This window comes from Fundulus heteroclitus, chromosome 2 (assembly GCF_011125445.2).
Source record: "Fundulus heteroclitus isolate FHET01 chromosome 2, MU-UCD_Fhet_4.1, whole genome shotgun sequence".
Classification (NCBI taxonomy): Eukaryota; Metazoa; Chordata; class Actinopteri; order Cyprinodontiformes; family Fundulidae; genus Fundulus; species Fundulus heteroclitus.
This window is the reverse complement of record NC_046362.1, coordinates 8,465,378-8,521,369: the sequence shown is the minus strand read 5'-3', so window position 1 is coordinate 8,521,369 and position 55,992 is coordinate 8,465,378. Positions and strand designations below refer to the sequence as shown.

The window sequence follows — 55,992 nt, the reverse complement described above, 5'->3', positions numbered from 1 at the left end:
AGGCAAACGCTGATTCTTATTAATGGACGCTACTGCGCCAAAACGCTGGTGCATCACACGCTGCAGACCAGAGCTGACTTATTCACGCCACAAGCTGTCTGATGAAGAAGGTGCTGAGAAAGCCAAGGGCTCCCCTCTGCCTCAGACTGCAGCGGATGGCGGCAGACGGGCGCCTCACTTTTAGCGGGCGATATTCAAAACAAAGTGACGTCACCGGCGCTACGCGCCAATGCCGGCGGAGGGGGGCGTCTCCAACTATTCTGTTACAAACACAATTCCGGAGTAAAGGAGCCTTTTTTCCCAGGGTATGTAACAGCTGTTTAAACTTCATACTGTTAAAGCTAGCCGTACGCGCGCAGGCGAGCGACGATCGCGCAGAGCCAGAGCGCCTTTGGCGGCTGGACGCGGTCTTTTGTGCTCGCAGATGAATTGCGTCGCGGGGGCTTTATGCGCTCCGGAGGGCTCGGGGAACGTAACGTGGGAGATCCACGGGGCAAATCTGCAGCGTTATGTCGGCTGGTAAACAATCTCCGGGAGGTGTAGGGTGACCGCGCCGAGGCGTCCCTCTGTCTGCCGCACGTCTGCGGCGTTTGTGAGCGGACGGAGCGCTGCCGACTGGGTCGGTGCTGGGAGGGAGGGAGGGAGGGAGGGAGGGAGGAGGTTGTTGTGGTGAGACAGCTTAGACGTTTTAAACCCGGACGATCGCGGTAAACAAAGAATCAAACGCGTCGGTCCTCCCTGCGGGACAGAGAGGCGCGGAGCTGCTCCGTCCCCGCTGCGGGGGGAACGGCGGGGCTCCGCCGCGCCGACGTGTCCGTGCGGCGGCGGCGGTTCCCGTTCCGTTTGACTTTGGCATTGTTCAGTAAGGGCACATTGATCGGCTCATGTCGCCCGGGAAAAACACGCCGTGCCCGCCGCCGATGCCCCTGTTCTCTGCGTCCACTAGGGGGGCGGGGGAGGGACAAAAAAAAAAAGAGTGGGGGCTTCGGCGAACAGAAAAGGCGGCTTAGCGCCGATCGGGGAGCCTTTTGTTCGGAGTGTGCAGAAAGTGGACCGACGCACGCTCGCAAGGAGCTGCTCGGTGTGTTTGGCCGCGCCGCTCGGCGCTGGGGGTGTTTCCGCAGCCCGCAGTGCGTTTTTGTTACACGCTTCTGCACAAACTTGCCAAGAACGGTCGACGTTGCCGTCGCTTATTGCGCGCTTAGAGAGTTCCCCCCACCACCGAGGTGTGCTGGGGTCTTAACTCCGAATTCAAAGCAAGGAGGGGGGGTGGCTGCACAGAGGTGAGAGTAGTGGACGTGCGGTGCAGCTGATGACTCCTCTGCCTGGACTAGGAGGAGGAATCCCGGGCTACTACTGGAGCTCCGCCTGTCGTGGGCGATGGTTTATTTTGGAAGTTCCACCTTTCGGAGGCGGTTACATGTCCGTGACGTTCGCCCCGCGGTGATTGGCTGCGGCGCGCCAAGTAGGCGGAGCCTGACGGTGCGAAAGAAGGGCCCCCCTCGCTCCTCCTCCTCTACTAAGTCACGTGTCCTCTCAGGTCCAGGAAGTAGTCCATTATGTGGATGGGTTTTTCACTGCGCCCATTGGTAGGGTGGATGCAGAGATCACCTGATGGGTCTGAATGGGAAATTGCAGGTTAGCCACTGGGCTGCCAAAATAAAAGGCTGCAGTGGCTGGAAAATCATCAGCCGGCTAGAAAAAAAAAAAAAAAAAAAAAAGACCCAACCAGGTGATTGTTGGGTGCAAGTAAAATGTGTCTGAAAAAAAATGTCATTTTTTTTGCTCTGTTTGCAAACATGTATGATTTCCACCTACAAAGACGAACACTGCACAGGCCTACTTTTGGAAACGGGCATCTCCCTGCACCGCATCTCTCTGGGCTAAAACTAATCCAGCAGTTACGGTCTGAAGCCACCACCTGACCCCAGGTGATCGTCTGTAGGCGCTCTATTTGCCAAATCCAAAGCAAGCCGCGTGAAGAACGTGCATCTTGTGCATGTGCATCTCAATAAATTAGAACGTCGTGGCTAAGTTTGTTTGTTTTGAGTATTTAACATGATCCAAAAGCCACTCCACACCTTTCACGGGGATGTGGCTGACCGTTCAGTGCCGTAGCCACGCATATCGATAGTTTAGTGGAAGGAAAACGAAAAATATCCTGATGCGTCTAAATAATCCAGGAAAGAAAAAGGCAGAAAAGGGCACACAAGCAACAAGGGTAACTTCAGCCTTGACGGGATTGTGAAGCAAAGTCCATTCAAGAGTTTGGGGGAGATTCACCATGTGTGGAATCATTGCTTTAGGACACACACACACACACACACACACACACACACGGCGATGTATCCAGTACATGAGCTGCGATTGTGCCGTTCCCCATGTTAAGCCACACCTGAACCGCAGGCATCACAGGTGCCTTGCCTGGTGGTCTTTTCAAATGAAAAAAATTTTTTTTTTTTTGCATTTGCAATGGGAAGTTCCCAGAGTCTTAAGGGGAAAGTGAAGTGGCTCAGCATTAAACCGGCTTTAGAAAATTGTGTTATTTCCCAGAAAACCTGACCTCTGCCACAGCATCACTTCCTTGATTGGCCAGAAAACACGCCTTACCTAAAGTCTGGCATCTTAAGAGGAAGGCGAGACAGCTGACCCAACGATTCAGACCACCTAAAAGCTGCGACCAGGGCTTTGATAACGTTCTCAACTACGGGCCCCTATCGCCTCAGACTGATGCGGTTATTCACGCAAACGTAGCCCCGGCCAAATATTGAGCGCACATACTGTACGACGCACGTTATGTTGAAAAATCCATTGTCGTTATTGCTCTAACGCAATCTCTAATGCAACGTAAACTTTCTCTGGAGAACAGAATTTAAAGGGGGGGGGATGTATGAATTTATTCGGGGTTAGCTATAATCATGAAAATTAACACAAACACATTCGGAATGTGCCACCTTTGAGGGTTTTTATTAAATTACAGAAAAGGTTGATTTTGACGATAGAGTACACTGAGATGCACATGTATGATCTACATAAAATTGTTTTGCACAGTGCAAACAGGCATACTATTCACACTGAATGTACTTAAAACTACGACAATGACCAAGATCATTTTTCTTTATCAACGTTATGCCTTATGAACAGCCTGCTAATTTTGATAGCATATTTGTAGTTTTTTTTTTTTCTATAAATAAAATGTCAGTTCAAGTTGCACAAAAGTTGTTTCCCAGCTCTGTCAGTGACTGCAGACATTTGTCAGAGACAAACCCGTCTCAGATACTCGTGTGCTTCGTGTCCAGAGGGGTGTGCTTGGTTAACCGTGCCATAAATTCCTGATTGACAGCTCGAATTCAAAACATTAAACGTGGCCCCGCCCCCCCGGCTCGGAGCCCCCTGAATGAACTGACCAATCGCCTGGATTCTGGCGCGGGGTTTTCGTCCGCCGGCCCCGCCCACCTCTCCAGCGAACCGAACGGAGATTGTTTTCCTCTCTATCGGGAAGGTTTTTCCACTTTGCTGCCCGAATTGTTTACTTTAAGCCACACGCCGACGACCAGCTCGCTTTTCACACTCGTGCTTGCCGTAACCAGAGGAGCGGCGGCGGGTCCAAAATACAGCGGATCGTCGCGTAATCGCCTGCAAACTTCTGCTCGCTGTTTGGGAGAGGGGTGAGTTCAGCTGTGTTCATTCAGCAAGCTAACGCGGCGGGCTAGTTAGCTGACCGTTTAAGTACACTCTGCGGGATCGCCCGCGTCTCCGTGCATGCCCCTCTTGTCACAGACAGACCTGAAAGGAGCGGCGCAGAAAGTCGATCGCGGATCACCGACGCGTTTTGAAGCGGTTACCGTGCAGCCCGCACCGATCGCTAACGGTTACCGTGCATGTGTTTCCCTCCGAGCCAGAGACGGTCCTCCGTCCGGGCTGCCCATGTTGTTTACATTAGCTAGCAGCTAACTGGCAGCTCGGTGCCGCTGGCTGGCGACAAGACACATTTCCGGGAAAGTCGCCGAAATAAACTGTATAACACGCTTCAGCGCCAATATTATATGAAACCGTTGCTGGGCTCGGTCCGTTTTGTTTTTTTTGCTTACCTGATAGAAATGGGGGATAATTTCCCGAACTTCGTCGCCACGCTAAATGGCGGGCGTGCGGAAAGCATCGAGCTGTAACTTGAGGTCGACGCTTGTATTCTCTAGGCCACGTAAACGCGACGGTGAATTGGTTTTGGCGAGATTTATAACACGAATCCGCCAGAGCAGCGCTTGTGGGCGACGGTAACGTTATTGCGAGTGGAGTCGGTATCCCTCCCCACCCCCCCTGAATGCATTAGCTTAGCATTCCCCAGCTGCTTTCAGTGCGACTGTTGGTGAACACGGCTCAGTGGAGCTCAGCTGCTGGACGGGAGAAAAAAAAGCGGCTAGCTCCGGAGCTTCGCTTCGGTGTCGCTTCGACTTTATGTGTTGGGAAACGCTTTATTGTAAATTCGCGAAGCTTTGACGTCCTAACACACCGTTCATTGAGAGTGGTCAGAAAGGAGCTGCTGGTCTGGAGGAAGTTGTGAATGGCTCCCCACGTTTCCACAGCACCTGTTTTGTTGCACCGCTGACGTAGGCTTCTCGTGTTTTCATTGGCTACGGTGACCGCGAGCTGCGCATTCAGTACATGCTATTTGAACGAAAGTAGATGCACGCGCTGTTGCCTTTCTCGTGGGGGGTTGAAGTAGACAGAAAATATCGGGGACTCACAGCTATAACATAAAACCCTCGAATGAATATCGGCTACAAAAACACATTTTCTCTACAAAAAAAATAGCCAAATAAACTTTTATCCAGACTGTCATGTAAAGTAAGAGTGTGATAACACATTATCATTGTGGTTTAGCAGAAAATCTTTACGCTTTTTATACTTTTAGCCAGTTTTCTTGCTGTATTGGGCATGCAGCGAGTATTTCTGTCCACTGATACACAAGCAGCAACAGTGGGTCGAAGGTGACCAACACATGGGTGTTCTGGGCTCTGGTGGGAGACAGAGACCCCTAAAATATTAGCAAGCTCAAAACAAGACACATAAAGGTATAATTCAGTATTTTTAGGCGGCACTCTGTTGAAATGTTAAGTAGGCCTAGCAGAGTCATAGGCTCCGCTGAGTTCATAGGACCTTTAAAAAGCTGCTGTTTCAAAACGAAAAATAAAATAAATATATATTATATATAATTTTCCATCATAACATGTTGCTACAGAATTCTGCTCATTTAACTTAAAGAATGCCTCGCTTTCCCTCTAACCCCAACCCACGTTTTAGCAGTAATAAGAAGAATTGTTGCCTGGTGAAAGCAATTAGGTCACGTTGTGCACATTTGTTTTTCTTCTTTGAGCAAATACTGTAAGGAGTTAATATCTTGCTTGTGGTGAATAACTCTTTTATTTTTATTTTATTTAGTATGAATCCAGATTAGTTTGTCCCACAGACTATTTGTTAGCTTCAGCCTCCAGACTACCTAATCTGGATTTATACTGACTGCGCCTGGATTCCAGCTTCATTCTGCCTTGCTTTGACAGACCCTTGGGCAAGGCATTGACATTGACACTCTGCATTAAATGTGTGTTCGACTGTGTGGATGTGGTGATAAAATGAGCAGTCAGTATAACCATAAAAGCGCCCATGTAAGCAATCTATTCACCAAAGCCGAGATACTAACTGCTCCAGTTGAACCTTGCATCAAAAAGCCTGAACTATCCCTTTAAGATGCTTTCACAATGCAGGCCACATTTTTGGTCTGTGTTAGTTTGTGCAATAACAAAGGCAGATATGCCTGATCGCTTGTTAATGAATCAATACTTTCTCAGGTATTGACAGCAGCCATGTTTTTTTGGTCTAAGGCGATTTAATGGTTGTCTGCTTTAGCAAAACCGTCGGATTGGTTAGCTGACACAGCGCGTGTCTTCGTAAATTCACAGTAGAAGTTAAAAAAAAGAAAGAAAGAATGGAATAAGGTAATTAGAAGAGAAGCACATGGGTTTGAAATCTTGACCGAGGCTCGTGCGAGTGAAAGTTGATGCTCAGACCGCCCCTTGTTTTCCCAGGTCGCGCAGCTCTCACAAGCATGAGTTCATAATGAAGCGCCGTCTGGAGGATCAGGACGCGGTTCTTGCAGCGCAGCAGCGGAGGCTCGCCAGCAACCCGGAGCCTTTCCAGCATCGTATCCTGGCCCCTGCCCCTGCTGCTCCGGCTGTGTATGAAGCCGTGACCGACAACATGCAGGCCACCGCTGGCGTCCAGTACTCCGTCCCCCAGGGATACCAGGTAAAGTCAAGTTGGCTCATAAGCTTCAAAACAAAATCACCAAATTATTCTTTCTTCAACTTTTTTTCTTTTTTTCTTCTTTTCACATTAGAGCAACAAATTGGTTTATGTGATGGCCTAAAAACAAACTGATGTATGATTATGGGGTGGAAAGAAAATGTTCCTGAACTGGTTGCTAATTAAAAATCTGAAAAGTGTGGTGTGCTTTTGTAATCAACCTCCTATATTGCGGAACACCACCTTTAGCTTTTGGGGCTGTGCCTCCACCAGCTTTGCGCGGCTAGAGTCTGAAATTTCTGCCATGTCTTCTTTGCAAACTAGCTTAAGCTCAACAAGGTTGGACGGAGAGCATGTGTGAGTATACTTTTATGGACTTTTTTTTTGCCACAGAGTTTCGATTGGACTTTGACCGGGCCATTCTAACACGGGAACACGCGTCGATCCAAACCCTTCCATTGTAGCTCTGGCTGTATGTGTGGTGTCGTTGTGCTGGAAGGTGTACCCTGTGTGCGATCTGAAAGTCGCTGGCAAACCGCTAACAAAGTTTTCCCGCAGGGTCGTGATGCATTCGCTAAAAGAAAATGCATCCCCGCGGCATCATGCTACCGCCCTCATGTTTTCGCAGTGGTGCTGGCATGTTCAGGGTTGTGTGCAATGTTAAGTTGGCGTGTATGCCACCCGAGCTGCTGATCTCTGCAGCTCCTCCATAAGTTACCATGGGGCTCTTGACCGCTTTTCTGAACAACGCTCTTCTAGCTCGGTGCATCAGTCTAGGTGGCCGGCCATGGCTTGGTAGCTTTGCATTTTGAACAGGGCTCTGTGAGATGTTTAAAGTCTGGAATATTGTAACCTAACACTGCTTTACGCCTGACCAGTCTGGTAATGATGCTCTTTGTTCACTAATGTCCTCTAACAAACTTCAAAGGCAACCAGCTAGCCGCTGGATATATACCGAGAATAAGTTAAAATGCTAAAAAAAAAAAGTCTTGGGTAATCCACCCCCCCCTTCACAGTTCTGTACTATTTTGTGTTGGTCTGTCACATACAGTCCCAGTAAAATACACCAAAACCCTTTCCTAGGTCCCCACCGTGGCCCAGAACAGCGGTGGGCACGGGCACGTCCCGAGTCCGGCGGTCCACACCGGACCCCACCATCACAGTCCCGCCGTTCCGCCCCACGGGCCCGCAGTGATGGCGGGGCACGGCCACGCAGCGGCCCCCCCATCCGCTGCACAGGGTCACCAGCAATTCCAGAGGCTTAAGGTGAGTGAGTGAGTGAGCGGCTCCCAGGGTCTTCTTTCTCAGGAGCCCCTCGTCATCAGTTCAGGTTGTTGCATTCCCGTTTTGACGACTCAACAGACGGATACATCTGCAGGGAATGCCGTAGATAAAGTCTGCTTTGTCTTGCGTCTCCATTAGGTGGAAGATGCTTTGTCGTACCTGGATCAGGTGAAACTGCAGTTTGGGAACCAGCCTCAGGTCTACAACGACTTTTTAGATATAATGAAGGAGTTCAAGTCCCAAAGGTGAAGAAATCATAAGTAGAACTCATGGATCAGGTAACCCGATTCCTTCAGCTCTTTAACTCTCCTGTGCTGCGTTGTGTGTGTGTGTGTGTGTGTTTATCAGCATCGACACTCCGGGGGTCATAAGCAGGGTGTCGCAGCTCTTCAAGGGCCACCCGGACCTCATCATGGGCTTCAACACCTTCCTGCCCCCGGGCTACAAGATCGAGGTCCAGACCAACGACCTGGTGAACGTGACGACGCCGGGTCAGATCCACCACATAACCCCGCACGGCATCTCGGTCCAGAACATCCCCATAACGGGAGCGGCCACCCAGCATCCGCCCCAGCTCCCGTCCGCAGCTGCCACCACCGCGCCGCCTCTTCTGACCCAGCCGACCCCCGCTAAGATGAGCAAGGTGAGGAGGAACGGTCTGCACCGCATTGTTTAAAGAAAAAAAAAAGCTTTCTTTGTGAATCTGCGTGGGCTCTAAAGTGGCGTTTCTATGTCGCAGCCTCCTCAGGCGCAGCCGCTGACACCGAGCAGCCAGCCCAATCCGTCCATCCCCGCGCACACCTCCCCCCGCTCTCCGCCCATGCAGCTCCACCCGCCCCTCGGCGGAACCCCCGCTGGCCCGCCCTTGCAGAACAACCAGCCCGTGGAGTTCAATCACGCCATCAACTACGTCAACAAGATCAAGAACCGCTTCCAGGGCCAGCCGGACATCTACAAAGCCTTCCTGGAGATTCTCCACACATATCAGGTCCGTGTGGTTGGAGCGGCAAAGGTCGGAGGGCCATTGTTGCTTAGTGCGTGCTGTAATTTGAGGTTTTTAATGTTTATACAACTACAGAAGGAGCAGCGTAACGCTAAAGAGGCCGGAGGGAACTATACGCCGGCTCTGACGGAGCAGGAGGTCTACGCTCAGGTGGCCAGGCTCTTCAAGAACCAGGAGGATCTGCTCTCCGAGTTTGGACAGTTTCTCCCTGATGCCAACAGCTCGGCGGTAAGATAATATGTACAGCAGCACATCATCCACAGGGCTCATTATTGCCTCAATTCAATTCAATTTTATTTATATAGCGCCAATTCATGATACACGTCACATCAAAGCACTTTCCAAAGTCAAATTAAATCAGATTATACAGATTGGTCAAAAATTTTCCTATCTAAGGAAACCCAGCAGGTTACATCAAGTCTCTCCAAGCAGCATTCACTCCTCCTGAAAGAGCGTAGAGCCACAGTGGACAGTCGTCTGCATTGTTGTTGATGGCTTTGCAGCAATCCCTCATACTGAGCATGCATGAAGCGACAGTGGAGAGGAAAACTCCCCTTTAACAGGGAGGAAAACCTCCAGCAGAACCAGAACTGGTCTCTCTTAACACAATGAGAGACCAAAAAAAGCACAAATTCATCCAGTAATCTGTTCTACATTATATGGTAGTAGCGGGTGATCTGTCTTCCCTGGATGATGTCACAGCTAACAGAACGCCAGACCAGGTGTACCTACTATGAAGAAAAAAGAGAGAGAGCAAAAAGTTAAAAGCTGAAATGACAACAAACAATGCAAACTGGAGAGCAGTAGGAAAATTCAGCAGAGTGAGAGAAATAGACCCTGATGTCCTTCAGTAGCCTAAACAAGGTGAATGTGGTGTTGATCTTTTACTTCAGATCTCAATATGATACTTTTTAAAAATTTATGGCTGAAGTACAAGAAGGATAAATATTTGTCTCAGGGCGTTGTAAAGGATCATGACTAGTTGCTTACATCAGGTGTCGTGAGACCTTCCTCACTCCCTGTTGTGTATTCTCCCCAGATGCTAAGTAAGACCAACGCAGAGAAGGCAGAGTCCGTAAAGAACGACCACGGCGTCACCCCCAAAAAGCCGCTGCTCAACAACAAGCAGAGACCCAATCAGAACGGTTGTCAAATCCGCCGCCACCCGACTCCAGGGGCCACGCCGCCCGTCAAGGTTGGTAGAGCGGTACCCGCTGCAGCTCTCTCTGTTCTCCCCTCTGCTGGATGGTTAGTGATCCTACCCGTGTGTCTGTGTTTGCGTTCTCGGTGACGCTACAGAAGAAGCCCAAGTTGCTGAATCTGAAGGATTCTCCAGTGCCAGATCCCAGCAAGCACGGAGTGGGCACAGAGTCTCTGTTCTTTGAAAAGGTAACTTTGGCCTCAGTTGGGAAAAGGGGAGCCGTTTTAAAATAAATACAGTTTCAGTGATGGGGTCTTGTTTTTTTTATTTCCTACTCTAATGAAGAGAGAGTTAGCGTTAAAAGTAAATCACTGCTGATACACGCAGGGAGCTGCTGGACAGACACACTCGCATTGTTTTGCCTCAGTCTGACCCCCGGTATCTTCTTAGGTGCGCAAAGCCCTGCGGAGCACCGAGGCTTACGACAGCTTCCTGCGCTGTCTGGTCATCTTTAACCAGGAGGTGATCTCCAGGGCGGAGCTGGTGCAGCTGGTGCTGCCCTTTCTGGGGTACGCAAGCCTGTCGTCTGTTTGCATGCGAGCTAAAGTTCTTTAAACAGCCTTTGTCTTTCAGTGTTTGTTGATTTATTTTTAAAGATTAGTTTATCTTTATAATTTATTCTGATTTACAGAAAATTTCCTGAGCTGTTCAACTGGTTCAAAAACTTCCTGGGCTACCGCGAAATGTCCCACATTGAGACGTACCCCAAAGAACGGGCCACCGAGGGCATCGCCATGGAGATTGATTATGCTTCCTGTAAGAGGCTGGGTTCCAGCTACCGGGCTCTGCCCAAAAGCTACCAGCAGCCCAAGTGCACCGGCAGAACTCCGCTTTGTAAAGAGGTGAGGCATGGAGGCGGGTGGACACTTCATGGTCTTATGTTTAATTGATCGTTGGATCGGTTAGTGAGGCACCAATCAAAATCCAAGGCCAATTAGTGAGCTCTGATTAAGGAGTAGACACTTTAAACTTTCTTTAGCATCACATACTAGCAATTAGCAAGATTAACAAGATTATCATTAATAAGACTATAGCGCAGTGATTGTTGAGGCGGCTAGTCGGAGCTGTGGCTGCAAGGTTGTCGGTGCATGTCGCGGCGGCAACCCCCGAACACGCTGGTGGACACCAACGGTGAAGGAAGCCGTCAAGCTGAAGATGGAGTCCTACTGGGCTTTGTTGGCCTGTGGGAGTACGGAAGCAGCTGATGTGTACCGGCAGTCGAAGCGGCAGGCGGCTCGGCTGGTCGCTGAGGCAAAAACTCGGGCGTGGGAAGAGTTCGGAGAGGCCATGGAGAAAGACCAACACGTCTTCCATTGCGGAAGCAGAGCCTGAGGACTCTGGGTCGGGTTCTCCCATCTCTGGTGCTGAGGTTGCCGAGGTTGTTAAAAAGCTCCTCGGTGGCAAGGCCCCGGGGGTGGATGAGATTCGCCCAGAGTACCTTAAGGCTCTGGATGTTGTGGGGTTGTGTTGGTTAACGCGGCTCTGCAACATTGCGTGGACATCGGGGGCAGTTCCCCTGGATTGGCAGACTGGGGTGGTGGTCCCCCTATTTAAAAAGGGGGACCGGAGGGTGTGTTCCAACTACAGGGGAATCACACTCTTAAGCCTCCCTGGTAAGGTCATTCAGGGGTTCTGGAAAGGAGGTCCGTTGGATAGATCGAAATCCCGATTCAGGAAGAGCAAGTGTTGGTTTTCGTCCTGGCCGTTGAACACTGGACCAGCTCTATACCCTCACAGGCTTCTGGAGGGGCATGGAGTTTGGCTTGTTCACGAATGAGGGGAAGATGGAGCGGGAGATCGACAGGCGGATTGGTGCAGCGTCTGCTGTGAAGCGGGCGCTGTACCGATCCTGAGCCAAAAGGCGAAGCTCTCGATTTACCGGTCAATCTACGTTCCTACCCTCATCTATGGTCACGAGCTTTGGGTCGTGACAGAAAGAACGAGATCCCGGATACAAGCGGCTGAAATGAGTTTTCTCCATAGTGTGTCTGGGCTCTCCCTTAGAGATAGGGTGAGGAGCTCAGTCATCCGGGGAGGACTCAGAGTAGAGCCGCTGCTCCTCCACGTCAAGAGGAGCCAGTTGAGGTGGCTCGGGCATCTGGTTAGGATGCCTCCTGGACGCCTCCCTGGTGAGGTGTTCCAGGCACATCCCACCGGGAGGAGGCCCAGAGGGAGACCCAAGGACACGCTGGAGGGACTATGTCTCCCGGCTGGCCTGGGAACGCCTTGGGATTCCTCCTGAGGAGCTGGCCCAAGTGGCCGGGGAGAGGGACGTCTGGGCCTCCCTACTGAAGCTGCTACCCCCGCGACCAGACCCCGGATAAGCGGAAGAAAACGGACGGACGGACGCAGTGATCCTTGAGGTCCGGTCTCCTGGAACTTTAAGATGTGTCCCTGGTCCAACATACCTGAATCCATCCATAATCCATCCATTTTCTAACACGTCTATCCCTTATGGGGTTGCGAGGAGTGCTGGTGCCTATCTCCAGCTGTCAATTGGCGAGAGGCAAGGTACACCCTGGACAGGTCTATTGCAGGACCATACCTGAATCAAATGGCTGAATTAGCTCCTCGTCATGCAGTCTAGCTCTTCAGTGTCCAGCTAATGACCAATTGAGTCAGGTTGAGTTGAAGCAGAGTTAACAAATGCAGGACACCGAAGTTAAGGACCACTACTGTAGCGTTTGTGCTCATTCCTTAGAGAACGTCGATCCATACCTTAGGTCTGAGATTTCCAAAAAAGGCTGCCGACATTTCCAGATCCATCGCGTTCCCTGATAGACCGAGACTGAAAGCTACGATCTAGGATGAGCCGATTCGATAGGATTCTCGATACATAGCTCAGCTCGATTTGATTTGACTCCAATATCGATATTTATTAGTTTCAAATTAATGCTCAAAGTCATTCAATCAAAAAAGACCCAGCCAAATATTATATATTTAATTTATTGAACGTTGATATACATTAACATGAAAATAAAGTGCATTTGGTTCAATACATTTAACTTATCACAGAAACCAAAAATGTGCCCAAACGTCTCATTTTAGGGACAAAGGCGCTTCTAAGATCCCGTCGGCCATTACGCAAATTTGTCTCACTTGCACTTCCTCGCTGTGAACAGTAATGGCGCGCTGGAATAGCGCCTCCTAGGGGTTGGGAGGTGTATCAATATAGAAAACCAGAATATCGATATTAAACAGTTTTTTAAAACATCGATATTAATCTTTGTGTCGATTTTTATGCACAACTCAAACGTTTAACCGTTGTTAAACGTTTTCCGTTTAAATTGGTCCTAACATCTCAGCGCTTCCTCCACCTTCACATCAAACCCGTAGATGATACCGATAAGCACAGACTTTTAGTCTTATTTACTCAGCAACCACGTCCGCACCGAAGAGTGTTATTTTCTGTGCTGCCTGGTAGTGCTCACAACAGTAGGGTCACTGAATAGAAAAAGAAAAATTAGATTTTTAGGGTTCCGGCCTCAAGTCTTAGATGGGAGCGGGGGAAGCGTGAAGAGCGCAGCTCGTCGGAGGGGCGCAGCTTATCATACAGTGAGGGACACCCTGTGCATCATTTACACCCCCCAAGTTAAACATTACATTACTTTGTGCTTGTCTTTTAAATAAAATCCCAATAGACTTCATTGACCTTTGTGCTTTTAACCTGACACTATGAGAAAATGTGCATTGGGTCTGACTTTTTTGGTCTGCATGTTGTTAAAATGCTCCTTTACCATCTCATCTGTTGACATCGTTCGAGTTCACTCTTTGCTGACGATGTTTTCCTGCCACTGCATGCAGGTCCTGAACGACACCTGGGTGTCCTTTCCCTCGTGGTCCGAGGACTCCACCTTCGTCAGCTCCAAGAAGACCCAGTACGAGGAGCACATCTACAGGTGTGAGGACGAGCGCTTTGAGGTGAGCCTGAATCCTGTCAGCCGCGGTTTCTACCCGTCTGTCGTAAGCGAAAAGGTGCTAAGCGTTTTGTCTCATCCCAGCTGGACGTGGTCATTGAGACCAACCTGGCCACCATCAGAGTGCTGGAGACGGTGCAGCGGAAGCTGTCCCGCATGTCCGCGGAGGAGCAGGCCAAGTTCCGCCTGGACAACACGCTGGGTGGTTCCTCGGAGGTCATACACCGCAAGGCCATCCAGAGGATATACGGAGACAAAGCTCCGGACATCCTGGACGGGCTGAAGAAGAACCCGGCTGTTTCTGTTCCCATCGTGTTGAAAAGGTATCCCCTGAGCTAATCACTTCATATTTTCCACCGTTTTGGCGGCTGTTTCCGCCACTGTCTCCGTGAAGGTTCAGGGTTTCAGCCCAAACAACGGCGCTCCGAGTTAGTTCCCGCTTGATGCCAGCTTCTCTTTGCGACCAGGTTAAAGACGAAGGAGGAGGAGTGGCGGGAAGCCCAGCGGGGCTTCAACAAGATCTGGAGGGAGCAGAATGAGAAGTATTACCTCAAATCTCTGGACCATCAAGGAATCAACTTCAAACAGAACGACACCAAAGTGCTTCGATCCAAGTCTTTGCTGAATGAAATCGAAAGCATCTACGACGAGGTAAGGATGTCCCGCTGCACGATGGCGTCTATGTTCGCCGTTTATTAAGGGAGCAAGGTGTCTCTAAAGCTTTGAACGCTGACTTCCAGCGACAGGAGCAGGCGTCGGAGGAGAACGCCACGGCGCCCATGGGCCCCCACCTGACGCTAGCGTACGAAGACAGCCAGATCCTGGAGGACGCAGCGGCGCTCATCATCCACCACGTGAAGCGGCAGACGAGCATTCAGAAGGAGGACAAGTACAAGATCAAGCAGATCATCTACCACTTCATCCCCGACATGCTGTTCGCACAGCGCGGCGAGCTGTCGGACCTGGAGGAGGAGGAGGAGGAAGAGGACGCGGAGCTGGAGGAGGGCGCCGCCAAGAAGCACAACGGCGTCTCGGGCAGCGGGAGCCCCTCCAAGTCCAAGCTGCTGTTCGGGAACACGACGGCGCAGAAGCTGCGGTCCTGCGACGACGCCTACAACCTCTTCTTCGTCAACAACAACTGGTACATCTTCCTGCGGCTGCACCAGACGCTGTGCTCGCGGCTGCTGCGGCTGTACGAGCAGGCGGAGCGGCAGATCGCCGAGGACGTCAGGGAGCGGGACTGGGAGAAGGAGGTCCTCGGACTCAAGAAGGAGAAGAACGACAATCCGGCCGTCCAGCTCAGACTCAAGGAGCCCAGTGAGTGACTAGAGCCAACAAAACGCAGCGCGATTAGAATTTGGATTAAATTAGTGAACACATGTGCTGCCAGGAAACTACCCAATCAAATACTCAGCTCTTAAAACAGAACTAATGTAATCACACATAAACAACAAGGATTTGCCTAGTTATCGTCCATAAACAATAGATGGCAAAGAACATGTTTTCTAACCGAGAACAAAGTTAGGACACCCTTCCCCTTTATAGCTCATCTTACTCCCTTTGATTAAAATAACTTCGGTGAGACGCTCCCTGTAACCATCCACCAGTCACTGACATCGATCTGAGGAAAGTCGGCCCTCTCCTCCCATGTTTGAGGGGTTTCATGTCACCTCACTGCATCTCAGTGAGACCACCTCCTAGGCTTTGACCCGACCGATGATCCGTTTTCATCCTGTCCATGGTGGACTTACTGGTCTATCTTGGCTCATTGGCTCAACTCTAGTCTGGCCTCCATGCACACCTCTCGTGAACGTCAAAACTTGTGCAGACTCTGATTTTGCCCCTGATTTCACTTCAGTTGCACCAAAAGCCAGCTTTAGGTCCCACTATTACATTTGAGGGTTTTTGGAGACTTCTTTCAGCATCTTGCGTTCTGCTCTCAGTGTGAACTTGGTTCGTTAGGCAGACCTGGGAATATTGCTGGTCGTGTTGAACGTCTTCTCCTTGTAGACTCTTTCCGTGCAGTGAAATGTTTGATTTTAAATTCTTCCGATAGCCTCTTTAAATCCCTTACTAGACTCATAAGCTGCGACAGTCTTCTCTCTGAAGGCTTTGGACAGCTATTTCGATCTTAACCAGGGCCATAAGTATCACTTCAGACTGAGACACATGATTAAAATCCCCAGAGATCAGAAAAAGGGCCAGGGTGGGATGCTGTGTTTGGAGTGTGCTGGTTAACAGGGTGGATGACGGCCCAAGCATAGGAGGGAACGTACACAGTCATCGTGATGACGTGTGTCAACTCCTGCGGTAGATACGATGGCCTCATGCTAACAGCTAGCGGCTCAAAACTTTCTCTACAGAGCGTCTCTTTGATGGTTAAATGTCCAGAGTTTATCATTCATAAACACAGCCAGACCCTCTCTTATCACTCCTTGGTTCTGTCAGCCCAGAGGAAATGGAAACTGTTGGCGTTTACGAGTGTTTAGAGTTAGCCACGTCTCAGTTAGCATAACCACGCTATTCTCCTGGTAGCATAGCTCTAGTCGGGTTAGCGCCACCAATACGCCCAGTTTGTTGGGAGGATTTCCCCACGGTAGCGTCGGCTACAGAGCTGGGTCAAGTAGCCGCAGATTGTGCTTGAGTAAAAGTAAAAAGTTGTCAGCCAAGAAGTTACACAAGTGAGAGTAAAAAAAGATTTGGTAAGAAGGCTACTCAAGTACTGAGTAACTACCGGTAATTAATCCTAACATCTGCTTTAATATTTAAAATTGAAGGTTGCGTGCAAATTCTGGTGATTTTTAAAGACTAAAAGGAAAAAAATATATACAAAGAATAACATGTTTACATTGTAAGAAATTCAGGCAAAAGAAACACTTAACTACATCATTTTCTTTTCAACATTACAAATTGAAAGCTCCACAAACAGCAGTTTATATACATACAGTGTGTTGCAACAGCGCCAAGTACTTCCACTGACAATATCGGCTGTTTACTGTACATTCACTTGACCTCCAAATAAATGCCTCAATAAGCTCAGCAGACAGAAAATAATGTTAAAATAACAAAGCTCGTGTACAAACGAGAAGTCTCACTTCAACGTAAACCACAGGCGTGTGTCTCTCAGGTGCATTTTTGGTTAAAACAAGTCTGTTATTTATTCAGTGACGTTACTTAGGGTGGGTAGAGTAGCCTGAAATTTGACTCAAGTAACGGTTCTTCTTAATAATATTCACTCAAAAGTAAAAGTAAGAAGTACAGTGCATTAAAACGACTCGTAAAAAAGTGACTCGGGTAAATGTAACTGAGTAAATATAACTAGTTTCTACCCACCTCTGCTCGCGGGGAACATCAGGCCACCTGGTGGGAGGCGGCACAGCGTAGCTACTGAGAGCTGGTCTCTGGTCTCTGGTGTAAACAAGGATAGCGTGGGCGCTCACATGGTCTCTGAACCCAAGTGCAGTTAGAATATACAATAAAAGGAAGGTTGTCCACAAAGCGGTCAGCTCTATAATATATACAAGCAACAAGAGAAACACATGACACACACATTGCAGCCTAACGTCAATTGATGAATCCCATTGGGGAAATTCGGTCAAATTGACCTGAGCCGACCTCAGCAAATAACCTGAAGGCAGCAGAGGAGGTGCTCTGTTTTATCCTCTTTGAGATTTCAACTTCTCTCTGTTATTGAACATGCTGGGATGTGTAAATAGTCACAACCTCAAATTTCTGAGTTAAGGATAAGGACATACATTTGCAGAAGAATAAATATGGAGGCTGTTGATTTAAGATAGCCGTGCTAACCAAACTAGTCATGCTAATTTCTGGTACAGGATGCTCAGGTTATCTTAAAAGGTGGGCTCCTTTATCATTTTGTCTGTGTTTTAATCAGTAAAACCCTGTTTGGTAAGACAAAAATCACACAAAAATCAGAATTGGCAAGCCATAATGATAGAACTGAAAATCAGAACGTGGCCACAGGTTTCTGATCGGTACTTCTCTAAAAAAAAAAAAATCCATCTTTTAGGCAGTTTCAACATCCTGTTTGAGATTTTCATTGTGCTTCTGCTCTCCAGTGGACATCGAAGTGGAGGATTACTATTCAGCCTTCCTGGAGATGGTTCGGAATCTGCTTGACGGGAACATGGAGGCCCCTCAGTACGAGGACTCTCTGAGGGAAATGTTCACCATCCATGCTTACATCGCCTTCACCATGGACAAGCTCATCCAGAGCATAGTCCGGCAGGTAATGGCCTGCTCTCTCAAAGGCACATTTCTACGAGTTGCTGGGGTCGTAACAGCTGTTTGTCTACCCCCTCCCTCTTCCCCCCTCCGTAGCTGCAGCACATAGTGAGCGACGAGATCTGCGTCCAGGTGACAGACTTCTACCTGGCAGAGAGCGGGAACGGGGCCACCGGCGGGGCCGTGTCGGCACAGCCTTCAAGGAGCTCGGCCGAGGTGATCTACCAGCGAAAAGCCGAGCAGCTCATGTCTGACGAGAACTGCTTCAAGGTAAGAGACGTAGTTTCAGGTCCCCTGGCAAAGAAATCTGCTGAGCGTCCAATTTCATGTGGTTAAAGGGAATAAATCAGTAGTTTAACAAGTTGAGAAATACCAAAAAAATATATATATATTCTGTTTTTGCTTTTGTGTCAAACTTAAATGTTTCATCATCAAAAAAAATCTCGATGAGTTAGCTAGAGACGACTTGAGTAGATACAAAAAGCACTTATCAAACGTGGTTTTATTTATCATGTTATCTCATCTAAACCAGTGTGACAGTATGTGAAAAGGCAATTGTGCTCCTTGTAAAATGATGAGTTGATTTGACAAGTTCCACCCAGCTGTACTAATTACTTGTAGAATCAAGAAATTATTTGAGATGGGACTGACGACACGAAGTAGGCCAAACGTTCATTATGACACCAGCTCATTGACAGACGCCAGTCTTGAACACCGAGAAAGTAACCGTTTCTGAGGAGTGATGGTGTTACATAAGGAGAATACTGAACATCTGTGCGTGACGCAACGTCTGCTCGAGAGAAAAAAAGAAACGCTTCCAGATCCAGAGTGAGTTATGGGGAAAAGTTTAATATCTATTTGTCCAGCTAGGTGAGGAACTCACTGTAAGCGTTATCTCAGAGACCTAACTAACCAGCACCCTGCCCGGGGATTTAAAAGATCTCAGTTGCATTGTGCCGTGGCAAATGGCCTAGTGACAAAATTGTATAAAAAAAAACAAAAAAACAAGAAAATAGCTTAAAGTCAAACACTGATGGTGTCCCCGGGTCCACCACATCCTCCAGAGATGCACCCGCTGCAGAACGCCTGTCCAGCTGCCTTTGGTCGATAATTCAATCGGTGCACAATAGAAAAATAGCACAATAGTAAAAACCTGATATAACATAAATAGACAAGGCGGACCCTAAACGCACCGCGGATTAACAGAAATGTTCAGATTCAGTCGTTGTTGAACTTGAGCGAAATTTCACTTTGCTCTACTCCCACATCCACCGTGCCGTTTGCATTTATCCAAATTGCTCCGTTTGCGTCACTCCAAACGCGTTGCTCATATCGCCGACCGTTAGACCTGATCGCGCCTTTGCACAGGGTCATCATGTAAATCACTCGCTCCGTTCGCCTTGTGCCTGTCCGGTGTGAACCCTAAACGATGCCTTCAGGCTGACGCTGCATGTGGTGGATGGAAGAGAGTCTGTTTGTCAGCTGAAGTCAAACTGTTGTTCATTTGGCTCAGACACTGAGAAAGAAAGAAAAATCGCTGTTGCAGCTAGTTATTGTGGGTAATTCTTGGGAGGAGTGGTTGATATATTTAATAGAGCAATTTATCTTTAGGTTTTCTTTCTTACATTTCAGGTCACATTTTTAACAGACAAAAAAAGTGACTGTTTTTTTTTTTGATGAGCTTCACTGCTTTACCTCCCCACCCCACTAAAAAAAAATAATAACATTAGTCAGGTTTTTATGTTGTTTATTTTCCGTGGCTTTTGACATTTTCTCCATTGTTCTGTCAGGTGATGTTTTTGAAAAACAGAGGGCAAGTGCAGCTCACAGTGGAGCTGCTCGACACGGAGGAGGAGAACTCTGACGAGCCCATGGAGGCCGAGGTAAGAAGCCGCTCGCCTGGTGCGCGTCTGTTCCGATTGGTTTGAACGTTCAATAATCAGCACTGCATTTCCAGAATACAAGAAAAAAAAAGAAAGGGTTAAAAACGCTTACCTGGTCCACGCTGATAAATATGGAAATGAATCGCTACTGATAACCCACGTTGACCTTTAAGAGAATTAACCTTCTCGTTTATCTGCGAGTTCCATAAAAACATCATGTTTTTTTTCTCGGGGTTCCTAAATAGACTGGAACTGTATAGCATTTGAAGTACTTTTCAATTTGGAAGGTATCTGGAAAGTCTATCCAGACCTTTATATCCTAAAATGCTGGCTGAACGTTCTCCATCCATCTGTCCATATTCCATCCAGTCATTGTTCAATATACCCATACCATACCAACTTTATTTATGAAGCACTTATACACCGACAGGACCAAAGTGCTGTACACAATCATAAAATACAATGAAATTATAAAATAGAAAGGATTGAATATAAAATACATATTAGTATACAGACACAATAAAACAAAGTGAAACCTCTCAGATTGTGCCAAAAGCCAAAGAAAAAAGATGGGTCTTAAGAAGGGACTTAAAACGGGAGGGGGTGTAAGAATGTAACAGATAGGGAGGGGCAAGGCCATTAAGAGCTTTAAAAACAAATAAAAGAATTTTAAAATCAATCCTAAAATGTACTGGCAACCAATGTAAGGAAGCTAAAATAGTGGTCAAATTTTCGTGTGTACCTGTTAAAAGACGTGCAGCAGCATTTTGTACCCTCTGAATCTGGGAAATCTATAAATCACTGACTCCTATATAAAGTGATTTACAGTGATCCAGCCGTGTGGTCACAAATGCATGGATCGCTGTTTCAAAGTACCCACCTGTCTAGCATTCCATCCACCCATCTACCAATTAATTATTTTTTCCCTCATCTGTCTGATCATCTGTTTGTCCTTTCATCCATTCATTTGTTTACTAATCCATCCATCCTTTTGTCCATCCAACCATTGGTTTATCTGTAATCCCATTCAGCCATTTGTCTGACCGATCATCCATCCATCCTTTCATCTACATGTCCCATCATTCATAAATCCATCTCCCTCCCCAAAGTTTAAAGTTTAAAGTCAACTGCTGTAGAAACATGTTCCATAGATTTATAGTGAGCGTTATATTTACATTTTAAAAATGGGCTAAAAAAGGACAGAGAACTCTGGAAATGAAAGCCTGGAAACATTCGTCCCCCTTCTCCAGGTGGAGTGGGTGTTCTAGTAAGAACCTGCCACCAACGCTTTGGTAACACCGGCATAGCCGCCACATCCCCTGCAACGCGTCTGTGGAGTTTAACGTTTGTTCTGGACTTGTTTGTGTTTGCAGCGCTGGTCCGATTACGTCGGCCGCTACCTGAACCCCGACTCCACCACTCCTGAGCTGAGGGAGCACCTCGCCCAGAAGCCTGTGTTTCTTCCAAGGTACGCTCTTTCCTCCCTTCCTCCTCATGTGTCCAACTTGGATATGTCTCGGGTCAGTCTGTGATGGATGCGTGTCCCTGTGAGAGTCAAACACGAGTCCTGGGTTGAGTTGGACGGATCTGCCCCGGCGGGTTCCTGATCAACCTCTCCTCTCTCCCGACCAGGAACCTGAGGCGGATCAGGAAGTACCAGAAGGGCCGGGAGCAGCTGGACAAGGAGGCGGGCGAGGGGGGAAAGAAATGCCTGGAAAAAGAGAAGATGGAGTGCATGTTCAAGCTAAACTCCTACAAAATGGTCTACGTCTTTAAGTCTGAGGACTACATGTATCGACGCACCGCCCTGATGAGGGCTCACCAGGTATTCACCCAGACTTCTCACCAAGTTGGACCTCCAGGAGATCCACCTAACGCTGCTGCTGTGTTTACAGCACAGCGGTACAGCTGGCATCTAACTTCTGGGTCGTTTCAGAAGCTTTGCATGGCGCTGATGGCCTTTAGTGATTCCACAGCATTGCTCTGTATAATAAACCACTGTGTTGTAGAATCACAAACAGTCACAAATATGAATAACAGCGTCTCTTTAACAGACTTCCAGCCATTAAATGAAGAAGATTCAGCTGCTTTTACTTAAAGGGTTTATATGGCAGGGCATAATTTGATCTGATCAAATTGTTTTTTTTTTTTCAATGTCTGGAATTTGACTGGACCATTGTAACATATGCAGTCAGTTATTTCCCTCCAATATTATTTACATATTTACAAATAATAGGTGGTACATTATGTTCCTTTGTGAAGTATGATTAACGACTCTATAGGAGTTTTCTAATTCATTCCCCAAATCTTTAAAACCGGTACAGAATATGAAGGGCTTTATTATGATCTAATACAAGTTTGAGGTTTCCAGTTTAGTTTGCCGTCAGCAGTGAGACCAAGAGATTTTGTTTTTTTAATGCACCACCTCAATATTCACCCTAAGAGAAGTAGAGGACGAAGGATGAAAGAACAAGATCGCATGTATCCGTTTTTAGTATATCGGGATTATTTTTGCCAATAAAAGCCCAATCGGTGTGTTTTGTACTCAAAGTTCCAAAAGTTCTTTTAGATAAACTTTAGTCTGGATGAGTACGCAGATTTTCAAATGGAAATTGTGGAGGAACCCTGTTTGTTTTTACAGCGTCGGTTCAGTGATCGCAGGGTGGCCAGCTCCTGCGTCTGCAGAACGCTTCACGATTTGTGTAAGGTGTTTGAAAATGTGTGTCTCCTCCAGTACGGCCAAACGACCCAGCTTTAGTCTCGTCTTTGTACATAGAGTTTAACTTGATCAGTGGTCGCTTTCTTGAAATAAGGGCTGCCGTGTTGTTTTTAGCAAGCTGAGGCCTTCCCTTTTTTTTTTTTTTTTTTTTTTGAAATAATAGCTGGTTGTTACACCTGTCAAGCTGTGAAAATGTAGTTTCTTTCTTCAATATTTGTCGGGTTATTCTGTTTTTGTCATATTTAACCATCATCATCAGATCTTTAATAAAACCCCTAGATCAGGGGCGGTTCAAAAGGGGGGCCAACAGGGGCCAGTGCCCCTGTAGAACTGGTCCTGGCCCCTGTACTAAAGACATGATATTACATTTCTTACGATGATATATGCTGACAAAGGTACTGTGACTGATTGGTCACTTGGATCAATTGTATTTTTTTTATTTTTTTAGTTTACAGTTTTACTCTAACACTAATTTAAAAAATTAAGCTGTGTCACGTTTAGCCCCAGCCATATTGAGACAAGATCAGGGGTCTGCAACCTGCAGTTCCAGAGCCACGGTTGTCTCTTTGGCTTACTTAATATATTAAACGATGAAATATTGACCTGCTTAATTTTTTGTTCTGTGCCCCCGTGAAAAAACTCTGGCCCCACCCTGGCCCCTCTGCTAAATTCGGTATAGAACCACCACTGCCCTAGATGTTTGGGCTCAACTGGCTATCCCCTAACCCGTTTTGTAATGTTTTTTTTTTTTTTTTTGTCTTTTCTCAGTCACACGAGCGGGTGAGCACGAGGCTGCACAAGCGCTTCCAGGCCTGGGTGGACGCCTGGGTCAAAGAGCACGTCACCCGCGACATGATCGCCGAGACGGCCAAATGGCTGATGGGCGAGGGGCGCGACGGCCTGCTGCCCTGCACCACCGCGCGCCACCCGGAGGTCCTCCACTTCATGAACATCAACAAGTACCGCGTGAAATACGGCCCGCCGAGCAAGGCGCCGTAGCCGACCGGAGCCGTGCAGAGGGGGTGAAAAAAGGAGACAGGTGGACTCCTGGGGGGGCGGGGGGATTAGGGCTTAATATTCTGACTTTTTTAAGGCCAGCATGGGAGCGACGGTGCTAGTCGCTCCCTTGTGTGTTGCATCCAGGGCGGCAGGGTGACAGGTTTTGTTTGTTTGTTTTACCAGCGTTTTTAGCTGGGCCCACTTTTTTCACAGGGCCTCTGGTGCCAAAACTTAGGAGTTCTCACGTTCCAGTCGCAAAGCTGAGCTCTTACCAGCACTTAGAGCCAACGGCACAAACTTCCTCGAGCCGGTCGGAGGGGCGGGCGGCGCGGACAGCGATGCTCGCTGGACTTTTTATCGCTTTAGCTAGCTCCAACGCTCCCCCTCCGTCAGAGGCCATCAGAGCTCCCGTCTTCCTGCCGAGCTGTTATTTCTGGGAAACAATGTGATGGACAAGTGCACTTATTCAGGAAGAGGGGGTTTTGGGTGGAAGGGAGCTCAGTCACGCCGGCGAGGCCCGGTTCCGACATTCCTGCGTCCACAGCCGAGTCCCGGGCCGTGCAGCGTCACCAGGCGGAAAAGAGGGGTCGCGCTTCTTTTTCCCAAAACACACGGCAGCATCGTTAAAGAACCGGCGCCTGAGCCCTGAGCGGTGCTGTCGGGGTTACTGTAGGAAAGCACTGTTGCGTTTAATGGAAAGAAGAAGAGAAAGATGTAAGGAGAGAGAGAGGGGGGGAGAAAAAAAAAGTAGACACACAACACTGTTTGGTCTCAGACTGTAAAATTGTATAGCTTGTTGAATGTCAGATCCTGACATGTATTCCGGTGTATACGTGTTGTGTATATATATTATATATAGTTCTATTAACACACAGGATCCTCGCCGCCCTGGAAGTCAACCTTTTTAAAGACGCCCTCTGCCAGTACACCAGCTCACTCACTAAACACGCGCGCGCGCACACTCGACTCATTCTGGGAGGACTGTCCTCGTCCCGCTCACGTTGTAAATACGCTGTAAATAGTCTGAGACTTTTTATGACAGATCCGTGTTGTTGTGCTAGTCTTTCCGAGCTTATTGTGGACTTTAGTGATTAACGGCTAAAGTTAGGATGTATATGAAATCCAAATGCAAGCCCATTTATTACCATTTTTACCAAAGGGAGTTGATAATTAAACACTTGTTTTTTGTTTTTTTTTGTTTTTTTTTTTGCCCCCTTTGTGTTTTTCCTTAATGTCTTTGCTTTTTACTTTCTGTCGTAGGAACATTTGGAGGGGAGAAGGAAGTAGAAAGGTATCCAGGTCTTTCCGTTTTGCTTTTTTTTTTTTTTTTTTTTTTTATTGCTTCTGTTGACTGTGACAATTGATTTCAATTGATTGGTCAAAAATCACTGCCTCCTCTTGACAGCGCCGTCCAAGGTAATAGTAAAAGTTATTTCAAAGCTCAGAAGAACTGACCCATCGGCACGCTTCCTTCTCCCTGGGTAGTTTTCTGCAACCCACACCATATTTTTGATAATGTAAGAAGTCACACGCGCATGTCTTTAGTCCCTTTATTTAGACCTTATTTAAAGTAATAATAAAAAATGAAATTTGTAGCCTATCAAGCCCCTTTGTGCAGTTTATTTTAAAGGTTTGTTTCCTTTTGTCATTTGTTCTCCAAAACTAAAAGTAAGAGTATAAGAGAGCCCATCTATCGCGGGTCATAAGCAGTTTTATTACAGGAACTGCACTGATTGTTGTTTTCTTCTTCGATTTTCCAATGTTATAAATGTTTCTTAAAGGGGACATATCAGGCCTTTTCACATTGAAATCATTCAGTTGTGGTCCATAAAAAGTGAAACTGCAAAGGTTTGATCTGAATTCCTCGTTAATTTACCCTCAAGTCCTCCTGTTTTACCCGTGCTCTGAGGTTCATCTGAGAGCAACTCGTTTTGTTGCTGTCTCTTTAAATCTAAACAAGGCACTTCATAAACCGTCACAGAGCATTCCACTCCACCATGTTCGGCCATTTTTGGAGTATGCTGGGGGAGTGTATAATAACCAACCAATGACGTAACCACTTGTAGCTTCGGCATCCTTCAGCTTGAACTACAAAATCGCTCTGAGACGTAAAAATGCCAGATTCACGAAATTGTTTAGCCAGAAGTCCATGATCTTGTTTAGCAGATCCACAGCAAATACTGTGAATTAATTGTTCAAAAAATGTACGAGGAAACAGAAAACTGAACAGCTTGAAAAATGTGACCCAGAAAGAATATAAGGATATCTGTGCAGCTCCTGGACAGACTACATTCACATGTTGTGCATTCCTAAAGACTCCAAGTACAAAACAAAATGTATTTAAAGGATTAAAAAATAAGTGGATTTTGCATAATATGTACCCTGTAAAGCTCGTATTTGCCAATACTGATTGGGACCAATTCTTAATTGAAAACTAAATTCAGTTTTCAGGGTTAAATGAAAATGAAACAAAACTACATCAAAAAAGACGTTTCTTCAAGGCAAGACAGTCTCACGTTTTAGGAAGTAGTTTTCACAGCCAAAGAACACAAAAAGTCAAAAGATGACTGAAGAAATCAGCTGTTGACTTTGTTGGCCCAGTTTTCATCTCGATCAGCCCTAACTAGTACTTTGCATTCCCCAATCACTGAATGCAAAGTACATAGATCCTACCTGGTTGTGCTGACGTACAATCCACTCTTTGGTGTGCAAGTTGCTATTGAGTGAAGAAGACTCAGAGGAAGCTGTTTTCGGTGTTTCTATGGTGGTTAAAAATGAGGTCAGAGAAATTGCAGAGTCATAAGAAGACATTTAGAGGAAAAGTATTTTCTATGACGTGGTGAAACGTGTCTGTAGTTCGCTTTGATTCTGCGAGGGAGAGGAAGATTTTCACCAGATAACAGGAAGGCTGGACGTATTACCCCAACAGTGTCCCGGTTTATATTTCTGGGCTTTTAACGTCTGTGTGTTTTGGAACTCACTGAATTTTGTGACTAGCATTTTGGAAATCTCACAGTTAAAGCGAGAATCAACAGTCTGGCTAAGATTACTAAAGTCTTTGTGTATAAAACTCAGGCTAGCTATGCTAATTACTACTATAAGATGCCTAAGCTAGTTTCAAACGTCACCACCATGATGCACTGTAGCCCTTACAGGGGATATGGGAACTTGATTAGGTCTTCTTCAAACCTTTAAATGCAAATATTCAGCAATTCAGTGTTTTAGTATGTATTGCGTGATCTTATCGTGAATCAACCATTTGAAAGATTGACTTGAACGGGTGCTCTGATTCACTGACTGCAGAGGCAAACAGTCCTCTCCGTCATAATGTTCACATTTTTACAGCCTTAGACCAGAATGGATCAAATGTAGCTGCCATAGCAAGGCTTCGTCTTGGTAGTGGCCATTTGGCTGCTTCCTATGCAGATGACCTCTTCAATATGAATGATGACAATGTCCCTCGTCATCGAGGTGGCCACACCAGGGCGCAGCTGCCAGAGGCTGGGGCCGGAGTGTCCTCAGCTTTCTTCAGACCTCAGTGGGATTAACCGAGTCGTCATGTTGGGGGGTGGTAACCCTGCACCCCTCCACAAGCCCATTGACCCGAGGACAGCGCTTCAAGGAGAGCGAAGCTCCATGACTCTGCAGACAGACGATAAGTCGACCCGTCAACAGAGACGCCGAGCGGTAATATATGCCTAAGGATTCATGAGATCTTACTCAGACGCTAACATTTGTTTGCTGTGGAACATCCACTAATGTTTTTGCTTCAGTAAATTGTTGATGGTGAAATTGCACGCAACAGAACTACTATTGCTTTCATGACATAACTGGGCTGGGAACATTTTGCATTTACCATAAATTTCACCCAAAGGTCAAATTGCCCTAACTTTTTGTGCCTAATGGATATAAGTTCTGGCTGCACAGTGGCGCAGTGGGTAGCGCTGTTGCCATGCAGCAACAAGGTCCTGGGTTGAAGTCCTACCTTTTCCCTGGATGGAGTTTGTATGTTCTTCTTGGGCATACATGGGTTCTCTCCGGGTATTTCAGCTTCCTCCCACAGTCCAAAAACATAACTGTTAGGTCTTGAAATTCTCCTTAGGTGTGTGCGTGAATTGTTGTTTGTCCTGTTTGTCTCTGACTGACGACCTGTCCAGGGTGTACCCCGGCTTTCACCCATTGACAGGTGGAGATAGGCACCAGCACCCCTCACGGCCCCACAAGGGATAGATGTGTTAGAAGATGGATGGATATAAAAACTGTTCAATTATTCTACATTGTTGCTTATTTTTATTCATACAACTGGGCTTTTTTTATATATATACAAGCCTCTAATTCAAGTTCAGTCAGCATCAGTGTCCAACATTATATTTACTATCTTCCCAGATTTACCTTAAAATTAAAAGAAATCATTTTAGTTGCCATCCACTCTCATCTTGTGCTTTCAACAACTTGTATTTGAAACATTCTAGAGATCCAAATCATCAACTGGACACAAAAGGTAATATTTGTAGAATTGGTGAGACATTGTTCTAACTGCAACATGGCTAAACTTCTCCATCCCTGACCCCCCTTTCATCATGTCATTAGTCTCCAGACATTGAGTTTTTGATTATTAAATGTAGACCTTTCTATCTGCCTGGGGAATTTACCACAACCACCATCATCATCAATGTTGTTTACAACCACCCCCCCACCAGTGTTAACGTCAAGGAGACTCTGGGTGTGCTCCACCACTCCTAACCACACATCCAGAGGCTGTTTTCACTGTTGTTGGGGATTTTAATCAGGCCAACATGGAGACAGTTCTCTCCCATTCCCATCAGCATGTGAACTTTGCAACCAGAGGCTTAAACATGCTGGACAGAACCTACACAAACATTAAGGCAGCAGTCAAAGCGGAACCCTAACCCCCCCACCCCACCATTGCCTGATCAGACCATCTCTGTTTTGCCAATTCCTGCAGGCCAATGCCTGTCAGAGGAAGACCCACCTCCAAGCGGGTGATGGTCTGGCCTGCAGGGACTGTGCCAGCATCACAGGACTGTTCTGAATGCACAGACATGTTAAGGGAGGCGGCGACTTTAAACCAGCACAACAATATAGAGGAGTATGCTGAATCTGTCTCCACAAGCCCAGGAGTGCTTGGAGGATGTCTCTGGGACTGAGATCGTCACCACATGGGCAAATCGGAAACCCTGGTATAATGCTGAGGGTACAGAGTGCAGTGTTCAAGTGAGGGGACAGAGAGGCCTCAAATCAGCCAGAGCCAACCTGAACTGAGAACAGCAAAGGATGCCTATGGTCAGAAAATCCAGGGATTCTTAAACGACCCGACAAACAGCAGACGCATGTGGCAGGGCATCTAGACCTTCACCCTCTGAGGACAGCACAGACTCTCATGGATTTTCTCCATGAGGAAATCCAGCCCTCACCCAGTTGAACAGGCCCTCAAACTTGAGACAGTTGATGTCTGGACAACATATTAGGTCGGATGCTGAAAGATGGTGTCGACCAGCTGGCTCACCTCCTCTCGGACATATTTAACACCTCACTGGCCTGCGCTGTCCTCACATCCTGTTTTAGGACTGCAATCAGTGACCAAAACAACACCAATTTACACACTGAACAATTACCGGCCAGTCGCACTCGCTCTGAACCAGGATGAAGTGCTTAGAGAGGCTGGTGAAGGACCACATCATCTCCAAACCCCCCCTCCCTCTTCTGATCCGGTTTGCTTAGCGCTCCACAGAGGACGCCGTCTCCTCTACACTCCATCGGAGCCTGGACCACCCATGTGCTGTTTCTGGACTTCAGCTCAGCATTCAACACAATCATCCCCCCCCCAGCATCTGGTGAGCAAACCGGACCCCCGTGGAATCAGCTCCACCCTGCGTAACTACCTGCTGGATTTCCTCACAGTCAGACCCCAGTCTGTCCAGGTGGGCAAAAACAAAACACAGATGGCGTGACAGAAACAATCTAATCCTGAGCGTCTAACGCCGCCGCGGTGGAGCGAGTCTTAGCAGCATCAAATTCCTCATTTATTGATGCAATACATGCTGCTGCCACAAACACTTGCTCAACTCACATGGTCCAACACAACTATTCTGTACATATAAATGTCTTTTGCTTTTGGTTTGCTGCTCTATTCCTGACAAATTATTATATTTATGATGTTTCTTTTCTGTCTAGTGAATGTGCCGTTGAGTAACTATAAAGTCTGTGTATGTTTATGTCTATGTCTACAAAGGTCAAGCAAATGTGCGTTTACTGTTCTCCTGAGGAGCAATTGGTGCGCTCCTATACTTTTAAGAACTGATTTGTACAGGAAAACCTGAAATTGGGACTTTTTAATGATGGTCATCTACCGATTTTTACTTGAATCTAAGCTGAGACGGACCATATTCATCAGTCCCCATCCTTAGATCTGTATAAAGTTGGTGAGGTCCTCCATAACCAACCTTTATAAGTGTTAATGTGGTAATCAAAGTTCCAGTTGTTTCTTATTGTACTCTTATAAAGTAATAAAGGTTTATATATATATATATATATATATATATATATATATATATATATATATATATATAAATTATTATTTTTATTTTTTTAAAGCATTATTTTTATTTTTTTTAAAGCATTATTATTTTTATTTTTTTTAAAGCATTATTATTTTTTATTTTTTTAAAGCATTATTTTAGACAAGAGGGTAAAACTTGGTGAGGACCAGAAGTGACGTCACTAATTAGTGTGCGGATGAAACAGCAGGCTCCACCAGTTAAAAACCATCTTCTATCTTTTAAGACTGCCATTCAATTTAAGTCCTGCAGAGGGCGCTCTTACTCTGTCCACACAGCAAGAGCTTCCTCGCATCTTGAACTTGTGGGATTGTTGATTAAAATTCAGTTATTTTTGCCTTAAAAGCTGATATTTGTGATTTTAGACCCAAAATATACTAAATTTATGATGTGCAACCTCCTGCGACATTAATAGGAGATGTGATGATGATTAAGTGAAAATGGTGGATGGCGTACAGATTGTGGAAGTGATGACTTCAGAGGTCTTGGCTTTGAGCGTCTTGGTCTTAAACTGGGCCTCTTGCTTTGAACCAAGGCATTTGCACATCTTATCAGTGGAACTGTTAATGCCATTCAAACTGGGAAGATATCCCCAGACATCCTGAGGAAGGCAATATTCAGGCCTCAGTTAGGGTGGTCGGCTCTTCACCCCGAAAGATAGCAAGATGATTCTGTGCAAAACTGTATCTAAACAAACCCAAAGACCAACCGTAGAGATTCAGAGATTTGTGGCCGAGAAGAACAACACCAAATTTTAAGAAAATGCATAATGTTGAATATTGGCATAAACGGCTAATTGATTCACCTTGACACATGGATGCACTTTGTAGAATGTTTGTCTAAAGCCAAATAAGGTTTTTTTTCCACAAAGTGTCTCCACCGGCTTTTTTCATCCTTTCATTTTTGCTAATAAAATTGAAGTTCAGTCAGATTTGACTGAGAGTGTCTGCTGTCCCTTCAGCTTCTCCAGAGTTACCATAGATCATTTGGCTGCTTGTCCGGTTAACACTCTCCTTGCCCGGCCTGTTTATTTATGTCTTGGTAGGTTTGCAGATGAAGGATTGAGACGTTCAAAGCTTGGCACGTTGTTTTATAACCCAAACCGTCCCTTAAGCTTCTCCATATCTTCCCTCCTGCTGTGTTCCTTGGTCTTCGTGATGCTGTTTGCTCACTAATGTTCTCTGACAAACCTCTGAAGCCGTCACAGAACAGCTGGATTCAAACTGGACTTTGTGAACGTTTAGAAGGCTGATTACACTGGGTTTTATTTAGAGGGAGCAGTGTAGAGGGGTTTGAATAGAAACCTTAAAAGCCATTTATTATTTCTTCCTCCACGTCACAGTTATGCTCCACTTTGTGTTTCTCTGTTATAGGGGTGGAAAGTAACTATTTACATTCACTTACGTCACTATAATCAAGTACAGTTTGTGTGTACTTGCAAAAGGAGTTTACAAAAGCTGAAGTGTTACTTGTACTTTAAGTGTTTTTACTCCGTTAAAATTGCATACGTTACCCAGAAAAAAGTTTAAAGACCTAAATGAAGGGGGAAAAAACAAACAAACACTGGAAGCAACAGCGGTGATCCGTCGGCTGAGTTTCAGGTCTGGGTTATCAGATACAAACATGGAGGTAGGTCAGTCGGATGTTGGTGGCGCTAGCAAAAACACGTTAACTACACTTGAAGTTAACCGTCAAGACGAAGAATAAAACCCATGACCGTGCGTAAGGGACCAGTTTAATATTAAAAAGGCAAAAGCTTTATGATGCAATGTAACTCTAATAGTTTTCGACGTTGCTGGACGTAATCTACAGCTAAAAATAGCATCATTATCACTAACCATGTGGTATCTAATTGCTGCGTGTAGGAGTCAGTAGGTAGACAGTATCTGGTTTATGTTCATGACCATGACCATGAAAACATGCAAAAACATTGTAACAACTAATGTAAATATCACTTTTAACTCAGAAATATTCATAATGTCATTCGTTGTCGGGTTTTATTTTGATGTAGCTTTTTCATTGATAAAGGTGCTCCTTTAATTAGAAACAGTTTCAGACCAGCATCTCCTCTTTTCCTTTGCGAAATGCACCAGAGGGACTTTATAAAGAAGACTTTTACTTAAAGCATACATTTAATGAGGTACTTTTTTTACTTTTACTTGAGTCACATTTTGCAGCAGTAACTTGTTTTCAGTCAAATTCTATCAGAGTAGCTACTTTTTACTTGAGCTCGTTATTCTGGTACTCAGTCCACCCCTGGCCTATCACTCATGAATGTTTGAGCCTGTATGACACAATATGTAAAAGCTGTGGTGTGAATACTTTTGCACGGCACTGTGTGTTAAAGCCTACATGGGGAAGAGTTTCTATTAAAGGCAGGTTCAATAGAACCAAGCAGTGTTGTATAATAACAAGAGTCCTAATTTTCTCAACTAAATGATAACCTGCAGGTGTATCTATTAGCAGGTTTACCACTTCCTGTGGGTTGACTAGACCTGGTTTATCAATTAACCATGTTCTTAGTCTACACCCCCTGGTCTAATTTTTGCCTGCACTTGGTTGTGTACAATTTTAAAGTGCATAGCAGTGACCTTACTTGAAGAAGGAAAACTGAAAGCTTACAAAAACGTATTTTCTGTCTAAACTTGGTCTAAATTTCTCCTGCACGTGGCTGTTTATATTATTTCAAGTGAATTTGACTTTCAAAGTTTACCAAAATCGCAAACATGTCATTCAAACTGCATTTGCTTTGTTTTACTTTTTACTTATACTTTTTATTACATTACTTGAGTACATCTATTTTTACAGTAATTTTCATACTTAAGTACAAGACATTTCAGATACTTTAAGACTTTTACTCAAGTAACATTTCAGTCAGTGACTTGGACTTTTACCAAAGTCATATTTTGGAGAGGTACCTATACTTTTACTTGACTCCGAGATTTCAGTACTTTATACAACACTGGAACCAACCCACTTAATGGGTTCAAAACAAATTGCCAGGTACGCTGTGGTTTGCAGAGATTGCTTATTGGCCATTTCTAATCAAACACTCAACATCTTTCCTGGTTCAGAGACTGACAAAAGCCTGTTTGGACACATTCACACAATCATGCAATGTTCCCCCAGTGTGGTGCTTAAACCCTAATGAGGAGTGAGGCTGACACTTGACAGCAGAGCCTCCCCATGCCTCCCACTGGCAGCTCTGACAATGAGTTCCTCAACGGCTGCAAGCTGGGAAGTTTTTTTTTTTTCCCCCTCTCTCCCCCTCCAAAAAGCTATTCTGCATGAATACTTTCTTGGAGTGCACTCTCCTGGACTTTCAACAGCTTTTAGCTGCCCAGCGTCGGGGCTTCCGCAGCTCCTGACTCGGAGAGCAAATCTATTGTCAAAACCACACACTTGGCTTTGTGCTTCCCAGCTCCAAGGCCTTGGCACTTGCTTTGCTAGGCAATTAACTCCCAGAGTGACCCCCGCAGATATTTGCTCGTTAATCTCGTTTGTCGCATTTTCTTTTTGCTTTCAGAATTCGGCAGGCATTTTGAGCCGCCGAAGAGCCACGGTGCATTTAAGGAGACAAAAGACGGTGAGTCATGCCTGGAGCACACGGCGGTACAGTGTTTGTCGTGCTGCTGCCAGGCTGAGCGCACAAACAGCGGTTTGTCCCAAAGAAATGTGCTCCAGCTTTGAGAAATATTTTTGGAAAAGGGTTTTTAAGGTTATACGCGTGGCTTAGCTGAAAGTCGCTATTAATAACACAAAGACAAAAACGTGTCCCGCTCAGGTCACCCGTCTCCTGGATTTGTTTTCTGTATGACACAGCTCTTTCCGTTTCTGCGAGGGTTTTTCTGCGACGGAGGAAGCAGCACTGCTTTATGGCGCTTTATAAGATGATCTGTCTTCATGAGCAGAAAGCGCTGGCATACTGTTGGATCCCCACTCCCCCCACAATAACACGATTAGAAAAGTCTGGCACTCTTACATAACCTCTGCAAGCTTGTGTGCTTAGCAGCTTGTGGGTTGAATTGATGATTCCACAGGAGGAACTCTGAAAATCTCAGCAGGTAGAGAAGTAATTCATCCATCCACCAATGAATCCATTTGTCCATCCATCCATCAGTTGCTCCATCTGACCATTGATAAATCCATCCTTTTGTTCCACCATCCTTTTATCTTATCCATCAAGGCAAGGCAAGGCAAAAATTTTTATATAGCACAATTCAGTACAAGGACAATGCAAAGTGCTTTACATGATTAAAATATAGCAAAATAAAACAGAATAAAAGCAAGTAGGAATAAAATGTAGATAGAAAAAAGAACAAAAAAGTGGTGATTCAGTTAACTAGAACAGTTGAAGGCAATCTTAAACAAATGTGTTTTTAATCTTGATTTAAAGGACCAGTTGAGCTGTCATCCATCCATGCATTACATTTTTTGTTCATCCATCTATTTATCCTTTGGTTCCTCCATTCTTTAATCCATCTGTTCACCCATCCATTCATCCATCTTTTATATCAGTCTTATTCAGCAAGAAGGCATTTTGTCTGTATCTTCAAACCACCTTGATAATGACCTTCCATTTGCAACCTTTGCTGCAAAACGGAACAAGCAGGTCAAATCAAACAGTAGAATCTGCTTGAACCATAAATATACTTTTTGGTTTCTGCACCAAATTGATTCCACGTCAGATATTCTTGCCGATCAAAACAACTAATCGCGGTTTACATAGCATGTTTAGAATGTAAATAACCACCTACTGCAAATGTGATGCTAATTTAAAGCTTTTGGGGCTGACGCTGTTTTAAGATGGTGCAATTCTGCTGCTGTTTGTTTTTTCCTACACTCGCCATTAGCTTTAGCCGCAGGGAGCTACGTATCTGCATTTTTTTAAAGGAAAACTGAAGGCAACCAAGAGGCGCCGAGCCCATAGCCACCCCAACACAAACATGGCAGAGCAGGAGGACGCAGACGTAGTTTCACATCAGTTTGGTCAGAATCACGAGTGTCACAATCCAATTAAGCGCACCTTGACCAGCTTAACTCGTTGTGCTTTCTCACAGTGCCCGATGCGTACGAGATGTTCAATGGCTAAAACCAAACTCTGGTAGGCGGGCACTAAGTGTTACTTCGTCCAATCAGCTCAGAAAGTTCTGCTGAATGTCCTTCCTTTCCCCGAATGGATTCGATTGGAGCGGACCCAGGTAGATAATTTGCAGAACGTAGAGTACTACACATTATCAATCTGGCTGGTCGGGTTAAAAGTTCATTTAAAGTTGTATAAAGTCAATAGAATTGAGGTTTTACTGCGTGTGTTGTTGGGAGTTTATTCCAAAATCAGCAGAAACCAACAAATGCTTGGAGGAAATCAAGAATTTAGGCAAAAAGTAATTATGAATGTTTGTTTATTATCATTTAGAAGCTCAAGTCCGAGCCAGCAGAATTGACAAAGGCTCCTGGGTAGTTGTCAAAACATTTCCAGAAAGAACTGAGCGAAAGTCTGGTTGCCTCCCATTTAAATCTGTTTGCTATTGCAATGACGCAGATAACTGAGAATTTGCACAGGCGTTTAGAACCTTCCTCCCCAGTGGTGCCCAATTTCCCTATGCATAATTATGTTAGGTGTCAGAAATGTTGCGGTTTTCCCACAATCTTTTTAACATATTTGCAACTCTCTTTCACATCTCTAATATTCTTTTTACTGAGCAAATATTTATCTATGTTGGCAACTGACAGAGCAGCCAGGAAAATGTGTGCGCCTCTTTCAGATAATGCCATTTATTGAGACTTAAGCATGACTAAATATATCACAGGATGAAAGTCACTGGGGATGTCACAGGCAGAAAGCATATTTGGTGATTTAATGTGACAACACCCAGCCAAACACACACACACTCACACTTGACAGAACTTGACCTTTTCCTTTCTCCCATGGTACTCCAGTGCAGTACATGAAGGGTAACATGGACCAGGGTCAGATGGTGCCAATCAGCCTGGGTTAAACAGAGGACCTCTGATTGGCTGATTCTATTAATTTTGAAGCCTGATCTGTATAACTGAACTACATGTAGCGGTGCTAGGCCATTGCACCCGCTTTAATTAATCATTCTATACCCCCATATCTGTGGTTGTTTTGCAGTTATGATGGAAAATAAGATACAGTATGTGCAAAATCAACGTAGGGTATATGCCTGTTGTGCTGTAAGAATTCAACAGTGATACATATCTGATTGATGATCCCAAGTGTTAAAATAAAGGTTATTTTGACCCATTAGCAAAGCATATGGAAGTCCTTACTTTTTATCATGGGTACTCTCCATGTGTAAATCATCAACTCTAACACAGAAATCCAGAAAATCACATTGTCTGATTTTGAAATATTTTATTAGAAGTTTTTGGCATGACATAAGTATTTGATCACCTGACTCTGACAGACCTGTAACTTCTTCTTAAGAACCCGTCCTGTTCTCCACTCATTACCTGTATTAACTTCACCTGTTTGAACTCGTTATGTGTATAAAAGACACCTTTCCACGCAGTCAGTCAAACAAACTCCAACCTCTCTACAATGGCCAAGACCAGAGAGCTGTGTAAGGACATCAGGGGGAAAAAAGTAGACCTGCACAAGGCGGCACAAAGAAAATAGTCAAGCAGTTTGGTGAAAAGACAACTGTTGGTGTAATTACAAGAAAATGGAAGAAGTTCAAGATGATGGTCAATCTCCTTTGGTCTGGTGCTCCATGCAAGATCTCGCCTCGTGACGCATCAATGATCGTGTGGAAGGTGAGAAATCAGCCCAGAAATACACAACAGGACCCGCTCAATGACCTGAAGAGAGTTGGGACCACAGTCTCAGAGAAGACCATTAGTCCCACACCATGGATTAAAACCCTGCAGCGAATGCGATGTCAAGCCAGTGCATGTTCAGGCCTGTCTGAAGTTTGCCAATGACCATCGGGATGATCCAGAGGAGCAATGGGAGAAGGTCACATGGTCTGATGAGACAAAAATAGAGATTTTTGTCGTCTAAACTGACTTGCCATGTTTGGAGGAAGAAGAATGACGAGTGCTACCCCAAGAACACCATCCTAACCGTGAAAGCATGGAGGTGGAAACAGCATTCTTTGGGGATGCTTTTCTGCGAAGGGGACAGGACAACTGTACGGTACTGAGGGGAGGATGGACGAGGCTTTGTATCGGGACTCAACAACCTCCTTCCCACAGTAAGGGCATTGAAGATGGGTCATGGAAGGGTCTTCCAGCATGACAACGACCCAACGCACACAGCCAGGGCAACTAAGGAGTGGCCGTAAGAAGCATCTCAAGGTCCTGGAGGGGCCTAGCCAGTCTGCAGACCTGAACCCGGAGGCACCGAAAGTCCATATATATTGCCCAGCAACAGCTCCAAAACCTGAAGGATCTGGAGAAGATCTGTATGGAGGAGGGATCCAAAATCTCTGCTGTGTTGTATGCAAGCCTCGTCTATGACTACAGGAAACGCCTGATATCTGTATTTGCAAACGAAGGTTTCTGGACCCAATATTAATTTTGATCTTAAGACTGTGTTGAACACATATGTTGGATTAATTGACCTAATCGCACCTGTATTTGTACAGGGATATATCACTGAGACAGACATTCTTATTTCCAGTAGCGAGGTGTTTTAAACAGACATACAAGATAACAATATGTTAAAACAGTCAGGAGTCCTCACAATAAAACTGAAAATATTTTTTTAAAAGATATTGACATTAAAAGGTTTACAAGGATCCAGTAATGATTGTCCTTTATCTTATAGAAATGTGATTTCTTTAAGATAAAATTCAGATCCAGTCGTAGTGTGCTCCAAGTAAAAAGGAACATAATAAGAACTTGAATTTCCCCAGGTTGTGTGAATAGTAATGGAAAACTGAATGTAATAACAGGTTTTAAACTGAGGCTCAAGCTGCTCGGTTTAGTCAACACAGGAGTCAACCAAGGAGCTGAAAGTACAATTTTGGGTATGAGGTTTACGTCCTGTGATGAACCTCAGTGCTGCATTATAAACAGTGTCCGACCTCTGCTAAGAGCAAACAGGAGCGTTCAGGTAAACAACATTGCCATAGAGCTAAGAAGGTGACATGTAGTTTTTCATGTTAATTCAATAACAGGCATTATTGAAAGATGGGGTACAATGGGGTACTTTTTGCACAACATACAATATATTTTAAATCACCGTAAAAAATTATAACACCAATTCAATAGGGGTACCATGTGCAGACATAATAATAATAGAATAAAACAGCAGGGACTTTCTTTCTGTTTGAAAAGAACATACTCTTGGTTTTCTCAGTATTTATGCTGTTGTTGATCTGTCTCTGACATCGGAAGCACAGATCTGGGAATCACGCCCCTTGAGCTGAGCGCACCCCAGTTACAAATCAGAAACCACTGAGATTTGCTCTTTGTTTTGCTTCTAACTACCAATACAAGCCAAAAACAACACCCCCCCTTTTTATGAGTTCAAATCTTAAGGGCCATGTGTATAAGCAGGAGTTGACGCCAGGTTGAAGTATTTTTATTTTATTAGGCAAAGGAAACCCTGGTTACATTTGTCAATCCAAGGGGTAGGGATAAGCAAAATACTCTGTGACCTTCGAGATAATACCAAGCAGTCCACACAGTACAGCTATGCGTAAGCCGTCCAAATGGCTGAACACAGTTCATAACCGTTTCAGACATATTTAGAAAAACACTTATCGTCACAACATATTTCTCTGCTTTCTGCAGGCCTTCTGCAACGATAAGAGAGAGAGAGAGTAAATCAATACACATACATAGTAAAATAATATGGTAACCACTGGTTTTATATTCCAGCAAATATATGATTACCACAATAAACACAAACACTGTAATGAGAGAGAGATCAGTCACATGTAATACACTTTAATATAAAGAAAAAAAGTAAAGGGTATATACGTGATAAATGCAATAAACATAGTAAATAATAGTAAAATAGAAAATTGTAAAAATAGTAAAAATAATTCTATCAACTGTCAAAAAAGAAAAATAGCTAATGTATGTGGCAACTTTGCCTGAATTCTATATGTTCAGCAGCCATATTCGATGCTAAATTTGGAGCTGCTATGTTTGTATGACAGTAAACTACTGTCTAATATGCATAGATGAAGGCTGTTTGATATATTCTGTCCCAAGTAATTGCTTTAATGTAAAAAAACCCATCGGCTCTAAAACCAAGCCTTGTGGCACACCTTTCATGACAATAAGAAAACAGGAAGAGAGACCACAGAGTTTAAATCGCTGCTTATGAGCAGAAACATACTGTGAAGACCAGTTCAGTCTGTATGATCTAGAATTCAATGACATGACAGCACATTATCCATGGTGCTTTTGACAGATCTATGGGTGACATTTGTTCGTAGAATCATTTTGTCGCCTTGCCGTTTGTCACCAGTTTTACTGCAGTCTTGTGTTATGGACTGGAATGGTCAGGTCTTGGCTGCTGGAAAATGGAAACTTCCTTGAAGTGTGCACTAATTAGTCTGAGGTCTTTCAGAATGTTTGACAAATTGTTTTCTTCTGGCTTCGACCTATTCGAGTCTTGAGATGAGCTTCATAATTGTTTATTTAATTAGAAAGCTAAGCCATACTCCACTGTACTCACAGAGGCTTCAGTGTTCGCTACCCAGAGTGGGGCAGCAGAGCGGGCGATGGGGCCCTCTTCTCTGCACAAATGGAGCAAAAAAAAGAAAAGACAACAACCCCTTTATTCAGCTGTTTGGATCTGCCATCTGAACAGCAGCTCGTCATTAAATTAACATCACAGCAGGCGCGCGCCCTGGCCATTGCCTCGCAGCGCATTGTAGTGCACTCAGGGGGAAACTCATTCTTTCATGGGATACCAGGTCAAAAAGCAGAGCTGGCGCGGCCTCGTCCTGAGGTCTTGGCGTCGCGAAATGGGAACGCTCGCCGTGGTTGCTTTGGTAGTCCTTGTGAAGCGGGGTGTTAGAAGGAAAACCTTTTAATCCCTGGCAGCCATGGAGGACAAAGACAGATTTGCTTTTCGGTTTCTAATGTCGTGCCACTTTCACCCCAACAACAGGACCACGGACAACGCCAAGGCCTCTGAGCATGGGTGTGTAATGAACCCGGGTAGGCAGGAAACCCAAAATCCCAGCCAGGCGTGGTGTTGCGGACAAAATGTTGTGTTGAAGAAAACCTGGAAACAGAGTTCCTCTGCAGGAGCTAGCAGTAATCTGGCAATGCTGAGGGCTGGCTACTCTACGCAGAGGACCAGAAATGAGGTCCAGAAATCAGAAGCTTGGTAGAGCAAGCCTGGGCAGGAACATCCAGAAATGGGATGGAGGTCGTGACGAGGCAGGCATGCATGGAAAGGAACACTGAACGTCTACTCTCAGGAAGCCTTCAGCTATCTGGTGCTTCCTCTCTGTCTGAGGAGAGCATGCAAAGAGCAGGAAACAGGTGTGTGGTACACGCCTGACTGCAGAGCAGTGGAGAGGAAGGATCACAGGCAGATCATGACAGGGGTTTGCTGGGAAAAATGTTAGCGTAGGGATGAGGTTGCAATGGCTCATGCTCATTTTCTCCGTACATTTTTAGGTTTAGGTTGGTGGATGATAAAACAAATCTCTTTAGTGTTTTCCAGTCAAGCTTAACACCACAGCACTGATTGGTAAACATTCTTAGCAATGATGGGTCTAGAACTTATGTCTTGGTATTACTCGGTTTCATTGCTGCTTTTGACACAGGTGATCATGATATACTGAATAAATAGCTGGGAAAATGGGCAGGATTGTCTGGTAAACTGGTTCAGATTGTTATCAGGCAGAAATGGATTACTTTGTGTCTTTTGTCTGGGTGAACAAAAAATGAATCGTGAAATTCCTCAAGGGTCCGTTCTTGGGCCACTTTTATTTAACTTCTATGTGATTCCACTGGCTCAGGTTACCACAGCATCTTCTACCAAATGTATGCCAACAACACACAACTTTATATATATGTCCATGTCGGAACAGAACCCTAGTCCGTTATAGTTACTGAGACAGCGTGTTCATAATACTAATGAGCGGATAGCTCAGAACTTCCTCCAGATAATGCAGATATTGCAGAAACATTTTAGCAGCAAAAACGGTGAGGCTAGATGCTGGTGATGATTCTCAGTCATTCAGGTCATGGTCATTCCAAAAAAGTTCAAAAACAAAGCAACTGGACCTTTTTTTTCCCCCAAGTAGGAAGCGAAACGTCTTCAAACTTTGAAAAAAAAAAAAAAAGTCCAGTTGTTTTGTTTTTTACCGTTTTTTGGAATGGTGAGGATAGATATTGCTGTGCAACCAGACTCTATGCAGTTTAAGACCACAGAGCACATGAAGAGCATGGGTGTAGTTTTGGACTCAGGTTCTAAATGTTGACATCCACAAAAAATTTCTTACAAAATCAGATTACTATCAGCCTGCATACATTGCCAGAATGCAGCACTTGCTGTCAGAAAGGGACATAGAAATAGCGGCCATGATTTTCAGCAGGTTAGATTACTGCAAGTGGCTTTACAGGTTTCTGTAAACAACCATGTTCCTGCAGCTACCTAAAGCGGGACAATAATTCAAATTACAGCAATTCTTAAATCACTGCACTGGCTCCCTATCAACCTAATAACAGATTTTCTTTAAATTATGGCATCTGTCTATGGAGCACTAAATGGTCTTGGGCCAAAACACTTTTGTTGATTTTCAAATATGTACCATGCAGCCCTCTCGTGTCTTCGGAGGCCTGCTTACTCAGTATTCCCAGGACCAGACCTAAATAAGGAGAGGCAGGGTTTAGTTTCTAGTTTCTAGTTTATGCTCCTCCAGTTCTGGAACAAACTCCCTGAAAACCTGAAAGGGCCAGTAACGGTTGTCCTGCTAATCAGAACTGAAAAGATTTTTGTTCACGGCAGCCTTTGATCAAACAATCTGACTGAGAAACCGTTTGACACATGTGTTTCTTTTTTTGTCTTCAGTAGCTTTGTCTTTAATGCAAAATCCTTTTGTGTTCATGCTTTATTTTCTCTATGTCTCTCCTGTGATATCCTGTGAAGCACTTTGGATTGCTTTGTGTATGAGTGGTGTGATATGAAAAAATCTGCCTTGCCTGGAGTTAAGTTGGTGCTCAACTCAAATTATTGCCTGTTTTGAATTAATTTGTTTTTCAGAGAAAATTCTCTGTCCCCTCAGCGTTAAAGAAAAGTTCTGGAAACAAGACATCAGCATACCAAAGGAAAACAAACGGTTGAAAGTTTACCTGCGAATGTGTGGCCTTTGTATCTTTCCATTGAATTAATTTTGCACGTAAGCCAAACGTTTCAGATTTGTTGTAATCTAACTAAAGAACCTTCTGGCACATGTTTGGTGTGTCCCCTACATGGCATACTTTTTATGGCTTTCTTTCAGCACAGCTTTTATTTCTCGGCTCCAGATGAAGTCATCCTGTCAACGGATTCTTCCATGTGAGCCGTGGCTCTCTGCAGCTCCTCCAGAGACATTATGGACCCCCTTATTTGTGTTTTGATTAATTAACCCCTAGTCAAACCTCTCAGCTCATATGGATGGTCCATGTCTTGGGTGGTTTGCCGTCGTGCTGTACTCTTATCATTTTCAGGTGATAGAACAGAGCCAACCCTGTTTTCAACTTCTCCACTTTGTTTCTTGTTCTTCGTTGGGCTGTTTTTTTTCCGCCACTCTTTAAACAGGCGACCACTGAAAGCAACTGTTGCCCTGGATTTTATTTAGGGGAAAAAGAGTAACGAGTTGAATGTAAATGCACCCTGCACTTTTCAGATTCGTATTTCTAAACCAAATTGAAAACCATGTATACGTTTCCTTTTATGTCACATTTATGTACTTTGTGTTGGTCCATCTCATAAAACCTCAACATAATCCACTGAAGATTGGGGTTGAAAGGGGAAAAGGTTCAAGCAATGTAACTGACTTGACATAAAAAAACAGACTTAAAAATTTTCATTGTCATTAATTAATATGGATTTAGAGTAAAGGTAAGCCTAAAAAATTTTCACACTCCTGATAGATTTAGGGTTAAATAAATATAAAAATTCTGTTTTACTAACATGTCATGATTTGTTTGTTTAGTTTGGACTTTTCTGGACTTGAATCAGCCACCATCCTATCAGCCTATCACCTCTCAGCCACCAGCCACTATCCAATCAGCTCACTCACCAGTCAATTAGGCCAGATGATCTCCACCTGCTGCCAGTAATTACTGTCAACTCTGGTCACCTGTTCACCTGCCTACATACACCTGCCTCAGTCATCCACTGGCAGAATGTCTCTTCTCTTCTCATCTCGTGTGATGTGTCCTTCCTCTACCAGTTCCTGTGTGCTCAGCCAGCTGGACTCTTCCGTTGCCTGTGTCTGCATGCAGCACAAGTCTGCCTGTTTCCCTGTGAGTTCCAGCTGCTTGCTCTGCCCGTTCTGGTGATTCCCTGGTCCACATCCCCTGTTCTGATCTGTCACTCAACCATTACTCATCCGTCTAGTCTGGTTCTGCCTGCCTGCCTCACCTGCCGCTACTCATCCTCACAATAAACCTTTTAAAAACGTAACTCTGTGTCCGGCTGAATATCTGGTTCACCAGCATTTATACATGCTTGTTCTGGAAGTAATATTAGCATTAGCAATATTAGACTCAAGGTGATTCTGATAGACAATCTGTGCAGGGAGCCAAGGATTAGGATGATGGCTAGGAGGCCTTCCAACCAATTTTTCCATTGGTTTCTAAAAAGGGTATAAATAATTTTCAGCATGACATTTAAAAAATGTATTTTAAAAAACACATTTTATATTGTTTTAATGTATTTTTTACTGTCTTTCCTACCAGCTTCTTCAGATGAAGATCTTTGGTAGCCTAACACTCTGCATTGTTTATCATCTTGATGCCAAGGAGGAAAGGTGAAGACGGACGTTTGTTCTGTTTAAACCCAAGAGATTTAGTTTGGTTCTCCTGACTATTGTAGTGAGGGTTAATTGGGGCTTCCAAAATGATTTTAAAGTATTTCACTGTACGTAAAACTTTCTACAAGTGGGGAACATTCAGAACAACTGCTAACATGCTCATCTCTGGTCGTCCAAGCAAGCTCCAGCTGAAAGCAGAAGGCAAGATGCTGAAACAAGTCAACAGAAACTCTGAAACATCATCTTCGGAGCGACAGCCTCCCTTTGTTACTGTTTAGGGGAAACTGTGTGCCTCTGAAGCCTGAAAGAAATTGAGCAAGTTTAACTTTCAATGGCGTCGTGCAAGGAGGAAACTTTTCTTTCTTCAAAAACCTTAAGGCCAGGCGTCTGAAGTCTGCAAGAGAGGAAAATATATGCAGGACCAAGATTTCTAGAATCAAGTTTGTTTGGAGAAATTAGTCTAAAAGAGAACTATTTGGTCACAAAGGCAGAAGAAATGTTTGACATAAACCTGACAAAGCACTCCGGGGGAAAAAATCTTGTACTTACTGTGTAACATGAAAGTAAACGCGTCACGGTTTGGGAACGAACCCTCGCCGGGCCGTCATCCTAGAATTCACCCTGAATTCTACCATGAATCACGGGGGCTTGAGGAAAATGCGTACAAAAAAAAATAAAAATAGCTGAAGCTGAATTGGAACCTGCAGCACAATCTAGTGTTACTCAGTAAAACAAAAGATTTAACCAAATCTTGATCAAATCTTTTGTTTACCGAGTAACACTAGGTTATGTTTTTCTGTTTAAGTGTAACTAAAGCACTTTCTTTTCAGCAGTTAAATAAAAAAAAGTATTAGACATTCATTTTTGAACATTAATTTTTTAACATTTCTCATAAGGATCTGAATATTAGTTTGGATGTCCTGATTTTCCTCTCATGGCTGTGTTTGTTTTCTCCACCTACAGACTTCGTGTCCATGGTCACATGATACCCCTTGTTTTATTTGCCTTTTATGCCTTTTCTTTAAAAAAAAAGGAATCAACGATAAAGGGGACATTTACCCAAAGAAGATTAGTTTAAAATGTTAGCTGTATGAGCTAAATTATCATTTTGGAATAATTACATCAACCACACGAGCTGCATGATTTAACATTCAGTTAAAATAATTTTTTTTATTGTTCTTTGTTATTTTATTTTATTTATTTTTTATAAAAAAGATGCTCCTACTTGACTTCATCCGATCACCTTGTTGTTAAACCAACGGGAAGCACAGACAGACAGCCTGGTGAAGCAAAAGAGGTCAGACGGATCAAGAAACCACAGCACTCCTGCGTCTGTTATTTCTAATATCTCCGCCTCCACATGATAAGCCCAGAGGGCGAGTCACATGGCCAGTGCTTCCCCCCTTTTCTGTTTAGCCTTCAAATACTAAAACACATCTTCAGGACATTAGCCGTGTCTCCACGTATATCCAGGTCAGTTTCAGCCATGAGAAAGGAAAAGCTCTCATTTGGTCTACCTCTGGGAAGAGTCCCGTTGTCTTGACGTCCAGATTTGAAATAATGGGGCACAGCTGGGCTGGGATATTTGTTTGTTACCGACTGTGTTGGGATGGTCTCATCTCGTCGTTCAGCTCCGTCTTACGCGCTGTTGCCTCAGCTCCAAGCACGGCCGCCGGTCTCTGTTCGCTTCTGCCGAAGGACTGACAGCTGGAGCATCATGGGAAAAGCTTCATTGTCAGTTTCCTGAAGACGACGCCTGGGCTTTTATCTTTGCGGGTGTGATGCAACATCCCGTCATCGGTTTTCAGACACAGGAGTGTAATTTTCTTTTTTTTGTTGTTGTTTTTGTTTGTTTCAACAGCGAGAGAAGAACAGCAAAGTCAAGAATATTCTGGAAAGTCAAGGGTTTAACCTTTCAGAAAGTTTTTTTATTTTTTTCTTAAGTTTCGTGTTTCAAAAAGTTTGTAAGGTAACAAAAGAAAAAAAACAGTGTTTCAAATAACTGCCTGTCGCAGCCAAGGTATGCAGCTTGCCTGATTGCACAACACGTTGAACCTTAAAGCAGATAGGCCGCTGCCCCGAAACACGACACTGCCGCTCCTGTTAGCTAAGAACAGGAAACTGAGGCTAAAGTTCACAAAGACTCTCCAGAATTGGATGAAACCAGACTGGAGAAACGTTGCCTGATCCATTGAGTTTTGATTTCAGCAGCAACATTCAGATGGTGGGGTCAGGCTTTGCTGCGAACAACATGAACAATGACTCCCATCCTGGTCTTTATCAACCGTTCAGGCTGCTGGTGGTGTGACGGTGTGAGGGATGTTTTCTTGGCGCACTTTGAGCCCTTCACTACCAACTGAGCATCATTTGAGCATGACCGCCTACTTTAATATCGTTTCCAACCATGTCCATCCCCTTTGTGACCACAGCGTACCCACCCTCTGACGGCGACCAGTGGGATAATGCACCACATAACACGACTGAAATCAGGTGACATTGTCATGTTCAGAAAAAAAACATGGCGATGCGTTCATTGTGCTCCCATGGCCTCCATAGTCGCCAGATCTCAACTTAACAAATCACCCTTGGAATGTAGTGGAATGGGTAATTGGCATCATGTATGCGTAGACTATAAATCCGCAGCAGCTGTGTGATGCTATGGTATCAATACAAACCAAAACCTCTGAGAAATGTTTCCAGAAATGTTGAATCTATGCCACGAATAATGAAAGAAGTCCGGGGATTCAACCTAAGTCGTATCAGAGATGCGGACTTAACCTGCGTCCCCTCTGTGGGGGGTCCCAGGTTAAGACAAATCAAATCAAACTGTTTGAACAGCAAAAGATTAGCAGAAATTACCTCAAGCCTTTCTAGATGCTTTAATGAGACCGGAGAATAGATCAGAATTAACCTGGGTGAAGCTATGGGTCTGTAAGATAAAAAGGCAAATATCTAACTATGTCATGAATGCTGCACACAAACTGTAATAAATACTAAGGTTTTCTTCTTTTAACCTATTACGATCCATGAGATTCACATGACAACTTCAATAGAAATTAATATAAACAAAGAGTCTCAGTGGTCATTTGTTCCACGTATGGTTTATTGCTTCCTTTCATGAAACTTGAACACTTGATTGATGCATTAAAACCTACATTATTATCACCTGGGTTGCAGGTATGGGTACTGAGAGAGAGCTAGCTACTGCACTTGCAGACACAACATAAACTACAAATAACCAGAAAGCTGACACCATGCCATCGCATTGTGGAGACTACTATGGTTGATGCTGAGAGGTTAGGTTTGCACAGGAAACTTGGTGAATGTGTTATTGAGCTAGCGGGACATGGTTCACATGAGCGTGGTCCCGGTGAAGGTCGCCCCCGGCCTCACTCCCGTACGTAAACCCTTGTGCACACCACGTCGTCTGCACCGAACGTCTGCAGGAAAACAACAAAAACAGGTTTGCATTTCAGTCATTCTGTATTGATTAGACCTTAGTGTTTTCAGATGTTCCAGATAAATAGCGTTTTATTTCAACTAAACAGCCGTTAGGCAGCTAACCTCCACAGCGCCTCAGCTTTCCTCTGTTTTAAACCTTTATTTGTGCCACAATCGGCCCAGTTCAGCAATACCCTGAACTGCGAGACCAGGGCAATTCTGCAAATCGTCTCCTTTAAAATAGCACAACCATGTCATGTTGTTGAGCGTAGGTTAGGTAAGAGTCTCTAATCATCAATTTATTTCAAATTTTTTTTTAGATGTGGGTTTGGCAGAGCCAGTTGGGTGGAAATGTATGGGGAGGGTTGAATTGGTCTTAGTACTGATTGTGGAGTAGTAGTTGTTGATTGAATGGTTGACTAGGCATACACCCACTGCCCCCTATGAAGCCTATCTATCTATCTATCTATCTATCTATCTATCTATCTATCTATCTATCTATCTATCTATCTATCTATCTATCTATCTGTATATCTATCTTTCTATCTATCTGTATATCTATCTGTATATCTATCTATCTATTGCTCTAATAGACATCTTTATGTAATGCTATACCATTAGATGAAGAGAACAATCAAGAGTGCCAATGCCGATTAATTGCGACAGTCACCAGTGGAAACAAAACCCTCGAATCAGGTTCACTGGCAACATTGTGAATCATTATTAATAACATTATTATTTACGCTATCAGATAGGAGGTTTTGTTCGTCAGCTCTCGCACGGTGAAGTAAGTGCGAGCTAATGTCGTAAGCCCAGGCATAAATGTGATGGATTTGAAGCTCCACACCACGTTGTATTTATGTTTTATACTCTTATTTGCTTAATAAAACATTTAGATTTGTAATAAAAGCTCAAAATTGAACAGTTTTACAACTTTTTCAGCATTGGAACCACTTTAGATTTGAATGAAAATCACACGACTGACGGACAGAGAGATTGATAGACAGAAAGTATGCAGCATGCAGCAACAGGTGGCAAAGGGGCAGCGCTGCGTTACTCTATGTTTCACACAGCCAGGAAGAACTCTGGTCACTCTGGTCATTTCTACTATGTGATGGGATAAAAGAATTTTATTTTTTTTAAGTTTGACATTGCTTGAAGCCCAAAACCTCCTAGTCTGCTCTATGGTCCATGTGATAGTCTTTAAACCGGTGGTTTCTCACCCCCTAAGAGTCACAAAGAAAAGTGTGTTGCTCTAAGAAGAACATGGTTGTTTAGCTGAGCTAAAAAAATACTTGCATACATGGACCTGATGAGGTGCTGTATGTCAACCTCCTTTTACCGCTATTTGGACCATGCTCAGAACAATGTAAGTGAGCAGTCGGACCAGTCTTCATATGTAAGGTTTTAAACTAGAAATGGTCAAATGCTGTCTAGACTCCTTAAAAACATAGAAATAGCTCCATAATTTCCAAATATGAAATGGAACATCTGCTTGGAGCCCAAGCGGCAGGCGACTTTGTCTCTTGGCTCCCTCTTGGCCATGCTGCCCAGGGCAGAAAACCATTTCATCCATGTCAAAAAGCACCGCTGAAATGAGAGCACCTCAAGAGCATCATAGAATCGCACAAAGACGATAATCTAATCTGTTTAAAACTAAACGTTTTACTGCATTTTGTTTCAAAAAGGAGTTTGTTTTCCAGTAATTTAAAACCTGCTGGGGGGCCAAACTTTAAGGAATGCAGGGATTTCTGAGCTTCAGTCTGCTCCTCGCCTGCGTGAAATTCAGTTTTATTTTCAGGCTGATGTAGCCCAGCAGAAATTCCACCCCACTTTACTCTTAAACTGCTCCCAGACTAAACCAATTACACACATTATGCAGATCCTATGGAAATGTGGCCCACTTACAGCATGAACTGCCTCACACAATGAGCCGCTTGCGTTGTTATCGCGGCTCCAAACGGCGCTCTCAGGCTCAGCCTCTTCCACTGCAGGGCTTTCTCTCTGCATCTGTGGCCTGCCTCGATTCTGACTCACATTCAAACGCTGCCTGCTTGGCTTCTTCTAGCTCCTTTTTCCCACAGAGAGGGCTGCTTAATAACTTAACGTCTATAAACAAACACCAGTCATCCCTTTTTTGTTTTCCAGAGAAGTTTAAAGGCTTTTCAGGGTTTAAATGACGATCATGGCTTAATGAACTATTTGATATACTCCAGAAGAACCAGGCTGGATGGGGATGACCAATCTGTTTCTCCACAGATGCTCAGAGTTACCGATTGGTGACTGTATATTTTTTTCTGCCTCCCGTTTTCCGTCGCCTATGGTGATTCAGCCCATGTTTAGTCTTTTCTCTGTCGTGTTGTCTGATGTGTATGTGTTTCAGCAGATTCCCAGACAGTCAGACATTCCCAAAGGTTTTATCGACATGCAGGAGCTGATTCCCAGCAGGCTGTCACAGGTTGTTGAGTGAGGAGTACTGGAAGCGACTGGTTAATGGGCCAAAAACACGCTTCATTCCCAGTTGTGGAGTTTGTCATCGGAGCCCGGAGCAGGAAGCCTGTAGATCAGGGGTGTCAAACATACAGCCCGCGGGCCGGATCCAGCCCGCCGAACAATTTAGTCCGGCCCTGTGGCTAAATGCATTATCATTATAAAAAAATTGTCTGGCAATGTGGCAATAAGATGCCACAAAGAGCTCATCAGATTTGACTTTCACAAGTGGACAAGATAAAAGGAAGAGAATGATAAAACAATTGTTGAAAAAAACATGTACTTCGTTTAATTGAAAATATGCAGTTCCTATATTGTCCACGAGGGGCGCTGTGTTTTAATTAGCAGATTAAGCTTCAGGTGTGGAAAAATTCAAATCATTTCTTAATTTTTATCTGTTTGATGTATTTTGTCATGCAGGACAGTGTTTTTAAGTTCCAAAAAATGTGAATAAATGTTTTTCAACATTGTACAATCACTGTGATTAGTTCTTATGCATAATGCACTTAAGTAAATGTTTAACTGAGTAAAAGTATTGTTGAAATTGCACATACTTTTCTTAAAAACGCTGAGGTTATTCATAATATATTGTGTAAAAGTGAAATTAACTTAATATAAAAATCAACAAGTCCACTTTTATTAGTTCTATTTAATCTTGCAATGAGTTTACTCGTGTGGCCCTCTTGAGATCAGATTAAGCTGTTAAGCGGCCCCTCAACCAAAATGAGTTTGACACCCCTGCTGTAGATGGTTCTAAGCATCCTGCAGACTAGTGAATACAAACCCTTTGTTACGTGTCGTCGGATATTTTTCTGACCTTTATTTGGTTTGGGTTTAGAGTTACAGTGCTGTTCGAGATCTTGAGTCAACCCTCATTTTGTACATTGTTTTACAAAGAAGCAAGACTTTCTATCTTTTGTCGTCTTCATTAATAGTTTCCATGGCTTTTTGAAGATTTGATCTTTGATCTTAACCTGCTGCAAGTATTCTGTAGAGGGTCTAAACACATTGTTCGTCCAACACAATGCGTACTCGTGAGCAGGTTCAGCTACAAAAACTGAGCAGGAAATAATACATGAAGGTTTTAAATAAAACTAAATATGAAACATTTACTGATCAGAGAATTTTGCGGAAGTTTTCCCATCTCTGGATAAAAGAAGCGTTTGTCATGTTTATTTCTAATTATTTATATTAACAAAGATAACAAGATGCCCAGACAGAAAGAGGATTAGAGTTTAACTGATATTGTAAACAAACACAAAATGTTGACAGAGTTGACATTTAAACCATCTTTAGCGTCTTATATTAGAAATTAGAACAGGTAGGCTAGCCCTACTAAAACAACGGTTTCTTTGTTCAAGAGAACGCAGATTCTTTGCTCTAAGATTTTCCATAGGCAGACAGAGGTTGAAGCTTTACCAGGATAAATTAGAGTTGCTTTGCTTTAATACATTCAGCTGAATGTATTGCTCCCATCTTGGCCAGAAAAATACGACTTCTGTTAAAGTAACTTTTAATACACTGTGATATCAGCATTACTGTGTAACTTCCCTTTACACACATATGAACTTAGCTGACCCCCAGTTCTTAATCCATAATCTTTAATATTATGTCGCTCAACCTTTTGCAGGTTTAAGTGTCTTGATTTAAGTTTTTGTTTATTTTTGTTAGGACTTTTTCTGGACTAATTAGATTCCATTCCCCTCAGCCAGCAGCTATCTGTCACCATCCAATCAGCTCAGCCGCCAATCAGCCACTACTCTGCACCTGACCAGCTCCACCTGCTGCACTAATTAGATTATCTCTGCTCATCAGTTCACCTGCCTATATATACCTGTCTCAGCTTACCTTTTTCTGCCAGATCGTCTCGTCTTGTCCTGCTGCCTGCATGTGTTTCGCTCTGCCCTCGATGGGGACACATGGGCTGCTTTGGATCAAGTGTGATTGTACCTACAACTCATGGTCAAATCTGATTCTGCCAAACTACACCTCATCAAGTCTGCCTGCCTGCCTCATTTACCACAACTCAACCTCTTCAATAAACGTTGTAAACGTAACTGTGTCTGGTTGGAATATCAGGGTCTTTGAGCACTAATCATCACACTAAGAGCTTCAGCTCTTCTGGGAAGGCTTTCCACATGGCTTAGGGGTGTGTTTACAGATCAGTGTTCTAGAAACACGTTTTTGAGGTCAGACGATCATGTTAGAAAAGAAGGCCCACTTCACAGTCTCCACTCTGGTTCATCACAAAGGTGTCCTATTGGGTCGGATTATTTATATGAAAAACAATCGACTTCTTCCATCTCTAAAATTACTCAACCACGTCTTTATGGATCTGTGCTCTGTGGTGGGCAGTCACAGACCATCCCCAAACTTTTTCTACAAAGTTGGGAGCATGAAATTGTCTAAAATATCTTGGTATATGCTGAAGGAATAAGATTTAATTTCCCTAAGGGGGTGAGGTCCACTACTAAAAACAACCTGACACCAAATTATGCGCTTGACACAATGCAGTCAGACAAGGGACAGGCTCCTGGCAATGCCAAACCCAGACAAGTCCATCTGGTCCCACTCTGTGGCTGAGATAAAGTTAGATACTATTAATACTATTATTTATCTCTACTTTGTTATAATACCCCCAAATGTGATATTTAGTTGTAAGTAAGTTTAATGACTGGTCTTATGTCACAGGTGACACCATATCATGGCTCCATGCTAGAATCCACAATGAAATTACACACTCATACAATACACAATTCAGTTAAACACAATCATTTATCTCCGTAATTAATCTTTATGACGGAAATGAACTGATATTCTATGGTTAAGCACATGGGGACGAAATAGAAGTAGGTTGAAAAAAATGGGAGTATGAACCGACTAGGAGGCAAGTTGACCCAAAGCCAACACCAGAGTAACTCAAAACATAAAAAAAATTCCTTAACTTTTTAAACATCACAACTTTAAAAGATCACCAGACTTTAAAAGAAAGTGTGGCAGCCTAAAAACAAATTAAGTTGCCAGACTCCCAAGAAGCTGAGCTCCAAACACAAAATCTAAAAGTAAATTAGAAAAGAAACTGTCAGTAGTTTAAAGAATTTGCACATTGTAAGCCATATTATATTACTATTACATATGTTCAGCCAAAAACTGACTTCTGTTGCAATCCCTGGCATAAAAATTATTTATACCTTTTGAAATTTTCAAATCAATCAATCACTCCTCTTTCATTTATAGACAGGGGTGCACATAACATTTTGGATGAGTTACTCAGGTGAGTACCAGAAGATGGTGTTTGTTACTCACCCCATTTGTAGCGTGGGCTTATTAAGCTCAGTCTTCCTCACTGTCCTCCTCAGTGTTGCTCCCACTGTCCTCTGCTTCAGACTCCTGCGTGGTAAATGATGCTGCAGATGCACTTCCCTGTCCTTGGTTTAGCCTCCGATTAGCTGTCTCCATCCACAGGTCTACAGCTGGCTTTGGGTCAAATGTCTCTGTGGTCTGCCTTGACAGATGAATGTGCATCAAGGCTGAGAGACGAGCATGTGACAGACGAGATCTGTACTTGTTTTTTATTATGCTGAGATGCGAGAATCCCCTCTCACAAGCTGCACTGCTTAAAGGCAGTGTAAGGGATAGCTTAACCACCTTGTTGATTTTGGAGTAAGTAACTGGGTTACTTGTTTTTACAATTTGGACCAAGTCATACACAGATGAGGCCCCCAGGCGTTTTCCTGCCTGCTTTAAGCGCATCCATTCTGTCACAGTGGTGTCTTTATCAAGCTGCAAGGCAGCCTCATATTTCTTGAGAATGCTGACAACTGTGTTTCCAAAACTGTGGAGGTCTTTCATTTCCTCCGGCCATGTTGAAGGATCAAATACTAAAAAATGATCACATGACTTGAGGGAGTCATATCTGATTTCAAACTCTTCAATTAACCCCCTAAGTATGTGTGTCTTGTCTCTGTCAGCATCCACATTAGAAGCAGTGTGTGCCCTGTAGTGGCCTTCACAATCAAGCAGTAGTGTGAACTGTCCAATGGCTACCATGAGTTCATCTTTACATTCTCCAGTGGTCAGCTTTTCCTTCTGAAAGTTAATGGATGTGGTCTTCAAAATGTTTCCAATGTCAAGCATGTTCAACAGAAAGCACTGAAAACGCTCTGTGCAGATTTGTTGCAAATCGCTGTCATCACTGGTAGCCAGTTGGATTTTAATGGCTGGCAGTAGTCTTGATATTTTTAACAGTGTTTCATGCCTCCATGCAGACCATCTGATATTATGAAACTTACCCAGTTTCACAAAGGAGATCCCATTTTCTTCACACAGCTTCTTCAGTGCAGCATTTTTTTTTTTGCACCCCCTCTTTGTAAGTAAAACTGCAGCAGCTTGACCACAGTGCGATTAAATGCCTCACAGTAAGGAACGGTGCGATCGGCCGATTTTGCGCAATTCTCCAGTGTGTGCGCGGTGCACAAAATGTGCACAAGGGAGTCTCCGACTGCAGCAAGTTCCCTGAGCTTTGGCACAACGCCATTGTACATACCGACGTTGACAGCAGCCCCGTCTGTGCACACCGCGACCAACTTTGTTGTCCAGTTATCCAAGCCTGTGTCCTGGAAAAGTCTCACAAGTCCGTCTGTTATAGCCTGCGCGGTCCGGTCAGCACCCAGTTCAATAAGTCCGAGAAAGTCGGAGGTAAACTCTCCGTCGCTGGACACAGACACAATATAAACGATTTCCTGCTCAGTTTTTGTGATGTCCTCAGATCCATCAAAAATCAGGCCCGAAAATTCAGCAGACTGCAGCTTAACTCTTAACTCCTCTGTGATGGTGTGAGCGATGTTCTGCATGATCCGTGTGCCGCCTTCACGTGAATGATATGCACCTCCGACATTTACTCCCAGCCGCTTCAGTAAGGGAATGTCCTCAGCAAAGGAAGACATAGGACGTGCATGTTTAGCTTTATGGAAGGCGAGGAGAAACATATTATGGAGAGCTTGCCGCTGTTCTTCATTCAGTTTATCTCGCCATCTGGCAAGTGGGCGACTGGACAGTTCTTGTCGGCTAGCTTGTTTATTAGCAATGGCTTGCACCACATTCATGTGCTCCTTGCTCTTTTCATGTTTGTCAAATAAAGGATGGTTGAAATTCTTTGAGCCTTTGTAGAACGCACCCGTTTTGTCTGCTAGATTTGGATGTGAGCGGCAAACCTTGCACCACATTTCAATGCGCTCCTCGTCGGCTTCAAGCCACGGCACGTCCTGGAGCCACTTTTCTGAAAAAAGTATTTTCTTCAGCTCGGGTCCAGTTAGGCGTTTCTTTGTTGGTGGCTGAACGCCAAAGAAGCTGCTTAATGTTTGTTGTTTTTTGGACATCTTCGACAGTAATTCAAAACAGGTGTTGATAAGCTGACGGTCAAGCAGTACGCAAATGCGCGTAGTAATATAATTGACGTTACGCGTTCCTGATTTGTGACGCGCATGCGTACCTGCGTACCAGTTATGTGCACCCCTGTTTATAGAACATCTTTTATACAACATAGGGTAATACAAAGGGCTTAACAGTGGTAGGAACAGGACAGACGTAAAACCACTGGAGACACACATATTAAAAATAATCAAACCCTTCCCTCTGATACCTCTAAATAAACTGCAGTGTAACCAATCTTCTTCAGACGTCCCTCTGATTGTTTCATAGAATTTAATCCCACCAGGAAGACGACTGTTCTGTGAAGCCCTCAGAGTTTCTGACTGGATGGGCAGGTTGACGGAGCTAAATAAGAAAACGCACTAGAAGGTTAAAGGCTGCAAAAGACCGGATCAAAGTGCGTTTGTGTGTGTTAGAAAGGTTCTTGTCAAAGTCGAGAGCTAAATCTGATCGGGAACCTGCAGCCTGAGTTGAACTTTTTTTTTTGTTCACAGTTGCTCTCCATGCAGTTTGACTGAGCTTTCATGTGTTACAAAGA

General features: G+C 44.3%; 2 protein-coding genes across 5 annotated transcripts in view; one reads left to right on the top strand and one right to left on the bottom strand.

The window, feature by feature from the left end:
- The first annotated feature begins 202 nt into the window (after positions 1-202).
- sin3aa (SIN3 transcription regulator family member Aa) lies at positions 203-25,151 on the top strand. Of its 4 annotated transcripts, none has more exons than XM_021316370.2 (22): positions 203-305; positions 6,084-6,303; positions 6,625-6,657; positions 7,384-7,566; positions 7,723-7,829; positions 7,933-8,227; positions 8,324-8,572; positions 8,663-8,815; positions 9,627-9,782; positions 9,887-9,976; positions 10,179-10,297; positions 10,420-10,630; positions 13,593-13,709; positions 13,790-14,028; positions 14,173-14,356; positions 14,446-15,022; positions 17,785-17,954; positions 18,047-18,220; positions 19,741-19,833; positions 21,207-21,301; positions 21,466-21,658; positions 23,321-25,151. In XM_021316370.2, exons 2-22 carry the CDS (start codon positions 6,115-6,117, stop codon positions 23,549-23,551), a joined length of 3,858 nt encoding a protein of 1,285 aa, XP_021172045.2. In that variant the 5' UTR covers positions 203-305; positions 6,084-6,114; the 3' UTR covers positions 23,552-25,151. The 4 variants fall into 4 exon arrangements, with proteins under 4 accessions (XP_021172045.2, XP_036003050.1, XP_021172044.2 ...); XM_021316369.2 differs by lacking the exon at positions 203-305 and adding an exon at positions 3,298-3,668; XM_021316371.2 differs by lacking the exon at positions 203-305 and adding an exon at positions 5,619-5,993.
- A 22,023-nt stretch (positions 25,152-47,174) lies between these two features.
- Positions 47,175-55,992, bottom strand: part of crabp1a (cellular retinoic acid binding protein 1a) — a 25,765-nt gene continuing 16,947 nt past the window's right edge. Inside the window, exon 4 of the mRNA XM_012862447.3 lies at positions 47,175-47,533. Coding sequence (XP_012717901.1) covers positions 47,483-47,533 — 51 coding nt within the window. The 3' untranslated portion in view covers positions 47,175-47,482. The remainder of the gene's footprint in view (positions 47,534-55,992) is intronic.

What these genes read in the sequence shown, in the direction of transcription:
- sin3aa (XM_021316370.2), top strand. Translation starts at nt 6,115, where the DNA reads ATGAAGCGCCGTCTGGAGGATCAGGACGCGGTTCTTGCAGCGCAGCAG. An exon ending in CCCCCGCTAAGATGAGCAAG is followed by an intron (nt 8,228 to 8,323) that starts GTGAGGAGGAAC and finishes TCTATGTCGCAG; the next exon opens with CCTCCTCAGGCGCAGCCGCT. An exon ending in CTGACGAGAACTGCTTCAAG is followed by an intron (nt 18,221 to 19,740) that starts GTAAGAGACGTA and finishes TTGTTCTGTCAG; the next exon opens with GTGATGTTTTTGAAAAACAG.